Source organism: Myxocyprinus asiaticus, chromosome 20, assembly GCF_019703515.2.
Source record: "Myxocyprinus asiaticus isolate MX2 ecotype Aquarium Trade chromosome 20, UBuf_Myxa_2, whole genome shotgun sequence".
NCBI classification, from domain to species: domain Eukaryota; kingdom Metazoa; phylum Chordata; class Actinopteri; order Cypriniformes; family Catostomidae; genus Myxocyprinus; species Myxocyprinus asiaticus.
In genome coordinates, this window is record NC_059363.1 from 40,862,530 (window position 1) to 40,934,618 (window position 72,089).

Consider the following 72,089-nt stretch of genomic DNA (forward strand, 5'->3'; position numbering starts at 1 on the left):
AGACCCTACTGCTTAGCTGAGTGTTTAGCTTTTGCGGGTAATTCCATCCTTAAGGAGCAATTTAATAAACCACATTGGGGAGATTTGTGCAGATATTGGGATGTAAAAGAAAAAAATTTAATAAAAGAAAGAAAGGTAGAAATCCCAAAATGGTACAACATAGATTATAGCCAAGAGTATGAGTGTTATAATAAGCCTGAAGGACCTCTTGATATGGGAAAATTCAAGGGAAGATGTGCTACTATTTGGTACTTAGACAAAAAAAAAATGCTTGGTGATCAAATGTAGCTGTAAGAGCCCCAGTTCTTCAAGCACAAGGATTAGGAAAGGGAATGAAAATATATCCAGAAGAATGTGAAAATCAAACTATAGTGTTACCTTCAATAGAGTTATACGAGGATCAAACAATAGTGGTGACAGATTTTTTTTTTGGGTCTGTGGAAAAGAACGACTTAGGGCCTCCTTACTACTAGGATGGAAAGGAATATGTGTTAGAGTACGACTGATCCAGGAAATTGCCATGGCACAGTGGGAATTAGGACATTTCATAAAGGAAGAAAAGAATAGAACTAAGAGAGCTTATAAAACAGACCCTAATGTGTATATAGATTCAATTGGTCAACCTAGGAATATACCTAATGAATTTAAAGCTAGAGATGAAGTCAAAGCAGGGTTTGAATCAATATTCATTTGGATCACACAAAATAAAAACACAGAATGGTATTTATCAACAAAGTTTTATTAATTACACTGATGATGCTTTATCTGCATTAGGAGAACAAGTACACGAAACAAGTAGGATGACATGGCAAAATAGACAGGCTCTTAATTGGTTATTGGCAGACAAGGGGTGTATGTGTTATGTTTGGAGATCAATGTTGTATTTTATACCAAATAATACTGCTCCAGGAGGAACATTTAGTGAAGTCATGATTAAATTAAAAAACTTAAGAACCGAAGTTAAAGCAAATGCTGGAAGAGATAATCAAATGTGGGATTGGTTTGATCTAAAGTTAGGAGCATGGGGAGCATGGTTTGCTAAACTGGGAATGTTTTTGGGAATTGCAATAATGATACGAGGGCTATTGTTTTGTTGTGTACTTCCTTTATTGAGGTCACTAGTTATCAAAGCCACAGTTAAGCAAATGGAAGTGCTAAGATGTCAAGATACAGTGCATCCGGAAAGTATTCACAGCGCTTCACTTTTTCCTCATTTTGTTATGTTACAGCCTTATTCCAAAATGGATTAAATTCATTATTTTCCTCAGAATTCTACAAACAATACCTCATAATGACAACGTGAAAGAAGTTTGTTTGAAATCTTTGCAAATTTATTAAAAATAAAAAATGAAAAAAAAATCACATGTACATAAGTATTCACAGCCTTTGCCATGACACTCAAAATTGAGATGTTTCTACAACTTGACTGGAGTCCACCTGTGGTAAATTCAGTTGATTGGACATGATTTGGAAAGGCACGCACCTGTCTATATAAGGTCCCACAGTTAACAGTGCATGTCAGAGCACAAACCAAGCCAATAAGTCCAAGGAATTGTCTGTAGACCTCCGAGACAGGATTGTATCGAGGCACAGATCTGGGGAAGGGTACAGAAAAATTTCTGCAGCATTGAAGGTCCCAATGAGCACAGTGGCCTCCATCATCCATAAATGGAAGGAGTTTGGAACCACCAGGACTCTTCCTAGAGCTGGCCGCCTGGCCAAACTGAGCAATCGGGGGAGAAGGGCCTTAGTCAGGGAGGTGACCAAGAATCCGATGGTCACTCTGACAGAGCTCCAGTGTTTCTCTGTGGAGAGAGGAGAACCTTCCAGAAGAACAACCATCTCTGCGGCACTCCACCAATCAGGCCTGTATAGTAGAGTGGCCAGACGGAAGCCACTCCTCAGTAAAAGGCACATGACAGCCCACCTGGAGTTTGCCAAAAGGCACATGAAGGACTCTCAGACCATGAGAAACAAAATTCTCTGGTCTGATGAAACAAAGATTGAACTCTTTGGCCTGAATGGCAAGCGTCATGTCTGGAGGAAACCAGGCACCGCTCATCACCTGACCAATACCATCCCTACAGTGAAGCATGGTGGTGGCAGCATCATGCTGTGGGGATGTTTTTCAGTGGCAGGAACTGGGAGACTAGTCAGGATCGAGGGAAAGATGAATGCAGCAATGTACAGAGACATCCTTGATGAAAACCTGCTCCAGAGCACTCTGGACCTCAGATTGGGGCAAAGGTTCATCTTCCAACAGGACAACGACCCTAAGCACACAGCCAAGATAACAAAGGATTGGCTACGGGTCAACTCTGTGAATGTCCTAGAGTGGCCCAGCCAGAGCCCAGACTTGAACATCTCTGGAAAGATCTGAAAATGTCTGTGCACCAACGCTCCCCATCCAACCTGATAGAGCTTAAGAGGTCCTGCAAAGAAGAATGGGAGAAACTGCCCAAAAATAGGTGTGCCAAGCTTGTAGCATCATACTCAAAAAGACTTGAGGCTGTAATTGGTGCCAAAGGTGCTTCAACAAAGTATTGAGCAAAGGCTGTGAATACTTATGTACATGTGATTTTTTTTTTTTTTTTTAATACATTTGCAAAGATTTCAAACAAACTTCTTTCACGTTGTCATTATGGGATATTGTTTGTAGAATTTTGAGTAAAATAATGAATTTAATCCATTTTGGAATAAGGCTGTAACATAACAAAATGTGGAAAAAGTGAAGCGCTGTGAATACTTTCCGGATGCACTGTAATGGGAAAGTGATATTAGAGGGTAACCAAAGTGTATATTATCAGGATTGGCTTTATAAACCAAATTGGGATTCACAAACATTGGATGGGAATTCAAGTACCTCAAATGAAGACGAAGAAGATGAATAAAGATGAGCCACACCCTGGGTGTTAGTGCTAGCCTAACCTCTCCCCAAAGGGTGACCCTCTACGATGTGCAAAGTATCTAGGTTGAAGATACACTGTATTGCCAAAAGTATTCGCTCATCTGCCTTTAGACGCATATGAACTTAAGTGACATCCCATTCTTAATCCATAGGGTTTAATATGACGTTGGCCAACATCCCCACACCATAATCCCCCCTCCACCAAACTTCACAGTTGGCACAATGCAGTCAGACAAGTACCGTTCTCCTGGCAACCGCCAAACCCAGACTCGTCCATCAGATTGCCAGATGGAGAAGCGTGATTCGTCACTCCAGAGAACGCGTCTCCACTGCTCTAGAGTCCAGTGGCGGCGTGCTTTACACCATTGCATCCGACGCTTTGCATTGCACTTGGTGATGTATGGCTTGGATGCAGCTGCTCGGCCATGGAAACCCATTCCATGAAGCTCTCTACGCACTGTTCTTGAGCTAATCTGAAGGCCACATGAACTTTGGAGGTCTGTAGAGATTGACTCTGCAGAAAGTTGGCGACCTTTGCGCACTATGCGCCTCAGCATCCGCTGACCCTGCTCTGTCATTTTACGTGGCCTACCACTTCGTGGCTGAGTTGCTGTCATTCCCAATCGCTTCCACTTTGTTATAATACCATTGACAGTTGACTTTGGAATATTTAGTAGCGAGGAAATTTCACGACTGGACTTGTTGCACAGGTGGCATCCTATCACAGTACCATGCTGGAATTCACTGAGCTCCTGAGAGCGGCCCATTCTTTCACAAAAGTTTGTAGAAGCAGTCTGCATGCCTAGGTGCTTCATTTTATACACCTGTGGCCATGGAAGTGATTGGAACACCTGAATTCAATTATTTGGATGGGTGAGCGAATACTTTTGGCAATATAGTGTATGTTCACTACAAAAAAAAACGGAATATTTTGTTTTATGTTTGATATACTCTACGTAACTATGACAAACACAAGCAAGGCTGAACTAATTGCACGCTCATGCTTATAACATGCTTATATGTTGCATTTATTGAATGAATAAGAGAACAGAATCTTTTACTCCGTTCTTAATCAAAATTAAATGGAGACGTTTGGTTCTGTAATCTCCACCGGAGTGCGGTTGCATAATCTGGTCATTGGTAATGAAGCTGTGTGATTTAATTTTGTCACTAGATAGCATAACTGAGGCAACTGAATTATGAAGCTGCACTCTGGATAAAGACAGTGAAGGTGAGACTTATGTAAGTCTCAGAGGGGGGATATGTGGAAATTTTTTTTATCAAGTTAAATATAAATTAATCGAGTATAATCAATGTAAATATAGCCATTTATGTCTACAATTATTTCTAATGGTTAAGCATGGATTTTACTGTGTGTGTGTAGAAGCCTGTGTAAAGGAGGCCCCTCAAAATGGAATACGTGATCACATATGGTACTCATATAAGGTAATCTTGAGTCTCATGTTTTGACACTAGAGGAAATATAGGATAAGGCCCCGTAGAGAGATGGAGAGGGGCCTCTCAAATAGTTTCATGTTCTCTAAAAGTCTGAAGACACAAAACAAAATGTATGGGGTGTATTGGTCATGCCCTATGTGAATGTGTATATAGGCATGTTTGAATACAGAAAGTTAGTTACACTGCAGACTGACTCGGCTTTGCTATCTCTGATAATAAAGTCTATCTTCTGGCATCAAAACCTTAAGACTTTGAGAGTGATTCTTCATAAAGGCAGCAGAAGACACAACAGCAATTAATTGATAGTCTATGTATTCCATTATAAGAGTGCAGTCCATCATTAGACTGAGGTGATGAAGGCAGAGATCAGTGAGGTGCATCACAGTTCAACCGGCCGGTAATTTCTGGCAGGTCTATCCTAAGTCCAAGATTCAGGCAATGTCATATGATGTATCCCATGTCTTATGGTTGGAGTTGGCATCAGTTCATCCTCTGAAGTCCATTGTAATAGACTAAAGTGATGTTTGGCTGGCACCGGCAGCTATTAGTCATCATCACTCAGAGACACGTAGCAGTGGAGTCCAACAAGAAGCAGGAATGGAGTTGGATCCAGCCAGTTCTGGTGACCTCAGGATAGGAGTCCCAAGGTTGAGACAGGGAAACAAATAGAATCATATTAGCATAGATGCCATTCAATTTATTTCAGAATTATAGATCATGATCAATGTTTCAGGTTTCTGGTTCTGGCAGACCTAACTAAAGCAGCCTAATTGTGAGCTGAAGGATAAATTAGGTGTATGCCTGGCTAAAAAGATGAATCTTTAGTCTAGACTTAAACTGAGTGAGTGTGTCTGCATCTCGAACAGTGTTAGGGAGACTATTCCATAGTTTAGGAGCCAAATATGAAAAAGATCTACCTCCTTTTGTGGATTTTGATATTCTAGGAACTATTAACAGACCAGAATTTTGTGATCGTAATGAACGTGATGGAATAAAGCGTGGTAGAAGTTCACTTAAGTACTGCGGAGATAGACCATTCAAAGCTTTTTATGTAGTTAACAGAATTTTAAAATTAATACAAAATTTAACAGGTAGCCAATGTAACAATGATAAAATGGAGCTAATATGATCATATTTCTTGGTTCTAGTCAGCACTTTGGCTGCTGCATTTTGAACCAATTGAAGTTTATTTATTGATCTTGCTGGACATCCTACATTTACATTACATTTACATTTATTCATTTGGCAGACACTTTTATCCAAAGCGACTTACAAAAGAGGTATGAACAGTGGTATGAAAAGTGCTGTATTACAAAGTATCACTAGCATCATAATACTATTCAGAACAATAAAGTGCAACAGGAATATATATATTTTTTTTTAATGACTGGTTAAGTGCTCATGGAACAGATGTGTTTTTAGTCGTTTTTTTGAAGACAGAGAGTGAGTCAGCTTCACGAATGGAGTTGGGAAGGTTGTTCCACCAACGTGGTATGATGAAGCTGAAAGTCCGGGAACGTTTTTTTGGTGCCTCTTTGTGTTGGTACAACAAGGCGACGTTCCTTAGCCGACCGCAGGCTTCTAGTGGGTGCATAGCTCTGCATAAATTATTTTAGGTATGCTGGAGCAGACCCAGTGACTGTTCTGTATGCCAGCATCAGAGCCTTATCCTCCCAGTAATGCATTACAATAATCTAGTCTTGAGGTCACAGGTGAATTAGTTTTTCGGCATCAGCAACAGAGAGCATGTGTCGTAATTTAGCAATATTTCTTAGGTGGAAGAATGCTGTTCTACAAACATTGGTAATTTGATTTTCAAAGTACAGATTGGTATCAAATATAATACCCAAGTTCTTCGCTGTTGAAGATGATGTAACAGTACATTCATCAAGAGTCAAATTATATTTTAGTGGCTTGTTTTTAGAGGTTTTTGGTCCTATAATTAGTACATCTATTTTGTCAGAATTAAGTAGAAGGAAATTTCTCCATCCAATCTTTTATTTCATTGATACACTCTGCTAATTTGTTCAACTGTGAAATTTCATCAGGTTTTGAGAAATAAAGTTGGGTATCATCGGCATAACAGTGGAAATTTATTCCATGATTCCTGATAATATCTCCCAGGGGAATCATATACAAGGAGAAAAACAGAGGCCCTAAAACTGATCCCTGTGGCACTCCATACTTTTGTTTGGTTTGACAATTCCTAATTTACACAGACAAAGTGGTAGCGGTCCGCTAAATAGGACCTAAACATAGCCTATTCAAGAGAATTTCGTGATCGTGTCGAATGCAGCACTAAGATCTAAAAGCACTAGAAGTGAAATGCAGCCACGATCAGATGATAAGAGCAAGTCATTTGTAACTCTGATAAGTGCAGCCTCTGTACTGTGATGGGGCCTGAATCCTGACTGAAATTGTTTATATATACTATTTCTCTGTAGAATGATCATAGTTGGGAGGATACTACCTTTTCTAGTATTTTTGACATAAACGAGAGATTTGAAATCAGTCTATAATTAGCCAGTTCTCCAGGATCAAGTTGCTGGATAAGCGGTTTGGTAACTGCCATTTTTTTTCTCCCCTTTTTCTCCCCAATTTGGAATGCCCAATTCCCAATGTGCTCTAGGTCCTCATGGTGGCGTAGTGACTTGCCTCAATCCGGGTAGTGGAGGACGAATCTCAGTTGCCTCCGCATCTGAGATGTCAATCCGCACATCTCATCAACTGGCTTGTTGAGCGCATTGCCGCGGAGACATAGAGCATGTGGGGCTTCACACTATTCTCCGTGGCATCCACACACAACTCACCACATGCCCCACCGAGAGTGAACCACATGAAGGTTACCCCAGTTTGGTTGATTAGGAGACCTGGCTGGAGTCACTCATTACGCCCTGGATTCTAACTCACGACTCCAGGGGTGGTAGTCAGCGTCTTTACTCGCTGAGCTACCCAGGCCCCCCTGATAACTGCCATTTTAAAGTTTCTTGGGACATGTTCTAAGGATAGCGAGGAGTTAATAATAGTAAAAAGAGGTTCTGAGATTACAGGGAATACCTCTTTTAAGAGCTTAGTCGGTACTGAATCTAACATACATGTTGTGGCTTTTGATGTTTCAATAAGTTTTGTTAGCTCTTCATGACCTATGACAGCGAAGGATTTAAGTTGCACGTGACGAAAATTATGAGACACTTTTCTGAGGTACTGTGACAGATAATTTGATAATTCCAATTTTATTTCTGATTATTTCAATTTTATCAGTAAAGAAATTCATGAAGTCATTACTATTGTGCTGCGACAGAATATCTGGTTCAGTTGAGGCATAGAATAAACACATAGGATTGTTGTGGTTATTTTCTATAAGTTTGCTAAAATATGCTGACCTAGCAGCTTTTAGTGCCTGTCTGTAGCTACAGACACTATCCTTCCATGCACCGCGAAATACCTCTAATTTTGTATTCTTCCACTTGTGCTCCATTTTCCGAGCTGTTCTCCTGAGAGCATGAGTGTGATCATTGTACCATGGTGCAGGGCTTTTTTCTTTAATTTTCTTTAATCGAAGGGGGGCAACACTATCAAGAGTCCTAGAGAAGACTGTATTTATATTTTCTGTTATTTCATCAAGTTCTTCTAGGCTTTTGGAGCTTACTGAGTGTATGAGATAGATCTGGAAGATTATTAGTGAAGCTATCTTTAGTAGTCGAAAGAATAGTTCTACCTGAACGATAGCGTGGTGTAGATTAAGTAACATTAGCTAATCACAGCATACAAGAGATGATGTAATGATCTGAGATGTCATCGCTCTGCAGTAGAATTTCTATAGTATCAACATCAACTCCATATGACACAATTAAATCTAGCTTATGATTATGGTGATGAGTTGGTCCTGTCACATTTTATCTGACTCCAAGAGAGTTGAGAATATTGATAAATGCTAGTCCCAATGTGTCATTTTCATTATCTATGTGAATGTTGAAGTCACCAACAATTAAAGCTCTATCTACAGTAACTACAAGATCTGATAAAAAATGTGCAAATTCACCAAGGAAATCAGAATAAGGCCCGGGGTGATCTATATACTGTAGCAAGGGCAAACGTTTTTTTATTTATATCTGACGGTGTCACATTAAGCATTATTAGTTCAAAAGACTTAAACTTATATCCTGTTCTCTGAGTAACACCAAGAACGTATCTGTAAATTGTAGCAACACCTCCTCCTCGACACTTCAGATGAGGCTCATGTTTATAACAATAACCTGGAGGAATAGATTCATTTAAACTATTATATTCATCCGGTTTAAGACAGATGTCAGTCAAACAGAGCACATCCAAACTATGATCTGTAATAATTTCATTATAGTTATTGTCTCATGTATTCAGATAGAAGACAAAGGCAGGTCTTACACAGTCGTAAAACCTAACTCAGCCCCCACACACCAAGTCATAAATCTTACTGATAAAAATTGCGCCAAAATCAAACAAAGGGAGTCCAAAACAGACTACAAATCCCATGAAGCCTTGCGCACTAAAGGATCGAACTCTCAACTCCTATTGGATGAGGCACACAACAGAACGTCCCTCAAACCATGACATCATCAGGAGTAGAAATACCTCTGAAATGCTTCCAGGATTTGCTTCCAGCAACTTTGTTTGCAGTGTGTTGACGCAGCTCATCGCTGCTCTCAGGTGCAACCTCATGGCACAAGGAGTAACGTCCGACTTGAAGCTATGGCCATACAATCTCCATCTCGCTGGACGAGTTGAGATTACTCTGTGTTCAACCGAACACTCTAACGGATCTGAAGGAGACCGCTGAGCAATTCGCATCTTCATCCGTTTGCCTGCAGAAGTGAAGAGATTAAAGATTTCTCTTCCATCTTCAATCAAGTCGACATTTCTGATTTCTCCGCCAGCCCGCCGAGAAACAGTCAGCCGTACGCCCACCGACAGACTGAGGAAACGGCCTCCCATCATCACCCGAGCCTCAAGGAACTGGGTCGGAGTTAAAGGACGGAGGAAAACACATTCTACCTGTGTACTCATGCGATTCGAGTAAGAGGTTTACGTCTGGGCAGAGATAGAATATTATAGTGTGTTATTCTTGTGTTTCAAGGTTTTTGCTTGTACAGTTTACGGACCGCCATGTCCGCTCATTATTAATACTCAGGGTATTAATTATCACGAATTTGTTTTGCTGTATTGTGGTCCAACCAAATTGGACTGTTGTGCATTTTCGCCATCGCGGGTGAAACCGGCAAACTGAGTTATCCATTAAAGAGTCAAAGAACGTGGGACTTTTACGAGTCGTCCACCGTGTCTCTGAGTGATAAACTAACAGCTGCTTTCTCTCCCACGATCGCGAAATCGGCTTTAGGGCAGTCACTTTATTCTCGCTCTCTCTCTCTCGTACTAACCACACACACACGCGTGACCCCTCACAAACATTCTGGCACACATTTTTGGCTCGTAGATAGCTTAATGCTAAAGCCCAGCTTTGTCCCTAAGCTATCGTACAAGCGGATACACGCGGTAACTGGTAGACGCCATTGACTGGTTTCTCTCCGCCCCCATTCGCGGTCATATTCACTGGCCGGAAGTCTCGCATGACACTCTTTTTTTTTTTTTTTTTTTTATTGAAAAGAATAAATTTACAAACAAAAAAGGCATTAACAAACAATATTAACCATTTACAGTTCTCAAAAGGCAGACATAGTTAACAATTATAATACGTGACAGCAATAAATTTAAATTAAATATAAAGTAATATAAAAAAAAAAAAAACATTGAAAAGATACGTTTTTGCAAAGGGGTATCAAAAAGCTATGGGGTACTTGACTCGTTGAAAAAGTTGGCTACTGTAATAGCTTTTTCATTTGAAAGGGTACCAAGAGATGTGGCAACTGCTTTAAGTTCATTAACAAAGTAAGGAAAGGAAGGAGGGGTTTTTAAAAATCTGCATTTGTGAATAAAGTATTTAGCAAGTTCAAAAAGGTTATTCATCAAATAGTGTTGTGAACAATCTTTCTTAAGTACACCAAACTTAATTTGTTTGTATTCAAGAGGATTTACACATGTAATAATACATGACATTTTACTATATAATTGGGACCAAAATCGCTTGGAGTAATTACAATCAAAAAAGATATGCTTAGTGGTTTCAATATCAGTTTCACAAAATTGACAAGTGTTTTCTCCAATATCAAACTTTGATTTAAGGAATTCTTTAGATGGGTATATGTCATTCATTATTTTGAAATGAAGTTCTTTCACTTTAGGGAGACTTGGAAAAGTAAGATAATTCAGTCTCATTTCCTTCATCTCTTTCGGGTTAATATCTTTGAAAATATAGTGACGTTTAATTCGATTTGGATTAAATCTACCAATGAAAATACTTTAATATATTTGTTGTTACACTTATGATCTCTAATAGATAAATTACCCAGACAAAGAGATGGGAGAGCAAATGTCACAGAATAGTGTGAAAGAATCCCTTTTATCAGTAGTATCATGTTTTTTGGTATGGCATTTATAACTGTATAAAATTCTTTAGGGTGACATACAAATCCATGTTTTGAACAAAAATCATTGTAATTGAACACATTACCAGAATTGTCCATCATATCCAATAGGGAATAAATATTATATTGAACCCAGTTTTCATAAAATAAAGACTTGTTATGGTGTACAATAAAACGATTGTTCCAAATACAAGTTTTATGTGGACTAAAATTGTGAGAAAATACTAATTTCCAATAAAGGAGAACCTGCTGATGGAATGCAGATAATTTAAGAGGCAATTTGGACAACTCAAAGTCACATTTAATCAAAAATTCCAAGCCACCTACTTTCCCAAATATTGAAGAGGAGACCGTAAACCAAAGGCTGTTTGTATTACGAAGAAATGATCTTAACCACTGAGTTTTTAAAACACTATTCATTATCTGTAAGTCAATAACATTTAATCCGCCTTCTTCGTAACTATGAACTAAATCATTTTTGTTGATATAGTGATGCTTATTTTTCCAAATAAAGTTAAATATTGCAGTGTTACATTCTTTTACTAAGTGAGGTGGAATAGCTAAGGAGGAGGCTGGATAAACAAACCTAGAAAGTAATTCCATTTTAGTTAACAAGATTCTTCCATAAATTGAGATATCTCTTTGTATCCAAAAATTAAGAATATTTTTTGCTTTTAAAAGATTGTTTGCAAAATTTTCTTGGATGTTTTGATTGCTATCTCTAGTAATAGTTATCCCCAAATATTTTACAGATTTCTTTATTGGTATATTACATAAAGAGTCTAATTCACTATCATGAATTGCAATTAACTCACATTTATTTATGTTTAAGTACAGACCTGATGCCTTGGAGAACAGATTAATTAATTGGATAACTTTTACAATTTGATGTTGGTCCCTTAAAAAAAATCACCGTATCATCAGCTAATTGGCTAATACCAATCTGTCTTCCAAATACATTCAATTTATCAAAGTTACTGTTTTTGTCTATCAAGACAGCGAGCATTTCTACTGCTAAGATAAATAGAAGAGGGGAAATGGGACATCCTTGTCTAATTCCTCGAGAAATATTAAATCTTTGGGACGTCCCAAATGAAAGTGAGATAGAACTATTGATATCTTTATATAACATTTTTATAAAAGAAATAAATTTACTGCCAAAACCGAATTTTTCAAGAGTGTAAAATATGAAATTGTTCAATTGTATCAAATGCTTTTCTAAAATCTAAAAAGAGAATATAGCCGTCATCCTCAATCCATTCATGATAGTCTAAAATATCTAGAATTAATCTGATATTATTATGTACTGATCTGCCTTTTAGGAAACCAGACTGCGATTCACTAATTACCTGGTTTAATTGATTCTTGAGTCTATCGGAAAATATATGAGCTAGAATTTTGTAGTCACAGTTAAGTAGAGTGATGGGGCGAAAGTTATCTATATGTCGTGTGTCTTTACCTGGTTTAGGGATAAGAATAATTAAACCTTGTTTCATAGTTGAAGATAGTGAATTATCTTGGATACACTCAGAAAAGGCTTTAAATAATAGTTCTCTCAAATCTTCCCTAAAGAATTTATAGAATTCAGAAGTGAGGCCATCAGGGCCTGGAGATTTCCCTGAACGTAATTTATTTATTAATTTATTTATTGCTTTATCTACTTCCTCTATTTTGATATCAGCCTCACATAAGTCTCTAGTTTCCTGGTCTAACTGTGGTATGCTAGTGTGTATACTGTCAAAGAAAATATTACAGTCTGATCCAGAGAAGGATGAGCTATATAAAGAACTATAGAATTGAAAAATTTCTGAGGAAATAATTTTAGGGCTGGTATTTATATCTCCATTTATGTAAAGAGAATTTATAGCATTTTTTTCTTGTCGCTTTTTTCAAGCCTACAAAAATAATTATTACTTTTTTCCCCTTTCTCTATCCATCTTGCTCTTGATCTCACATACGCTCCTTTAGCTTTTTGAGTATATAATTCATCAATTTTGGATTGTAAAGATAGAATTTGTAACTTAGTTTCATTGTCCATTTCACTTTTATTACATAAATAATTTAATTCTCTTGTTAATTCTAACTCCAATTTTGCTCTGGCCTTACTTAAATTTTTACTAAATTGTATAGAAAACTCTCGAATCTTGTGTTTTAAATATTCCCATTTACTTATGAATGACATAAGGTCTTTACACGGTGCCACATTTTTAATTAGGGATTTAATTTGCAAGCAAAAGTCTTTGTTTTAATAAATTAGCATTGAATTTCCAATAACCCTTGTTACGTAATTCTCTTTTGCCCGAGTAGAAGGATACAGAGATACAACAGTGATCTGTTAAAGGTGCTGCTGATATTGAGATATCTTCAATAAAATCAATTAGGTTAGATGAGGTTAACCAATAATCAATTCTTGATTTAGAAGTACCATTATGTTTGAACCAGGAAAATTGTTTAAGATTTGGATTCCCAGCCCTCCAAGCATCTACTACATTATTTTTCAAACAAAAGTTAAGAAGGTTAAGATTGGGGTGAGAGGCATCAAATTTAGGTGGAAAGCGATCTATCGCTTCATCCATAACCATGTTGAAATCTCCTCCTATGATAATATTATCAGTTGGATATACGAGTTTCAATTCAAACAGAGAGTCCGAAATTTCAGAAAGTAATTTGTTGTTTAGGGGAACATTATTATAACCATACACATTGAACAAAATAAACAAAACATCATTAATGTTTAGAACAACTGAAGCCCAGTGTCCGTTTGAGTCTGTCTTTACCTTTATGACTTTGCCAGGTAGGTTGTTAAACAGTATTGCCACTCCTGCAGAATGTGTAGAAGCATGACTGAAAATGATTTTGTCTCCCCATTGACTCGTCCAGAACTTCATATCATCAGGGTTGGAGTGCGTTTCTTGCAAAAATATACAATGTGAGTTTTTACCTTTGCAAAAAAGAAAGAAAGCTTTTCTTTTGATAGAGTTACGGAGACCCCTTGCATTTAAAGAAATACATGAAAAAGATGATTTCACTGAAAACATTTAACAAGTAAGAGCAACAACACCACAAAATAAACAAATGAATAAAAGTAAAATGTGAAATAAGAAAGGACGAACAGTCAAATACGTTAAATGTAACTGTGCTCTATAGAACACAACATAACGTTTCTCTCAAACAGAGCACTGTAACGAGATCTCGCTCAACAGCAAAAACATGGCAAGATATCCCATTTACACCTCTTGTCAACAAAGAAGGCGAAAGTGAACGGTTGTTGAAATCATCCGTCCTTGACAATCCTGGCGCCCTCTATGTAGCCATAGGGACCACGGTAATATGCTTTCTTCCCTGCAGCTCTAGCTTCACTGATCCTCGGCCATAGTGCAGCGCGGGCTTCTCTGTCTCCCTTAGATAAATCTTCGGTGAACTTTACTCCCCTGAGTTTACAGACATCCGAAGCTTTGGTGGAGCGCCAGAACTCATCTCTGTGTTTCCGCATGCAGAACTGAATGATCACCTGCCTGGATTTATTCTTCGTTTTGGGACCAACGCGGTGGATTGTATCCACAATGTCTTCAAGCTTGTGTTGCAGGTGAGGAGCAATTTCCGCTAACAGCGAGACAACTTCTCTTCGAATGTCTTCACCTGCTGTTTCCTTCATTCCGATGACTCTGAGGTTCCATCTTCTTTTATAGCGTTCGAGCTCCGACGTGCGGCTCATCAGATCTGCGTGTGATGTGCTAATAGAGGAGAGTTGTTTGTCGAACAAGTTTAATTTTGTTTTACAGTCCTTTATTTCCGTCGCATTAAATTCCACGGATCTTGTCAGGTTAACGATCATTAAACTGTTCTCATTGATCTTGCGCTCAATGCTGCTTAATTTCCCATCTAGTAGATCAAATCTGGCAACTAAAGTTTCCAGGAGAGCTGCATTGGAAATCTCGGAGCTCTCGTCACCTTTCTGCTTCTTAGCTAAGGTTTTGGTTGGGGTATTCTGCGAGGAAGAAGATTCTTTGCGTTTCTCTTTATGATCGTTGTAGTCGATTTCCATGGCGTATTCATGCTCAGCAAGAGTACCCGAAATTTTTGTAGCCACCACTTTGTGTCCTGGAATAACTATTTTCGGATGATTAGAAGCTTTTTTTGCTGACATTATCCATATACTCACTGATACGCGATAAATGGGATTATAAAAGGCTGAATATTAAGAAAAACTTAAAGGTTTGCTGGAGAGTTGAGAAAACTACATGTGCTTAGCCCGCCATCTTGTTGCCTCTCATGACACTCTCCACGAGAGTCACGTCTGCCATTTTGTGCGCGTCCCTCCTTACACACACACACACACACACTGTCACACACACACACACCTTATGTGTTATACGATTATTTTCGTTTCCATATCTAATCATATCACTGTTTAGTTTGTAGTTGGAAGTTGGAAGTTTACTGACTGCATTGTATAAATTATTAATTGATATTACTGCATAAATAAACTGTTTATATTACAAAGAGAAGTGTTTTGGTTTGTTTTGCATACGCCTGTGTCATGCTGACGGGATGTCAGTGCTCGGATTCAAGCCTTCATTCATTGTTTTTTCCCCCGAAAATCGATATTCTTCGGATGTCAATTTTCCTAAGAAAACAATCTAATATTGAGACTGTTTTACTATCTGGTTATTAGTCCCTGGTGGCACCCTGTCAATGTTAATCATTAATATTCTGTTGATTTTTGATAATTGATAATTATCTTTGATGATTGTTGAATTTGAATGATCAATAAGCTAGTGTTAATTTTAATTAATGTTTCATCGATGTTAACAATTAACGATTAGCTTTGATAATTGTTGATTTAAAGGATTAAAAAAAAGCTAACATTGATTCTCATCAATGTTCTATTGATTTTAATAATTAATAATTGTCTTTGATAATTATTAATTATTGCTAATAACCAAACTTGCTCCTAAACATAGCACACTACATTTACTGGAGCCCCATATGAGGTTTTAATGAGTTAGATTCAATTAATTAATTTAAATATTAATTAATAACTAAATAAATAATTATTAATTATTTCTGATAGTAACACTGATCTAAACAACCAGTAAAGCCCTACATAATCATACCATTGAAATCTTCTCATTGATGGTATTGCATGAAGATAAAGACAGATTTTTTCAGAACTTTTCTAAAAATCCAAATCAGTTTAATTAAGACAAAATGTGCGACATTTACACAGCATCACATAAACTTGGCTAGATAAAATAAATCTTTAAAATGCGCCTTCCTCATGTTACATTTGACTGTCACTCAATTTTAAAGGTGACATGCAGGTGTCGCGAACGCTGCTTATCACGAGCACAGAAGTGCAGCACGAGTGCAACATACAGACATATCCAAGCCTGAACCTTTATTCCCGCCCCCACAGAAGTTTAAGTCTGCTGTCTGGGATTACTTGGCTATGTAAAACACCCACAAGGCACCATCAATGTTGATGGTTACCCAGTCTGTAAAGTTTGCCGCAATATCGGCTCAGGTGGGAAACACTTCAAACCTTAAGCACCATCTCCGTGAGCACCATCCCACGGAATTTGCAGAGATGAATGTAAGTGGAAATACAGTACACAGGATAATAAATTATAGCCCGTTTCATAAAAACACCAGATTCAATGTAGTTTTACATGATTTGTAATGACTTGTTATGCTAAAGTTATGTTTATGCTTTTGGTCACAAATGCAGCAAACGGATTTAAGACCTCGTTCAACTTTACGATGTGCCAACTGTTTGTTCTTTTGCCTAAGGGCAGTGCAATACTAGGTCAATGTGTTTGATAATACTAATAATATGTTTTATTTGTAAAACATAGTACTAAATAGGGTTTATGCATGGCTTTTGGTGTTCAGGAAACTGACATTGACAATATGCATGCAAGAAATTGTCAATGAAACTGTGGCAGAAATTGTCAGTATTGGACAAAATGCTAATAAATAAACTGCACATGAATAATATATTTTCAGTAGGTATTGTAGAATTGAACTAAATCACAAATGCAACAAATTACTGAATGCATGCAAATGCATATTTTAAGTGTTAACCTTGGCAATAATCATTACAAATGATTACAATTCGATTTCATAATCATAAAACAACAATAACAAAATATATTTAGTTATAATCATCTGACTACTGTACATGTTGCCAAAAACTGTTTTATTAACGTTTACCGGTTTGTGATTTTTTTCTTTTTCTTCTCTGTGCATAATGCACATATCCAACTACAGGTAATCAATAACTAAACATGTTAATATCAATGTTATTAATAAGTGCAGCACTAATCGTGTCGTTATCATATCGCACATGATGCGCGAGTGACAAACTTAATCAGTGCTACATGATTTTTTTTGTGTGTGTGTGGCACAATTCATTGACCATTAATGGAATTGCTGCCTATGAAGACCGTTTCAAATCAGTCAATTGTGAGGATCCATGTAGGTTAGGATTCTGCCTCAGAAGGTAGAATTCTAGACGGTAGAATTCTAGACAGTAGACAGTGAGGCATCTCACTAGGGTCTTGATTAATTATTGACTGTCAGGGATGGAGGTAGAGTGAGGAAAAGAAGATGAGTTTGGTCTGAGGGAGGTAGAGAGGATGAATTCAATACCCAGATGGTGAGGCATGTTCATGGCATCCTCCAAGAGCTGAGGGCCCTCACAGCAACCTTGAGGCAGGAGAAGAGCTGGAGAGACTGGGGGACAGTGAGGAGATCCTACACACACACACACACACACACACACACACACACACACACAACACAGCGATGGATGGGGTGGGGTGGTAGAATTACATTAAACAAATAACAAGCACGCTTAAGAGCCGCATGGTGCACAACAACTCACTATACAAGTGAATGATAAACTCTTGCAATCAGTAACAAATGCTAGAATGATTTAAAGGAATATTCCATCCATGACATGCTGTCAATTTTCAAAGGAAACAAATTTCTTTGTATGCTTGCCAGGGCTTGCCAGGGCAAAAGTCGCTGCCATGATGCTAGAGTTTCCTGGTTGGTTGTCAGGGTGTTGCTGCAGTTGCTAGGTTGTTCTGAGTGGTTTTTAGCACAGTTAGGTGTTTGCTAGGGTGTGCTGGGTGATTGCTTACTGGTCCAATTCAAAAGAGACCACCTCAAAGCCTCGGTTTCTTCTTCAAAGTATATAAGTTTATTTTATTTTTATTTGTATTTTATTTTTTTGTCAACTATAAAAACAGGGCTAGGAATCAAGAACTGGGGCAGGATTCACAAAAATGTTCTTAAGAAAAAAAAAATGAAAATAAGAAAGTTCTTAGGATAAATTATAAGAAGTTCGTAAGAACGTTCCTAAGTGCATTTCCTGAAAAATTCTTAAGTTCTCAAATATTTCCTTAAGAACATCTTAATTTATTTTCTTAAGATTAAAAAGGCTTTGACATTGTCTGATCAGCCTGCTAATGGAGTTGCCTTGTCTAATAGCCTACAACAAATTCAATACTTCAACACTGGTAAATCGTAACAATAACTGTATCTTTTAATTTTTTTTTTTAAATAGCAAGCACCTCACGATAATTTTTTTTTAATGCAAAGGGCGTAAGATGTGTTAGTTTAACGACATTAAACGTCATAGGAGAATTTTCTTGCTGCTAACCATTTGATATCTTTTAATTTGACATGGAGAAAAGAAAAGAAACAAAAAACTTTAGTAGACAAGACGTTCTTGTTGAGGAAATAACTGCAAGGAAAAAGTTCTCCTTGGGAAGCTTGATAATTATATCACGTTGGAAATTAAGAGTGGAGCGCTGTGCCAACTCTGATAGGGATGTGGACGGGGGGTGAAAAAAGTTTATTAGGGGTCCAAGCACCGAAGGTGCAGGAACCCTATTGTATTTGTACTGATTTTCTTTTTATTATTAGGGGTCTGAGCACGAAATGCTGGAACCCTATTGTATTTGTACTGATTTTCTTTTTATTAGGGGTTCGTAACACTGTTCAGTGTAAAGGAGGACAGGGAAGCGAGGTTTCCAGGTTCAGGTAAGCGTTTAATTTGGCCACCTTGATGCTTACAGTTTCACAAACTCAACAGTCTTTCAGGCACAGAGTTATTTAAACACAACAGCTTCACAGGCAAATAGTTACTTAAACACTTTAACTTCATAACACAATAATCACAGCAGCTTCTGTAGCACTGTGGCCTTCCTTAGTAGGGAAGTAGTAAGGCCGGGAGGTCCTCGGAGCGCTTATTCGGTAGCTCCGTAGCTGCTGGTTTGTGGACGCTGCGCGACGCCCCCTAGATGATTGATGATAGCTGGGTGGTGCCACCACATCCCACCTCAGGCTTATTGCAGTGGGCTCCCTCTCCATTCAAATAAACCACAGGTGGGCTCTTTTTTGGGGGAAGGTGGGGGCTGACCACGAAAACCCTATAGGCCCAAATGCCCACTATATTGCATCACTTCCTCCTCGGGGTGCCAAGGACCGCCCCCACGACCCACGTAGCCACTAAACGGCCCCTTACCAGCTATTTTGGGGAAAAGCCCACGGAAGCGAGCCTTTGATTGGCCGACAGCTGGGGCGTGTCCTGGAGGGGGCGGGGCTGACCACGAACACACTATTTGTCCACCTTCCCAATATATTACAGGAATTTGTCCCTGGGAGGTCCACGGACCCCGGGGGTGTGTCCTGGAGGGGGCGGGGCTGACCAAGAACACACTATATGTCCACCTTCCCACTATATTACAAGAATTTGTCCCTGGGGGACCACAGACCCCTGGAGTGTATCCAGTAGAGACGGGGCTGACCACAAAACAACTATTTGTCCATTTACCCACTAAATTGAACCACTTTCTCACTGTTGTCTGAGTACCCTCTGTGTGTGTTCGGGAAGCAGTGGGTCTGTCCAAGGACAAATTATTTGTCCCCTTTGACCACGTTAAAATATGTATGACTTACAAGTGGGTGCAGTAGCAATTTAATTCACTTGTGATGCGAGGGTGGTAGAGCTAATCAGTGACAATTATGAAACAGCCTAAAGAGAGGAGGTGACACTCTGACATGCTGTCACCACCAACATACTGAATGTCCATTTCCAATTTATTGTATTGGTTTAATACCCCTGTGTCCACCAACATACTAAATGTCCATTTTCAATTTATGGTATTGGTCTATTGTGTGCACCAACATATTAAATGTCCATTTCCAATTTATTGTATTGGTTTAATACCCCTGTGTCCATCAACATACTAAAGGTTCATTTCCAATTTATTGTATTGGTTTAATACCCCTGTGTCCATCAACATACTAAAGGTCCATTTCCAATTTATTGTATTGGTTTAATACCCCTGTGTCCACCAACATACTAAAGGTCCATTTCCTATATATTGTATTGCTCTATTGTGTCCATCAACATAACAAATGTCCATTTTCAATTTATTGTATTGATGTATTCATTCTAAGTCCATCAACATACTAAAGGTCCATTTCCAATATACTGTATTGGTCTATTACCCATGTGTCCACCAACATACTAAAGGTCCATTGTCAATTTATTGTATTGGTCAATTGTGTCCACCAACATATTAAATGTCAATTTCCAATATATTGTATTGGTCTATTATCCCTGTGTCCACCAACATACTAAAGGTCCATTATCAATTTATTGTATTGGTCAATTGTGTCCACCAACATAATAAATGTCCATTTCCAATTTATTGTATAGGTTTATTAACTCTTAAGTCCACCAACATACTAAATTACCATTTCCAATTAATTGTATTTGTCTATTACCCCTGTGTCCATCAACATACTAAAGGTCCATTTCCAATTTATTATATTGGTCTATTACCCCTGTGTCCATCAACATACTAAAGGTCCATTTCCAATTTATTATATTGGTCTATTATCCCTGTGTCCACCAACATACTAAATGTCCATTTCCAATTTATTGTATTGATGTATTCACTATAAGTCCCCCAACATACTAAAGGTCCATTTCCAATTTATTATATTGGTCTATTACCCCTGTGTCCACCAACGTATTAAATTACCATTTCCAATTAATTGTATTGGTCTATTGTGTACACAAACATAATAAATGTCCATTTCCAATTTATTGTATTGATGTATTCACTATAAGTCCCCCAACATACTAAAGGTCCATTTCCAATTTATTATATTGGTCTATTACCCCTGTGTCCACCAACGTATTAAATGACCATTTCCAATTAATTGTATTGGTCTATTATGTCCACCAACATAATAAATGTCCATTTCCAATTGATTGTATTGGTCTATTGTGTCCACCAACATAATAAATGTCCATTTCCAATTTATTGTATTGGTCTATTGTGTCCACCAACATAATAAATGTCCATATCCAATTTATTGTATAGGTTTATTACCCCTGTGTCCACCAACATATTAAAGTTCCATTTTCAGTTTATTGTATTGATGTATTCACTCTAAGTCCATCAACATACTAAAGGTCCATTTCCAATATATATTGTATTGGTCTATTACCCATGTGTCCACCACCATACTAAAGGTCCATTATCAATTTATTGTATTGGTCAATTGTGTCCACCAACATATTAAATGTCCATTTCCAATATATTGTATTGGTCTATTATCCCTGTGTCCACCAACATACTAAAGGTCCATTATCAATTTATTGTATTGGTCAGTTGTGTCCATCAACATACTAAAGGTCAATTTCAAATTAATTGTATTGATCTATTGTGTACACCAACATAATAAATGTCCATTTCCAATTTATTGTATTGATGTATTCACTATAAGTCCCCCAACATACTAAAGGTCCATTTCCAATTTATTGTATAGGTTTATTACCCCTGTGTCCACCAACATATTAAAGGTCAATTTTCAATTTATTGTATTGATGTATTTCATCTACGTCCACCAACATACTAAAGGTCCATTTCCAATATATTGTATTGGTCTATTACCCCTGTGTCCAGCACCATACTAAAAGTCAATTTTCAATTTATTGTATTGGTCTATTGTGTCCACCAACATACTAAAGGTCCATTTCCAATTTATTATATTGGTCTATTACCCCTGTGTCCACCAACATACTAAATGACCATTTCCAATTTATTGTATTGGTCTATTGTGTCCACCAACATAATAAATGTCCATTTCCAATTTATTGTATAGCTTTATTAACTCTAAGTCCAGCAACATACTAAATTACCATTTCCAATTAATTGTATTGGTCTATTGTGTCCACCAACATACTAAAGGTCCATTTCCAACTTATTGTATTGGTCAATTGTGTCCACCAACATACTAAATTACCATTTCCAATTAATTGTATTGGTCTATTGTGTCCATCAACATACCAAAGGACCATTATCAATTTATTGTATTGGTCAATTGTGTCCACCAACATAATAAATGACCATTTCCAATTAATTGTATTGGTCTATTGTGTCCACCAACAAACTAAAGGTCCATTGCCAATATATTGTATTGGTCTATTACCCCTGTGTCCACCAACATATTAAAGGTCCATTTTCAATTTATTGTATTGATATATTTACTCTTAAGTCCATCAACATACTAAAGGACCATTTCCAATTTATTATATTGGTCTATTATCCCTGTGTCCACCAACATAATAAATGTCCATTTCTAATTTATTGTATAGGTTTATTATTCACTCTAAGTCCACCAATATACTAAAGGTCCATTTCCAATATATTGTATTGGTGTATTACCCCTGTGTCCACCAACATACTAAAGGTTAATTTTCAATTTATTGTATTGGTCTATTGTGTCCACCAACATATTAAATGTCAATTTCCAATTTATTGTATAGGTTTATTAACACAAAGTCCACCAACATACTAAATGTCCATTTCCAATTTATTGTATTGATGTTTTTACTCTAAGTCCATCAACATATTAAAGGTCCATTTCCAATTTATTATATTGGTCTATTATCCCTGTGTCCACCAACATACTAAATGACCATTTCCAATTAATTATATTGATCTATTGTGTCCACCAACATACTAAATGACCATTTCTAATTAATTGTATTGGTCTATTGTGTCCACCAACATAATAAATGTCCATTTCCAATTTATTGTATAGGTTTATTACCCCTGTGTCCACCAACATACTAAAGGTCCATTTCCAATATATTGTTTTGGTCTATTACCCCTGTGTCCACCAACATACTAAAGGTCCATTTCCTATATATTGTATTGGTCTATTACCCCTGTGTCCACCAACATAATAAATGTCCATTTCCAATTTACTGTATAGGTTTATTATTCACTCTAAGTCCACCAATATACTAAAGGTCCATTTCCAATATATTATATTGGTGTATTCACTCTAAGTCCACCAACATACTAAAGGTCCATTTCCAGTATATTGTATTGGTCTATTACCCCTGTGTCCACCAACATAATAAAGGTTCATTTTCAATTTATTGTATTGGTCTATTGTGTCCACCAACATATTAAATGTCAATTTCCAATGTATTGTATTGATGTTTTTTCTCAAGTCCATCAACATATTAAAGGTCCATTTCCAATTTATTATATTGGTCTATTATCCCTGTGTCCAACAACATAATAAATGTCCATTTCCAATTTATTGTATAGGTTTATTAACACTAAGTCCACCAACATACTAAATGTCCATTTCCAATGTATTGTATTGATGTTTTTTCTCAAGTCCATCAACATATTAAAGGTCCATTTCCAATTTATTATATTGGTCTATTATCCCTGTGTTCACCAACATGCTAAATGACCATTTCCAATTAATTGTATTGGTCTATTGTGTCCACCAACATACTAAATGACCATTTCCAATTAATTGTATTGGTCTATTGTGTCCACCAACATACTAAAGGTCCATTTCCAATTTATTATATTGGTCTATTACCCCTGTGTCCACCAACATACTAAAGGTCCATTTCCAATATATAGTATTGGTCTATTACCCCTGTGTCCACCAACATACTAAAGGTTCATTTCCTATATATTGTATTGGTCTATTACCCCTGTGTCCACCAACATACTAAAGGTCCATTTCCAATATATTGTATTGGTCTATTACCCCTGTGCCCACCAACATACTAAAGGTCCATTTCCTATATATTGTATTGGTCTATTACCCCTGTGTCCACCAACATCTTAAAGGTCCATTTCCAATTTATTATATTGGTCTATTATCCCTGTGTCCACCAACATACTAAATTACCATTTCCAATTAATTGTCTTGGTTTATTGTGTCCACCAACCTAATAAATGTCCATTTCCAATTAATTGTATTGGTCTATTATGTCCACCAACATAATAAATGTACAATTCCAATTTATTGTATTGGTCTGTTGAGTCCACCAACATACTAAAGGTCCATTTCCAATATATTGTATTGTGGAAAAATTGCCACACTTTTTATTTATATGACTTTAGTAGCATGTATATGAAATATTATCAATAAAACATCCTGTATAGCACTCAACATACTCAATGGAACCCACTTATGCAACTTACAACTCTTTAAAATGTATAATTAGCTAAAATATGACTGTCCACGAACCATGTATTTGCCACCATTAAAATAAATTGTATGTGGGCACTTCCTACAAGACAGCAAAAAGACAAAAGTGCCCATGTACAATTCATTTGCATTGCCTGAAATAGTCACTTGGTGGACCTCTGTTTTTAATATGTGGGATAGATTAGTTCACTAAATATCATATTTAGGTGACTGTATGACACCCCCTGACCAATATACACCCTTCAAAACCTCAAAATTCGACTGTCCACGAACCACCTAAAATTTTGAATGGGATCAATTGTACATGGGATCTCCATAGCTCCAGACTGGGACAACTTAGACACTTCAAACCTGCACTCCTGTGCTCTTCTCAGTCTCCTCTATCTATGGTGTGAATTTCAAGAAGATTGGAAAAAGTCAAAAAGTTCATCTGAAAAATTTGTCTGAAATTTTTGACTTTCTCTGATCCAGTCGAAATTCACACCATAGATAGAGGAGACTGAGATAAGCACCGAAGTACCAGTTTCAACTTCCTAGCCAAATTCAGAGCTGAGATATGCAAATCCCACGTACAATTTATCCCATTCAAAATTTTAGATGATGCACCCTGGCAATGTGCCCAGAGGTCCCAGAGACTCCAAATTTCACATAGTGACCCCTCGTGGGACTCTTGAAGACATTTTAAGAGAGCTAAGGATTTCGGTGAAGTTTTGGTCGAATGTCAGAAAACACTTTTAAAGGACTCTGGGCGGGCACAGCGGGCCCCCACCGTGTGCCCCGTGAGGAAATGGATTAAAAAATGTAACAAAAAATAATTTGTGTCAGGAACGCATAAAAACACACTGCCCGGCACGAATTAGGGCGATGTATGGCATCAGGGGGCACACTGGGGGCAAAGGCATGCCAAAGTGCTATTTAGTGGGTAAGGGGACAAATAGTGGTTCTGTGGACTGAAGGAAGACTATGATGAAGACTAGTGGGTAAGGGGGACACAGGAAGTGAGTTCGTGGACAACAGGAAGCCCATTTAGAAGAATAGTGGGTAAGGGGCCACAGGAAGTGAGTTCGTGGACAACAGGAAGCCCATTTACAAGAATAGTGGGTAAGGGGTCACAGGAAGTGAGTTTGTGGACAACAGGAAGCCCATTTACAAGAATAGTGGGTAAGGGGTCACAGGAAGTGAGTTCGTGGACAACGGACAACAGGAAGCCCATTTACAAGAATAGTGGGTAAGGGGTCACAGGAAGTGAGTTCGTGGACAACAGGAAGCCCATGGTGAAAACTAGTGTTAAGGTGGACAAAAAGAGGCTCTGTGGATGCTGTTTACATTACTAAATGCCCCATGGGCAGTAGGTGGTTAATGGACACTCCCCAAAGTGACCATGACAACTCAAGAGTGCCCCTAGAGGTGTCCATACGGCGAGATACAGGGAAAATCGAAACTTACCCCAAAGTAATGGGGAAGTGACATATGGCCTTCAAGCTAGTGGGCTAGTGGGCAAGTGGGTGTCCACGTAAGGGGTATGATCCATTGCACCAACTATGGGTCCAATGGCAATTTAAATGAATAGGGCTTGATTCCTTCGAACCACCTAACTTCGCTTACTTATGCCAGTCTCTCTCCCCACGTCTGTGGCGGTGTGGCTCTTTTATGCCGCTCTCCCCGTGCTCACTGTAATTAGAGACAGGTGTTAGACATAATCTAGCTCAGGTGTAAGCACCCTTACCGCTTTCTCTCTCTCCGGAGAGACGCTTGACCATGCCCCTACTGCCACAGGGTTCAAGCCCGAAGGGCTAAAAACCCTATTGTTTGTGTAAGGATTTTTATTATTAGGAATTCAAGCTTGAAGGGCTAGAAACCCTATTGTTTTTGTAAGGATTTTTATTATTATTATTATTATTATTATTATTATTATTTTCTGCCTTAAAACTGATCGTGCAGACCAAACCATAAGGCGTAGAGACTTGAAACTTTGAGGAAAGGTAGTACTCCACCAGTCTACAATGGCACAAAGTCTCACCCCAATCGATCTCATGGTGGCACTACAGTGATCAAAACGAAAAAGAAAATCACATTTTGGGCCATAACTCTTGGGCCGTAAGGTGATTTCAGTGATTCCTTGTGTCATGCTGAAGGGTTTTGCCTCCTGTCAGATTTTTGCTCCACCCCTTCGTTTTCCTGCTATTTTGGATCCTTTGAAAAAAATTCAACTCGTCCTAGGCCATTCTTCCAATCTGATCCAAACCAGTGTCCCAATATGAAAAGCTGTTAAAGGATTTTTGACATTTTTATTCATCGTTAAAAAGTATGTCAAAATGTACGTAGTGGGCGGGGCCAAATTTGGTACACTTATGTAAGAGGTAATTCTGAGAACACACACACAAAAAAAAATGCACACCTCTGCCTCTTGGGGGCTCTATAATAAATAAAAAATTAAAAATGGCAATAACTATGGAACCGTTGGTCCAAATGACTTTTGCATGCAGTTTCTTTGTCGAAGGTGACATCAAGGTCTATGAGGACAGTTGCGTATCTTGAAAAACATGGCCACCATTGACAAATGAACTTTTAGCAACTGTTTGAACTAGTCCTAGGCTATTTGCCTGATCGGAACCCATCCAGTGCAGAAATATTCAGCAGAGTCCCAGTATGAAAAGTTAAAGGAATTTAGACATTTTTATTTATCGTCAAATGGTACGCCAAAATGTACGCCAAAATGTACGTAATGGCCGTGGTCACTTTTACTAAAACGGTTATCAGAATCAGAATCAGAATGAGCTTTATTGCCAAGTATGCTTATACATACAAGGAATTTGTCTTGGTGACAGGAGCTTCCAGTACACAACAATACAAAACAGCAACAAGACTTTTAAAAAAAATAATTAAAAATTGAATAAAAAATAAATAAATATTGAAAATAAAATAAAGTATATATAGAATACACAATAGACTATATATACTGTATATATACACACACACACACACACACACATACATACTGTATATATGTCCATTTTACTAAAATGGTTATAACTTTTGAACGTATTGAGATATTATCACCAAATTTGGTACATGTATGTATGGGCTCATTCTGAGGAATACTGCACACCTTTGCCTCCTTGGTGGCGCTATAATAATTAAAAACAATAATGACTTTAGCAATGGAACTGCTGGTCCGATCGACTTGAAATTTTGCATGCAGTTTATTTGTCTAAGGTGTCATCAAGATCTGTGAGGACAGTCACATATTTTGAAAAACATGGCTGCAATCGACCAATCAACTTTGAACAGCTTTTATATAGGGTTAAATAAGCAGATCGGAACAAAACCTGGAAGGCCTATTTGTCTCTTGGCCCAAGAGGTCTGTGCAAAATGTGAAAAAAATTGGCCACCGGGAGGCGCTATGTCATTTTACATGCAGGTAAAGTGTTGTATATACTGCTGTTTTTCATAATTAAAAAAAAAAAAAAAACACTTTATACATACCATACTGTAGAGCTCCTCATTCTGAACAATATTGCCTCAAGTACCATTGGTTTGAAACAAATCGTTCATTAAATACTTGAGATTATTTTTTTTTAAAAAACTACTTTTTCAAACTAGTCAAAGGCCGTTTGCCCGATCGGAACCAAACCACTGCAGAAAGATTCAGCAGAGTCCCAGTGTAAAAAGTTATCAAAGGAATTTGGAACTTTTCATCAAACGGTGTGCCAAAATGTACATAGGGGGCGTGGCCACTTTTACTAAAACGGTTATAACGTTTGAGCGGATTGAGATATTATCACAAAATTTTGAACACTTATGAATGGGGTCATTTTGAGGATACACACAAAAAGTTGCGCACCTCTGCCTCTTGTTGGTGCTTTAATAATATAACATTTAAAAAATGTCTCTAACTATGGAGCAGTTGGCCCGACTGACTTTTGCATGCAGTTTCTTTGTCGAAGGTGACATCAAGGTCTATGAGGACAGTTGCATATCTTGAAAACAAGTTCATTGACAAATTAACTTTTAGCAGCTATTTGAACTAGTCCTAGGCCATTTGCCTGATCTGATCCCATCCAGTGCAGAAATATTCAGCAGAGTCCCAATATGAAAAGTTAAAGGAATTTTGAAATTTTTATTTATCATCAAATGGAACACCAAAATGCATGTAATGACCATGGCCACTTTTACTAAAATGGTTATAACTTTTGAACAGATTGACATCTATCATTTTGCATCAGTAGATATGGATTCAACCACTGGAGTCATATGGATTAATTTTATGCTGCTTTATGTGCTTTTTACAGCTTGGTACCCAATTTTCAACAAATTTACTTTAGGCAGGATCTATTCTGTCAATTTGTATTATTTGGCATCCACTGGATTATTTCTGTCAATTCTGATTATTTTGGTTATTTCTTCACATGTGCTTGGACCCTGATGATTGCCGCTTGCGGCTATATTTAATTATTATGTTTCTATGAACTCTAAAGATCGCGGATAAAAATAGCGCTATATGCAGCGCATCCATTTGAATTAACATGACTGGTCACTACATTAAGAAGCTTCAAAACAACATGTATTGTTTGAATTGGTGATAACATTTACATGGTTTGAAAGCTGAAAATAAAAATAGAATTATTCTCAAAACAGTCAGAAACATGTTTTGGTCTAAAATCACATTTCTACATAAACAGACCATTGCGACTTCAGACTCAACATGACAGAACGCATCACATTTAAAACAACCTAGTTAATTAATTAAACATCTTACGTTTTAGAATTTAAGACAACTGTGAGGTTATCCTAACTTTAAGATGTTATTTACGATGAGTTTTAAGATTTTTTTATTTTTTTTCGAGAATTTGTATGCTTCTTACGTTTTTTTTTTTTTTTTTTTCTTAAGAACAAGAAAAAGAAAAAAGATAAGAACTTTAAGTTGTTTCTTTCAGGAATACGAAATATTCGTAACTTTTTTCTTAAGTTAGAAACTAAGAAGAAAATGGCAGTTAAGAAGAATTTTCTTCTTAAGAACATTTTGTGAATCCGGCCCTTGGTTCTTATTTGGAAACGGTTCAGTTTTTAAAAACAATACCAGAACCATGTCATTTGAATGACTTTCGGTTCATTTACCGTTCTTGAACGTGCATGTGCAGTGTTTCCTGCTGCACAGTTCTGCTGTGGCTGTGTTACTGAATCAACAATGCAAATCACAGTGTGACTAGTGTTGTCCGATTCCTGTTAAATTAATCTTATGAACAGGTTCTTTTGAATCTACAAGGTGAAAATGCACAGTGTGACCAGTGTAATGTGGTTACCGCACGAATGACTCTAATGAGACAGATCTTTTTACTGAATAAAAAACACTTTAGTCTGATCTGGAAGTTCCGTCAAGTTCTGTCATGTACAATTCATAATGAACCAAGAACTGTTAACTTGTTTTGTAATGTTGTACTTAAGGCTCCTGAGAATTCAGGCAGAGCAGTTACTAAAAGGTTGTTCATATCGAAGACTACATATCATAAGTTTTGTTGTAATCAGTCGAAACAAATTAATTATATAAATGACTGAATGGAATATGATAGCAGATTTTGTGTGTGTTTAGAATTTTTATTTCATATCCAGTCAATCATACATGGAACTATTAAGGAATCTGAATTGTTAAGAGGAATCTGAATTGTTAAATTCCTTATGATTCTCTTCCCTACTTAGAAAGCACCAGTAATAATTTTTAAAGTCTATAGGACGACTACAACAGGGTTTAAAAGCAGAGATGCAGTGTTTCCCATTGATTACCTAGACTGTGGCGGTCTAATTTGTCCCGCCACAGTTTCATAATGAACCAAAAATACTGGTACACTTCTCAAAATAACATAAAAAATCTCTAACGTTGTCTTTTGCGCCATTGCTTCGGTAAAGCATCTCTCACTCCCAGTCAGTCAGCCGTTAACGTTGGCTACGACGTTAGCTGTCAGTCTCTTCCCTTATGTTAACTGACATATCCGGCTGCTTGTCGTGAAAAACAATGTATAACGTATGTAACGTTATATCTATCTAACTAACGTTATCTAATTATCTAACGTTAACATTATTACCAGCGGCTCTGACAACGTAACTATATTCAGGCCGGTTGCACCAGCTATATGTATGTTACAACTAAGCATATTTGTGGCGTAAATGGGCACTAAGTCACAATTAATAAAATATATATATATATATATTTATGCACTACTAAATATTTGAACGTTGCACCATTAAATTTTGGTAGACGTAACCCTATGTATAAACTAAATATTTACGGAAGCCTCTGATCAAGAGTAACAGATGGGATAAAAACAAAACAAAAAACAGACTCACTTAATGACATCAATGAACTCATGTTTTGGTTGACAGGCTTCAGTCCTTTCAACATATATGATGGTGTTGGCATTTACACTCGTTTACATTTACGGGAGAAAACATTATGTAAAAAAACTTGCCTCTTCAGCATGAAACCGATCTAACGGTGCACTTTCCTGTGTACTCCGTCCGGTGTCAAGTTTCAACATATACGAAATAAATAGATATTAAAATGAATAAATGTCTATTTTTCCAGCCTGTTGTATTATTTTTTATTTATTTATGGTCCCTTATTCTTTTTAGATACAGTTATTGAATACTGTTATTTACATAAGCTAAATATATAATTAATTGAATCTTGTTTTATTACATATCGTATTTCAGTGGGGATATCCTTTATCCTTTGCTGACAGTTATGAGCAAACAAGGTTTGAACAAGATCAAACTGAAATTCACGTCTGTTTAACACTTCTGTGTACAAATTTGAAGGCTGCTTATTGGACCAATTAAGGTAAACGTCATTTTATGCAACTACGCATTACTTTACGGACAGCATACGACCTTCTAGTTAAGTCTTGCCTTATGCACAGCTGGTGCAACCCTACCCTGAGGAGCAAGTTGGCTCATCATGTAATGTTAGGCTATTTGTAATGTTAACTAATCAAGTTGAAGTAATGCTACTGTTTTAAGCTTAATGTTTGTACCCTTGATTTTCAGATCATGAGCATTTTTAAATATTTCAAGAAGAGAGAGTGAAATCCACCACTAGATGAGGAAGAAACAGCTACAGAGTTAGCTAGCTAGGATAGCAAGCATAGTTAGATGGCAAGTCAATAGCCAAACAGATTATTCATAGGCTTTTGTCAAGAAATAAACTGGAGTAACAGTGGAATTTTAACGTTACTTGTTTCTGTGCAGCATAAGAGACAGCAGGGGGAGCAGGAGAGATAGCCTCAGCTGACTCTCATTGAGGGACATACATTCAGAGAAGGGCAGAAGGGCAGGTACTTCCCATAGGGACAGCAGAGGAGACAGCCTACCCTGAGGGAGGGACAGCAGGTGATTTTGACAGTAGAGAAAGAGGCAGTATGTCAGAGTAGTTTCAGTTCAGTTTTTGAACTGCGTTAAACTCCATCTTGTTTACCATGCTTTGTGGGTGTGACTTTTTTGCTGTGTCATCACCATTCATATCTATACAACCAGTGTGTATATGATTGAATTACTACTAGAGCACAAAGTTCTTCATGGATCTAGCCTCTTAATTTTGCTCTCAAAGTGCACCAGATTGATGCATTTAACTTTAAAATGTACAACATTTTCTTCCAGGGGACCATAGAGGGTCCGAGGTCCACCCAACATAGTCTTACAAAATCCTGTGGGAATCACTAAGAGATGTAAAGCTTATGTTTTGTTAAAGTTCTTGAACCACATGGATTTTTCAGTGAAGCATGTCGCAATTTGATCTGTTGAGATGGGGCTACTTTTGTGAGATGAATTTCTCGTTTTGTTTCACTTATTTAATTCTTGTTGGTGGAAATGACTCCAGTGTTTTACGGATCACTATATAGCAGGTCAAGAGAGGAGGGGAGAACTGCCTGTGTGTCTAGGGAGTCTTCGAGTTGTGAGTAGTCTGGCACCTCCTCAACCACATTCCACGCCAGCAGACCCACTCAGCATCATTCATGTAACCATTAGATGTCTCACTGCTCACACTTTCACCTGAGACCACAGAGAGGGATTATTTTAATCAATATTTTAAATAAAATCAGTCTTTCCACACATTTTGACCAATTCATTTTCATGACTTTTCCAAAGTAATAATTTTATTTAGATGGTTGGAGTGGATTTTCATCTGTACGTATGGTACTGATCCTTCTAATAAATAGATTTGGAGGATTCTATTAATTTGGAGGATTCTATTTATAAGACGATGATACTAATTCGTATACAAAAGTCTCCAATGAGACAAAAACATCCTGAGATTCGAATGGTTAATTGAGGATTTGGGTTTCTGATCCCCCATATGTTCCTTTCCCTTGAGGAAGATGCTTTATGTCCCACAGGAAACAGTAACTGGCTAGAAATAACAAATGTAGTTACCCTGAACGGACAGACAGATGTTACAATGCTGGTCTGCAAGCACACTTTACTCAACACAAGCACTCACTAAAAGTGATATCTAGCAGATGTAAAACTTTAAAGCAGACCATAACTACAAACATTTATTTTCATAATAGAGGTTTTTATGTATTCTAATATTTCATTAATTTCCATTACATTTCCAGGCATGGAAATCACTGTTTTATATTTCTCTAATATTCCCAGGTCTTCCATTAACCTGGGAACCCTGTAAAATATTATTAAATAAATTAACAATATTTTGTATATTATAATATCAATACTATTGTTCAATGTTGCAATTATTGTTCCCTTTTAAGTTGGTCTTTCGAAGCTGCGTCAGTAGCTGACACTATTGGAACTGTTCTATTGGAGAACTATTGGATTTAGCTGACTCGCAATTGGAGTTCCAACTTAAGAGTGATGATCTCTAAAGCCCATTAAGAATCACGGCAATCTAAAGGCCACAGTATACTTCACGTTTCCGTGTTGTGGATCGATGCACAGTATGCATGACGCAAATTTCATCATAATCCAGTCCGCGTGGCCCGACCATGCCGGACAGATTTTCTCGACTTGAAGACGAGGTCATTGTCTGTGTGCATAATTGGTGCATGCGCCGGCCATTGACACTACTAAAAGAGTATCACAAAGAAGTTGTAGTGGGCATGCATCAAACGCGTTCGTATTCGCTCACGGTTAGAAGAGTATAATCACAAAGGCAACGTGGTCAGCCAGGCACAAGCCGATCCGGAACACACAAAAACTGAGTAAACCTGGGTTTTATTGTCAGATGACGCTCTGCCACTAATGTGCGCTTCATTAAGGGGATTTAAGGCCAAAGTATACTTTGCGCGTCAGCGTTTCGGATCACTCTGCACAGTATGCGTGACGTAAATTGTCATAATCCAGTTCGCGCGGATTTTCTCGACTCGCATACGCCTGCACCAGCCACTGACTCTACTAAAAGAGTATCACAAAGAAGTTGTAGTGGACATTCGTCAGACGCGTTCGTATTCGCTTGTGATCAGAAGAGTATACTCACAAAAGCAAGGCGGTCGACCAGGCGCAAGCCAATATGGAACACGCAAAAACGTCTCCGATTACGTATGCAACCTCAGTTCCCTAAGATGTAGGAAGTGCTATCAGTCAGAATTTATCAGAATTATGTAACTACCCTAAGTCTATAGAAGGGGCAAGACATGAAATTGTGTCGTACAGACACAAAGCTTAGCTTATAGGAAGCGTATAAAGAAATCAACCTTGCCCTGATAGTTGTGAGGGGGCGAGGTAACAAGCACATTCGCATCACTCAGTAGCGGGATGCTTTGCCTTTAAGAGGGCCCCAAGCGGATCTAGTAGAGCACAGCCAGGTGCACAGTCCGGTAGTGAAACAGTTAGCTAAGTTCCACTAAGGGAAACACAGCACATATCTATCTTTAACCAGAGAATGAGTGTCTAAGGCGTGGCCGAGACAAGTATATTAATGTATTTGTGTGGAAAACACAGTGTGATATGTTCAAGTTTGTCGGCAATGGAGAAGTCAGGAGGCAGAGAACAGTTAGTGTTAGTCTTTTATTTTCTCCCACTCTTTAGTGTACAGCGTCATCACAGTCTGTTAATTTCTCACTCAGACAATAATTCACTTTCAACATAAACAAAATGGCTTGAAAACACTCATTAGATTTAACACTCTGATGAACAATGTCTGTAAGCTACGTCAGTGAGAGGTTGTCTCCACAAGGGACCGGGTGAATGAATTTGGTTTGGGAGTCACCTCCTGCCCGAGCGCCGCCCTCTCTGGAACTACCGTCGCCAAGGCTACAGGCACTGCCTCTTTCAATAGCTTGAGGAGATTGAGGTCCTCAAAAGATTGACCTCAAAGGTTCCTTACCACTTGGCGAGTAATTTGGAGCTCGAAGTGGGCAGCAGTACAAGCACTTTATCTCCCTATGTGAATTTGCATAGTCGAGTGCCCAAGTATAGTCTAGTCTAGTTTTTTAGTCAAGTTAATTTCATGTTTATGTTAAGTTCACATTTGGATTTACGGTTTTTGGATTTCACTTATGTAAATAAACTGCACTTGGGTTCTTCACATCCTCATCGTCTTGTCTTCATCCTCTTCAGCCTACCCCAATATTACACATATTTTTCAAGGTCTTATTAAATCGTTCGTCCAACCCGACGGTTTGCAGGTGATAAACGTTGGTGCGAATCAGTTTAATGCCTAATAATTCATACAGTTCATGTAATGTACGTGACATGAATGTTGTGCCTTGATCAGTAAGGATTTCCTTTGGAATCCCCACTCGGGAGATAATTTTGAAAAGTGCCTCCGCAACACTGTGTGCTGAGATGTTGCGTAGAGGCACTGCTTCCGGATATCGTGTTGCATAATCCACCAGAACTAATACAAAGCAATGGCCACGTGCAGTCCGCTCTAATGGCCCGACGAGGTCCATGCCAATTCTCTCGAAGGGGACCTCGATCAATGGCAGAGGGCACAATGGTGCTTTTGGGGTGGTCGGTGGATTCACCAACTGACATTCACGGCACGCCACACACCATTTGCATACGTCGCCGTGAATGCCCAGCCAAAAGAAATGGGCCATTATACAGTTCAAAGTTTTTTCGTGACCTAAGTGTCCAGCCATTGGGTTATATTGAGCCACCTGGAAGAGTGATTCCAGATGGCTCTTTGAGTTGTATTCTCTTTGGTCTGAGTGTCCTGTGACATTCGATACAACCGCTCTTTAATAATAGAAAAGTACTGATATGTGAGTACAACATTAGGCTGGAGCGGTTGACCATTAATTACTTTCACTTGATCAAAGGTGTGCTTGAGGGACTCGTCACGCGACTGCTCCAGGGGGAAATCCCCCTCAGGGAAGCCCCTGAGTACTGGAATTCCCTCATCTGCGTCATCATGACTCGGAGCAGCCGTTGACAGCCGTGACACCACTTTGCAGGGCCCATCCACACACAATACCCTCAATACATTTTTAAAACCAGGCCAATTGGTTCCCAGATTTAGTGGATGGGTGAGGCGGGAATTAACCGCGGCCTCGACTCTATGCATTTTTCCCCTGAATCGTATCTCAATGGTAACCACCGGATACTTATGAATGTCACCATGCACACACCTCACCTGTTTATTCTTATCCAATGCCCCGATTTGTACCAAGCGTTAGTGGATAGAGGTTTGAAAACAACTGAATCCACCAAAGCTTGATGTGTATCCCCTTTTACCTTTACCAGTATCCGATACACCCCCGCCCGATCGGGGGCGGTCTGCGGAGCATCAGGGATCCAGATCAGTGTCCCCACCTCCATCACCGGACATTGATTCTGGCAGTGCCGGGCTTCCCAGCAGCTCCTACAGACCGGCCCAAGCTTTCCTACCACACTTATGAGGGCGGTCTCACCATCTTGGGGAGGAGAGCAGAGAGAGACAGAGGGAGTAGGATGGATGGACAAGGGGAAGAGTTTGGGCAGGGCTTCTCCCCATTTCCGGGGAGCCGGAACTGGGCGAGACTGGGAGGGGGGTAAAACATGAGACACAGGGGGTGGAGAGAAGAGGGAGAAGAAAACAATATTGCTTCGCTGCCTCCTGGAAATGCAGCCATGTAGTCCTCTGCCAGCTGAACGGCCTCCTCCAGCGATGCCGGGCAGTGGCATTCCTCAAAAAAGTTGGGAGACAAACTGCTCCAGTACAACCAGATTGACGACCTCCACAGCGCCGTGAGTTCCCTCTGCATTTTCGGCCGGCATCCCGGAGCTGTTGTCAAAAGCGAACTGGTGGCCATGCCTCTGGGAGGTCAGGGACCTGAAGAGCTGATGACTCTGTTCAGGGCTAAGACCAACCCGTTGCTGGATGGCTTTCCTCAGATGTTGATAGTTAAGGAGGCTGGCAGCAGGAAGTTGTTGTGCTGCTAGCTGCACCACCCCGGAGAGTAGGGGCAATAAGCGGGCCACCCACTGGTCAGGAGGCCACTTCCATACCTCGGCCGTTTTCAACAACGTTCCTGCACCAGTCGTAACTCCATCAGGGCTCGATGTTGGTTTTCCTGAATGCTGGCTAGGGACTTGGTAACTTCGCCCAGCGGTGAAGACTCCATAGCAGCGTAGACCTCCAAAGCCAGGTTTTCGGCACCACTGTGATATGTTCAAGTTCATGGGCAATGGAGAAGTCAGGAGGCAGTGAACAGTCAGTGTGAGTCTTTTATTTTCTCCCACTCTTAAGTGTATAGTGTCGTCACAGTCTGTTAATTTCTCACTCAGACAATAATTCACTTTCAACATAAACAAAACGGCTTGAAAACACTCATTAGATTTAACACTCTGACGAACATGCCACTGCTGTACACTCAGTCTCTCTGCTGTTTCTCTCCCACTCCGACGCTCTGGCATGCCTTATCAGGTCTCCCTCTGCCATCTAGTGACTAATGAGAGACAGGTGTTAGAGTAATTACAACCCAGGTGAAAAGCCTTACCGCTCTCCCTCTCCCACAGACAGACACATGACCACGCCCCCCATGCCACACACGGTAAATATATATTCAAGCGGACCGCTTTAATTGTGTGGCACTGCTTTACATTAGAATGTCTAAAGCACAGCCAAGACATAAGAGACATTGCATGTAGTGTAATTAGGCAGTATAAACAAAGTATGATGGCGCTTAATATGAAGGGCCAAGTACTGCATTGTTGAATAGAAAACGCTAAGTTGACCAAGGAGAGCACAGGTGCGTACAGTCCGGGAGCAAGGTGAATTCAAGACGAGTTCTCGAAGTGGACCTTAGAACACAATGAATTAATGCTGTTGCACAGACAATATCTGTGAAGCCACCGAATGCATGTCAAGGTTGTAAAATTGGGCAAGGGTGCTGGGTGAAGTCATTTTCCCACACCCAAGAGACACGCAATATCTCTTATGTCTTGGCTGTGCTTTAGCCATACCTCTCGTTGAGTGGGCCTTAATGCCAATAGGGCATTGGGTTCCCAAGATTTGTACGCCAGTGTTATAGCATCGACAATCCAATGTGACAGTCTCTGCTTTGAGTCTGGAATGCCTTTCGAGTGACCTCCGAAACAGACAAAAAGCTGGTCCGTTTGTCTGAACTGGCTCGTGCGGGACACATAGTTGTGTAGCGCTCTGAATGGATAGAGCGTATGCAGGGAGTGTTGCTCTTCCGACTGGAAGGGAGGGTGGTAAAAGGCTTGTAAAGTGACTACCTGCACCTTAAAGGGGGTAGAGAGCACTTTGGGAATATAAAATGTTTTTATAGGAGCTGTGCGTTGAGAACGCTTGCAGATCACTCACCCTCTTAACGGATGCCAGGGTGAGTAAGAGAGCTGTTTTCAAGGAATGAGAATGAGATCGATAGTCTCGATCGGTTCAAAGGGGGCTTCAGTCAGCACATTCAGCACTAAGGCCAGGTCCCATGTAGGGATTGTAGCTGGGCGGGGAGGATTCAATCGCCTCGCGCCTCTTAGACAGCTGACCACTAAACAGTGTCTACCTAATGGTATGCCCCCTATAGCTGCATGATTTGCCAAAATAGCAGCTACATATACTTTTAGCATAGACCTGTATCTAAGAGATCCTGTAAAAATTCCAAAATGACAGAAATAGGGCAATTAACGGGATCGTCACGTCGCGTTTTGCACCATTTAACAAACACATTCCATTTATAGGCATAGAGCTGTCTCATAGATGGGGCTCTAGCATGCAAAACTGTATTCTTTATTGCCTGTGAGAGGTCTTCGTCATCCGACGCGACCCGCCACACATGTAGATTCCATAACTCCGGCCGCAGGTGCCAAATCGAGCCACAAGCCTGAGAAAGAAGGTCCTGTCTCAGTGGGATTTTCCACGGAATGCGTATATAGGAGCTCCACTATTTCTGGAACCACGGTTGATTCGGCCACCTCGGCGAGCTCAGTAGTACTGTTTCCATTTTCTCCCTGATTTTGGAGAGGAGTGGAGGAATGAGGCGCAGCGGGGGGAATGCATACTTTCAGCCCACTGGCCATTTGTGAGCTAGCGCATCCACCCCCAACGGGGCTTGTCCTGTCATGGAATACCACAGGGAACAATGAGAGGTCTCCTGGGAGGCGAACAGATCTATCGTCGGCCTCCCAAACCTGTTCCAGATCTCCATGACCATCAGGGGGTGGATTTTCCATTCCCCTGGGATCACTCCCTGTCGAGAGAGCATGTCTGCTCCGAAATTCAAGGCTCCGGGTACATGGGTTGCCTGTAACGACAGGAGATGCTTGCCACACAAGAGGAACATAGATCTTCTCGTGAGTGTTTGTGTATTTTTTTCTTTTCGCACTGCCGGCAAGGCGGGCAGAGTGCACATTTTTTATACACTTTATTGGCACAGACAAACAATTGTGAACAATCTCCCGAACAGGAACGGCAGGAGAGAACAGGGATTCTGTGCGAGTCTGCTTGGGGGCAGGGCTTCCCTGCGGTGAACAATGCGGACTCCTCCACATTGCTAAAACCATCAGGAATGCTGAGGCTGATCAGAGGAAGGTTTCCCTGATGGTTTAGGCCCATGGTGCGGTGGCTGTGGATAGCGGCAATTTGGCCAAGGATTGTTTGGGTGAACGGCCAGCTCAGATGGACCCAGAAGGGCATAGAGTGCTACCGTTTCGGGGGTGCTGCGCTGAAGTGGAGCGTGAGTGGCTGGGCTGAGTGGTGGCACTGACTTGTTTAGGCATGAAATACTTCATAGCCTGCTGCTATTTTTGCGCTGTCTGGAAGCGCTCCGACAGGGCTTCCACTGCGTTGCTGAAGAGACCAGTGGGGGATACCGGCGCATCAAGGAGGGCCGACTTGTCCCCATCGTGTATGTCGGTCAGTGTCAGCCAAAGGTGACGGTCTTGGATGACCAGATTTCCCATGGAGCGCCAAATCGGTCATGACTCGATGTTCTTTAAACATGGTCAGGTCGGGACTGGATTCATCCATTATTTTTAGAATTTTGGCCTGGTAGACCTGGAGCACTGCCATCATGTGCAAGGCAGCACCAGCTTGTCCAGCTGTATTATAGGCGCGTCTCACTAGTGTAGAAGTAAGCCAGCATGGCTAAAATGGGAGCAGTGGGTGGGATCTCAGGCCAATTTGAGCCGAGGGACATAAGTAGGCTGCTACCGCCTGTTCAACGGGGAGAAGCGAGCAATATCCCATTTGGTCTTCGTGGTCGACAGACGTGAAGACTGCTGTATTGGAGAGGTGCAGCCTTGCCGAGTATGGTGAACTCCACGATTTGGAGAGTTCAGCATGGACCTCGGGGAAGAATGGGCCAGGTCTATGCGGGGCGGTCTTAGTTTGGCGGCCCGGGAAAAACCACTCATCCATCCGAGAACGAGTTGGCTCTAGCGGAGGTGACAATTCGAATTCCATCTTGTCTATAGCCTTAGTGAGAATGCGGACAAGCTCCACATCCGCCGACGAAGAATGGTCTCTGCCTTTTGGGGGGGGGGCGGGGGGAGCAGTGTCCTCCATTGACGCAGACGAGGCGACAGTGTCTGAAGCCGTGAGAGACACTCACGTCTCATCATTCTCCTCTTCTCCATGTTCACCGCTGCCAAACTGCACGAGGGCGGAAGCGTAGTCGGGTGGGTGAAGACTTTTAGTGAACAGGACAGGGGAAGAAGAGTGTGGGGGTGTGGGTGCATGCGGGACCTGAGCCGGTGGTACAGCCTCACAATACATTTGCTCCATGTCCTCACCTTGAGCATCAAATCTTGGAGTGAAGGAGATAAATTCTGACTGATGGCGCTATGTCACCCGCTTATATAGATAGCTGAGTGCCGCGCGCTCAATGTCATTGGCTAAGTGGGCGCAAATGCCATTGACTCAATTCAGTTGCATTTGAATTGGCACGATCCAACAGGAGCTCAGAAATCTGAGAAAAGGATTTTTTTCCCATAAGCGTCAGTGACGCGATGTAGTGACCAAAATTGAAAGGGAACTAAGTATACCTGGGCCTTAAAGCCAGCTGAACAATTTCCTCTTTACACACTAGTTTTGCACTATTTTCTTTGTGCACAGCTAAAATGCAGATGTTGTGGCAATAAGAAAGAAAGAAAGAAATTTGAGAAAAAATTTGAGAAAAAGAAAGAAATAAAACAAAGAAAAGAAAAAAGAAAAGGAGAAAGCAAAACTTTTTTGAAGAACAGCAAAGAACAGAAGTGATTTATAGAGGGGTAGAGAGACATGAAACATCTGCAGGTGAATCTGGGACAGAGGAGTCAGAGCTAACTTTTCTCACATAGTTTAGCTGTCAGGAATGTAGGAGATCCATCTTTTGGATAATCCAGACCTGATGGACTACTGCTTCGCCAGATTAGAATCTGAAAAGACCCAAACCCAAACTTACACATGATATTGCATGTGATAAAACATTTGACCATTCATTTAATCCAGTGTTTCCAAACCTTTGCCACGGCACACTTTTTACAACTAAAAAATTCTACGGCACACCACTATCCCACATAGGCTAACCATCGTCAATATTTTTAAGAACTTGTCCATGTATTCTGTCCGTCTTAGTGTTTACTTTTTTTGTTCAATTTTATTAATTGATTAGTTCAGTGACCCCTTCTGGAAATGTCACTGGGTGGCGACACATGAGCATCTTATGTGCTATGAGTGAGTCAGTGAATCATTTTGAGTCGTTCATGACCGAAATCTACCATGAGACTTTATAGTGTTTAAGCATTAAAAGAACAAAGAAGATCTATAGTCTTCCTTCAGTCTGAGCATTATTTTCCATCCAAAAAGACAACAATAATAGTCTAATAATAGTTAGTTTCAATAACGTCCTTACCTTCTCCTTTATTAAAACTTGCATGGCTACAAATGTACTGACTTCAGTATAAAAATTATAAACACAAAGCAGATCTACGGTATCATTTTCCTACAGTAGCCTATTTAAACTGCTGAGCATGGCTTTTATCAGAAAAGACCACAAGAATAGACTAATAATAATCATTCTGGGTTTCAATAATGTTCTTTCGTTATTGTAAAGCGCATTTCACATGAGTTGAGTCGAGGCGTCAATGCTCTGTTCAACGCCAGTGTCAAGCGCCGTATTGCCCTCCACATGACAAGAGTTGCAGAAAGCATCACAGAGGGGTGATTTTACTAGTTTGCCATGTAAAAAAATGGGAGGTGTGCACAATAAACATTGAAAACATGTATTTGGAAGAGAGAAAAAAGCTTGCAGTTGCTTTGATAGCAGAAAGTAATAAAAGGACTCGTTTATGTTTAAGTCTAAGCGTTTTCTTGGTGAATTTAAATTAGTTCAATAACTGGGGTCTCTGATATTCATAAACGATAAGGTAATATTTAATTAAAAGAAATTATGAGACATTCAATGTGTCTTCACAAATTTGGACAGTTTTTAAAAATGTATTGTTGCTTAGTACTCTCAAAGACATTATTGATGAAGCAAAAACGTGTGTGTGAAAAACACTTTGGTGTAAAGTGGTGTCACTTCATAGACTTCAGTGTATTCTGCAGCACTGACGCGAGTCAGGTGAAAGACCCTTAACGCGTATAAATATCACTCACTTTTGCACATTAATCATTGCTCTTCACAATCACAAAAGTGACCTATTATAGTTTCAAAATGGCACAGTGGTTGGGAAACACTGATTTAATCAACACTATCTATTTGAATTTGGGATGTTTACTGACTGTGGGAGCATCACCTTTCCCTGCAGAGCTGCTCTCTTACACAGATGCTCTGCTAGTGTTTGGAGAATCATCTCTCTTCTGACCTGCATTTTATACAGTCATGACACATTTGTACTCGTTCTTCTAGGGATTATCAAGCAAGATTATCATTTAAGCAGTCAACTACAACTTGATTAATTGCTTATTTTTAGATAATGTTCCTCTGTCTGATACAACAGTGGTCTTGGAATTTATACTGACACCTATCAGTGAGATGCAATATCATGCAAAATTTACTAGATGCCGAAATATCCTATTCATATAGTAGGCGCATTTGTCACCTATAATTAGTTTATTCCAAATCTGAAAGTGTCTACTAAGTGGGGGCTACTAAGATCATTTTTTTCACTTGATTTTTCAACTGTAAATTCATTATAAAACATCATGCCCCAACAGTCAACAACACAGCACTACATTCATTCATGCATCCATTTATTTGACATTCACAGATATCTTTTACCACTACCACATACAGTAGAAGTCAGTGTGATGTGTGTGCATGTACCTGGAATGTGTCGCTGATCTGCTGTGTGATGTCATAGTTGCTGCTGGAAGGGGACTGTCGCCATACCCCATCTCACATTCAGACAGCTGACACTCCACCACGTCTACCAGGCAGTAAAACATATAAGACCATCACCACTTCATCTGACACAATCTTCATGCTTACTTGAGCTCACTGGAAGTCACTCTATTTAGCAGTTTGCATACTAACAGGGAAAGAACTGCATGCCACAAATTGCTGGTTAGGAATGTAAGTGTGGTTCATTGACTGCTAGAGACAGTTCTAAGACCACCAGTGAAAAACACTTTTCCATCTGTGCTTTGATAGAAAAGTACCAGTAAATGAGTGGTCATCCCTTGCTGTCTCAATCTATAAGAGCCAAGAACCACACATCAGCTTAGTTTCTAGATCATTCTTGCACATTCTGAGCTGAGTGCTGTCCAAGATGTTGTAAGAGCATGCAAAGAGTGACAGTGGTCGGGACACCTCACAGACTTATTAGGTTTTATCTGACGTGTTATTGTTGTTGTGATTTCTGCCTATTTAAATTTGTTACCAAAGTGACGTTTACTACAGTAGCTGGCCGATAGAGGTTTTATTGAAACTGCGAGAATGACTTGTGATAGTCTTAAAAGTATCAGTAAGAATGAGTTGACAGTTGTAATGACAATTTTTGCAACAGTAATGTTTATCATTTGCTTATGTTTATAATAGACAGTAAATAATTAGTAATGTTTTATAGCAAAGGTTTTACAGCAAGTGTTTATGATATAGCTCTCATGAAGTTATATTATAGTTGAATAATTTCCAGTTATAGCTGTCATGAAGTTTCATTATAGTTGAATAATTTCCAGTTATTATTGGGAAAAAAAGACTTTAATACAGTGAGGAGATTATATATATATATATATATATATATATATATATATATATATATATATATATATATATATATATATATATCTTTTTTTTTTTTTTTTAACAATTTGGTGATGCAACGGTGCATTGACAGCTGGGTAGTAGTTGATGTGTTGTGGAAACATCAAGTGCAATATTTGGGACTGAGCCACTGTTCGAGTGGCAAGGCTTGTCAGGTCAGTTGACAGGCTTTCACCACTAGCTGGTGTTCCAAACAGGTTTACTTTAACAAGTGAAAAAGAGGCAGCCACTAGAAGAATGAGAGGGTGTGACGTCATTTCGAACAAAATCTTGCCTAAACAAATGTGTTTTTTGAGTTTGTGTCAGTGGTTTGTAACAGTTCGACAATGGGAACTTTCAGGAAAACTTTGTAATGGCTGCTAAACACCATCTTAGTGCCATAGGTCCATGACATCAGTAGGTGTGACCTGGAGCTCCACCTACCATTTGCGTTCAGTCAGTCACAATCAGTCAACATGAATACACCGGCATGCAGAGTTATTAGCGAGCTGCAGCAAACTTACCTACATCTGTACAATCTTTAACATTGAGCATGTTTTTTCAACATTTCATGCTTTTTTTGTTTAATTAGTCAACAAAAGTAATCAAATCTACTCAAATACTCTAGGTGCCTATTCACTCTGTTGTTTGATATGCTGCATCACTCAAGTGCCGTCTGCAGCCGAAAGACATTCACACATCTACTCAAAGAAATGCCTATCATTCTTTTGTCTGTATTCTGGCCATTAACACTCTCCTTGGCGCTGCGTTCGACACTATTGACCATAACATCCTTCTCAATCACCTTGATGTATGGTTGGCATCCACTGCCTGGCCCTGCAGTGGTTTGCATATAATCTGAGAGATTGAGAGACTTTTTCTGTAAATTTAGGGAATTTTTTCACTTCATCAGCTTGCTTATCGTGGGGTGTCCCTCAAAGGTCAATTTTTGTTTCGTCACTGTTTTCCCTCTATATGCTTCCTCTTGAGTTTTAGTTTTATAACATATACTATCACTGCTATGCTGACGACTCCCAGTTTTACCCTCCAGTTAGGTTAGACACTAATTGTCCTCTTGATAATCTCCTGAAGTGCCTTGAAGACATTAATTACTGGATGGCAAATACTTTTTTGCAGTTCAACAAAGGTAAAACAGAAGTGTTGATTTTACCACATCTACAGATTGCTCAAAATGCGAAAGCTAGGCTGTTCACAGGGTCAAATATCAAATCAAATCACTTTATTGTGAATAATACATTTCCCCTGTATTAGCATCTCTTCACTGGCTTTCTGATAAGTTCAGGGTTTGTTTTAAAATTCTTCTCTTTGTGTATTAGGCACTCTTTGCACCACAATACATTAGCGACCTTCTCCTCCCTTACTCTCCTCCCAGAGTGCTCAGATCATCCGATCAACTTCTTTTGTTTGTCCACCGTTAAGCTACAAATCCAAGGTTGTTCTGCCCTTTTCTGTCATCGCCCCCAAACTCTGGAATAGTCTCCCCCTACACGTGAGGTCTGACTCCTCTTTAGCCATTTTTAAATCTTCCCTTAAATCTTATTTTTACTCTCTAGCTTTTGAAAATGTTTAAATGTGAGGCTGTATTTAATCTCTGATTATTTTACTTTTTTGATGTAATGTATACACTGTTTTACTTTGATTATATATATATATATATATATATATATATATATATGTTATATTGTTTTCTTTTTTTATCTGGACTGTACAGCACTTTGGATCAACTTCTGTTGTTTTTAAATGTGCTTTAAAAATAAATGTTGACGACTTTTATACACCCATCTTTGCAGTAGTGTCATTGCTTAGCTGTTTTGAACTAATTTGTGGATCTGAATTAAGAAACACTTTGCCATGAGTATGCTGGGGCTTACAGGGCACGTTCAGCATCTAGCTGCATTTATATAAAACTTAAATACTTATATAAAAAAAATACATTATAGTTTAAAGTGCAAATAGCTTTTTATCTTTCTATCTATCTGTCTGTCTGTCTGTCTGTCTGTCTATCTGTTCTTTCAATACCTAACACTGGTGGTACGGAACAAAAGAAAAGAACTGTTTTTACAAAAACGAAATGATTACTAAATTGGAATGTTTTGCTTTCACCTGGCAAAGCTAAATTGGCTGATTTCAAGAAAAAGAAGATGACAGAAATAGGGGACAGGAAATGAGAAAATTACAGGAATTAAATAATAAAAGCTCAAAAAGATGGGAAGTTACCTGAGAGTCTGTGAGAGCAGTGAGAGTTGTGAAAGATACCAGGTAAGAAAGAGCTGACAGTGTGTTGCAGCATGGGCGCACTCTTAGTGGCCGGCAAAGCCTCACAAAGATGCACACAGTTGCTGTTAGACTGGCTTCACTTAGCTTCCCACAAAAGAAGAAAGAGAGCACAGGGAGAGAAAAAAGGAGAAAGACAGAGAACGAGAGTGAGAGAGACATGGTAAAGAAATCAATTGCATTTTACAGCTATAGACAGTTTGCTGAAGTGTGTAATTTTTAAGGTGTTAAAACACTTTCTCCAATTCCATCTTAATAGGCATAGACAACTATAAGTAAACTTGTGACTCTGTGGCTCTATTAAAACACTGCTCTGCTTGTCTGGGCATCCAAACAAGCCAGAAACAGCAACATTGTCTCAACTAATAGAGTGAGTTTGGGGCGGGACTATTTGTTTGTCCGACATATGGCAGGTGGGGAGTATTTGAAAAACTCGTTTTAAATCATTATTTCTAAAATCACATTTGGTGAAGCTAGTGGCACATAACTTACACACTTTATCTTTCAATAAAAATAAAAGTGTGTTGATCCAAACTCTGCAGAAATAAAAAAAAGAAATATAAAAAAAGAAAGAAAGAAAAGAAAAAAGTGAGAGGGATTGAAAGAATACAGTAGCATTTCTCTTATTCATTAACAAAACATGGTTTATTTGTAGAGCAGTTACTTCTCACTCAGTTTGTCAAAAGTATAAATCAATTAGATGTTTTAGAAAATGTGAGTGCTGTTTGCCTGTGCAGAGCTTTCCCCCATATTGCTAGGATGGTTGCCAGGCCTTTGCTATGTGGTTGTGTGGGTGTTTTGGGAGGTTGCTTTAGTATTGCTAAGGTGTTCTGGGTGGTTTCTCTGGGTTACGTGTCAGTACAAGTAAAAAAATCCAGCCACAAAGTCTTGACAAAATTGTGGTCCCTAGATGGGGCTGGATTCACAAAACATTCTTAAGAAAAAAAAATTCTAACTTTTTTCTATCTTAGGGAAAAAAAAAAAAAAGAATACTTTGTATTCCCCAAAAAAACTTCTTAAGAAAGTTCTTAGCTTTTTTCTTAAGAGTTCTTCAGATTCTCTTAAAGGTAGGATAACCTCACAGTTGTCTTAAATCCCAAAAGGTAAGATGTTTAATGAATATTTACTGGGTTTTTTCAAATGTGACTCATTCTACCATGTTGTGTTGGAAGTCGCAAAATTTAACCATTACAACATTATAACACTAGCAACAAAACTAGTATGACAGTTAATTTAATTAAATAACATATCGCATACTTTACATAAAAAAATTAAAATAAATAAAAAAGATTGTGAGCTGCTTGCTATTTTTTTTTTTTTAAAAAAGGTTAATAGATAGATACATTTAACTTTACGATTTACCAGCTTGATCCTTAGGGTTAGGGGTTTGTTCAAATACTTATGTATAAGCAACAGTAACAGAGATGCTTTCCTAAGAAAGTACAGTAAAAACATTCTAAAATATTGATTCTCTTCTACGACTTCATAAAACCAATGCATCAAAGTGAACCTGAGTGTTTGTTCTGTAAAGAACATTTTCAACAGAGGACATTCTATGAGGATTTCTAAGTGCGCTCTCATTCGTTTCATAGCATCCTTTGATACTCAATCCGTGATCAGGAAATATGAAGGACATTATTTATTTCAAGTTTGCTCTGCCAGCTCTGATAAGACAAAATATTAGCATTGTATTTTTTGGCCACTTCATGTCACGTCTGGAGGAGATCTCTAAAAGCGAAGGGTTTTATTATTCCCTCTACAGCATGCTTTAATCACCGCCTTTTCTTTCTAGATTACATCACTTTCACAGAGTTACCTATTTATACATATTAATGAGCATTAATTACTCTCTTAATGAAACTATCAAAAACAGGCGGCTCTGAGGGGAGGACGCTGGGCTGTTTGAAGATCAATGCAGGAGAAATCCAATTAGGCAAAAGAAAATTAGAGAATTTAAATCCACGGCGTTTCATGTGTCTCACTCTCGCACACACACACTTTCAGGGGGTGGCGAAGAGGCATCCTTCAGTCTCAAAAACATCTGCTCCACACTCAACAAGCTCTCCACCTTAAAGAGATACAATCTCCTCTTACCCTTAGAGGGAAGGGGAGAGTGAAAAGGAAATGCTTCTCTCTCTCTCTCTCTCTGTGTGTGTGTGTGTGTGTGTGTGTGTGTGTGTGTGTGTGTGTGAGAGAGAGAAAAGTTGCAGCTTGTGAGCTGTGTTTTAACCTGATGCTTTCTGACGTTGTTGCGGGCTTTCTCCACAGCAGGAGCTCCAGTGGTGGTGGCACTGCGGAACCTCGTGGGTTCCTGAGCTCCAACCTGGTCTCCCAAGTTCCTCCAGCTAAGGAGAATGACCGAGCAGCTTCTGCAGCCTTCTGGGAGTCCTGGATCCCTCCTGAAACATATACACACAATCAGAGACCATCAAAAAACAATAGACAAAGCCACATCAACTCTAGGGCTGGGGGATATATTCCAATTTACAATATATATTAACTATTACTTTGTTGCCCTTATGAATTAACCACCAACTTGAATTTTGTGATGATTTTAATGCACACATTTCCAAGACTGTGTCAATAGACTAGTTTCAAAAGTGCTAAAAGACAGAGACGTTTTAATAATGTCTCTGAGTCCACTTTGGAAGTTCAATTAATTTCCACGAATCAGTTGAAACTATCCATTTGAATTAATCAATTTAAAACTCTGATTCAAAAATTGTGTTTGCATCATCACTAAAAACAGTTTACAGACATCCCTCCATGGCATTTTGTGTGTTGAAATGTTGAAATTTGGGTTTGTTACTATGTATTCTTATATTATTGCATATATACAGTTTATGAAATATGGAAAACATGCCTTTAATTGTAATTTAATTCTTGCATTAAAAATGGTTTATCTACTTTGCAACAAAGGTTTTTTGGTCAAAAAAAATCTCCCTTTTAAGCCATTTCAGAGCAAATAGATAAATATCAAAATCGAATATCGTCGAAAGGCTGCTTTTTTTATTTTATTTATTTTCTTATAATATTGCAATATAACGTGTGTTATACAGGGTTCCCACACCTTTTGACCAATGAATTTCCATAATTTTCCCATGACTTTTTAATTTTTCCAGTCATTTGTATAACGGGAAGGGTATTTTTTTATTTATTTTTTTTTTAAAGCCATTGAAATATTTTAGAGCAAATCATAACTGAAAATCTATATTCACTACAGAAATGTAAAACTTTTTCCTGACTTCTTGGGATTTAACTAACTTCATTGCCTTTTCCCTGATTTTTTTTTTTTAATGTAACTAATTTCCATGACTTGCTCCAGGATTTTTCTTTTTTTTTTATGTAACTCTTTTTCTTGACTTTCCCCTGATTTTCCATTTCTTTTCCAGGCCTGGAAATATATATATATATATATATATATATATATATATATATATATATATATATATATATTTTTTTTTTTTTTTTTTTTTTTTTTTACAAGAAACCATGACATTAGAAAATGGAGGGCCACAGGAGCAGTCCTTGTGAAGGAAAGATGTGGCAGGCCGAGAAAAATATCTGAAATGCAAAGGCGAAGAATGGTTAGAATGGTCACAGACAAACCACAGACCACCTCCAAAGAGCTCCAAGAACATCTTGCTGCTGATGGTGTCATTGTTCATCGTTCCACAGTCCAGCACACTTTGACAAGGAACAGCTCAATGGAAGGGTGATGTGGAAAAAGACTTTTCTGCGTACTGCCAACAAGCAGAGTCGTTTGAGGTATGCAAAGGCTCATCTGGACAAGCCAGAATTATTTTGGAATAATGTGCTGTGGACAGATGAAACTAAGACAGAGTTATTTGGTTACAACCAGAAGCACTTTGTATGGCAGAAAAAGAACACAGCATTCCAGGACAAGAACCTGGTCCCTACTGTAAAATTTGGTGGAGGGTCCATCATGCTATGGGGCTGTGTGGCAAGCACAGGTACTGGAAACCATGTCAAAGTTGAGGGTCGCATGGATTCCACCCAGTATCAGCAGATTCTTAAGGACAATGTTCAAGAATCAGTCAAGAGGTTGAAGTTACGCCGGGGTTGGTTGTTTCAGCAGGACAATGATCCAAAGCACTGTTCCAAATCTACCAAAGAATTCATGCATAGACACAGATACAATGTTCTAGAATGGCCATCCCAGTCCCCAGACTTGAACATCATCGAAAATCTATGGAATGATTTGAAGCGGGCTGTCCACGATCAGAAACTATCAAACCTAACTGAACTGGAGACATTTTGCAAGGAAGAATGGTCCAAAATACCTGCAGCCAGAATTCAGGGACTTATCAGTGGCTATAAGAAGGGACTACAGGCTGTTATTTCAGCAAAAGGAGGCTCTACTAAATATTGATGTTATAATTCCATTGAGGTGCCCAAATTTTTGCAAAATGACTCGCATTGCATTGTTTCTGTTGATTCAATAAATGTTATTTCAGAACTGAAATGTTACTGTTTCCATAAGGTATAAATTATATCCAAATGAAGTTGCTGCTTTGAAAGCCCAGCAGATTATAAACTGAAATTATGATAATTATCAGGGGTGACCAAACTTGTGCATAAAACTGTATTACAAAAATATGTTTTTCAAACATTTGCAATTTCAAACTAAAACACTCTCAGGTACAGAGGGAAAAACAAAATTCAGAACTTCAAACAATATTTTGAATATGTGTCAGTTTTGTTTTCTTTTAACTCATTTGGCATTACTTTACTCTGTTCTCAACCATACAATATACAATCTCATACTAAGGAATGAACTTGTATATGAGCATGATGATGTGGAGACAGATGTTAAGAACCCATTATACATCCCTATAGCATAATGGAGGACGCACAGCACGTCCTGCATGTGTTTTTATGCCAGTTGTTGGCTTTTCAGTAGTGAGTACTCTTTGGGATTCAGCTCTAGAACCCTCAGAAGGTTCAAACGGAAGAGGAGGTAACGTACCATCCCTCTCTTGAATCAGGCGAGCTGGCCGTACAGGCTGGGGTACAAAGGAGTCACAGAAAACATAAGGTTGTTATGATAGTGCTGTAAGTGGAGGGCGTCCACTTTGAGGGGACGTCAGCACTGGACGTGGTTCAGGTGACCATGCAGAGCGGTAAGGCTTCAGCCGATTATAGTGAATCACTTTAGGCTTTGACCTAGAATCAAGCAGATCTTTTACTTCATAGGTCACCCCAATATCTCCTGTCAGTGAATCCAATCTGTTCAAGACTTTGTATGGACCAGTCCATTTTGGAGAGAGTTTGTGTCTTGACAGAGCTGGTAGATCAACCCATACAAGATCATTAGATTGATAAACCGTGTGCCGGATATGAAGGTCGTTGTAACGCTTTTGCTGTGATCCAGCTGTCTGGATATTGGCTGCAACGGAGGTAAACAGAGCGTAGTCATCCAAGCATAGAATGTGCATATTCAGTTGGGGTTCCAGGTGTAGCCCTGGAAGTTGCGGTGGTAAACCAAGGAGAAAATCAGCAGGTAGGCGAGCTTCTCTACCATGTGCTGTTTGGTTGAGGAATGAACACTCATATTGTAGGCAAATTCAACCTGTTTTAAGTGGTCATCCCATTCCCCACCTTTGGTATACAGATATTTTGCAAGCTGATCTTTTATGGATCTATTGGCACATTCTACCATACCTTCCGACATGGCATGATATGGGGATGTTCATGTTTTGAGAATACCAAGCAGGGAACACAGTTCTTTCACCAAGTCAGAATCAAACTGTCGACCTTGGTCAGTGTGCAAACTCTGGGGCACACCATGTTGGCTCACATAGTCTTCAAACAAGCATTTGGCAACAGTTGTTGCACATTGATCAGGAACTGCATAGAGGTTTAGATACTTGGTAAAATAATCCATTACTACAAGAACGTACCGATTTCCTTTCTGTGTAATGGGCAACTCAGTTAGATCAGCAGCAGCTTTCTCAAAAGGCATGCTTGTGACTATGTTTTGCATTGGGCCCTGCTGATGAGGTGTTTGTGGCCTCCTTGATTCACAAGCCTGACCACTGTGAAATGTCCCTAGACATGTGGGGCCAGTAGCATCTCACTAGAGCATGTTGCAATGTCTTTTGTGCACTGAAATGTCCAGAGAGTGAATGACCGTGTAAAGTCTCAAACACGTTATGCTGTAGTGCAGGTGGAACTACAACCTGCAGAACCTGTTCACCTGGTGGAGGTCTGACTCTATGGCAAAGAACAGAATCCACAAAGGCAAGCCTTGGAAACTCTTTCCAGAAATGCCTAAGTCAGAGTTGCCTTTGAGCGTTGCATATGAGGGTCTCTTCTTAGTTAACACCCATTCAGAGACAATGCTGAAAACAAGGTCAGCTTTCTGAGCCTTTAGTATATCTTTACTATCCATACTCAGGTGTGTAACGGTGGAAAAGATAGAGACAGCAGAATTTGATGGCTCAAACCCAGAATCTACACCAGAAGAACAGGCTGTGTAGAAGTAGGAGGCGATTGGACTACCTCAGTCTGCGTCGAAGCAGTAACTAAATTAACAGGCTTGATCTCAAAGGCATTTGAAACGTTACCCTCCCTGTCAGGCTGACGAGACATGGCAACAGCGTTGGCGTGTTTGCAACCATGTCGGTTGCACACTCAATGGTCCAGTTATAGAGGTCAATCTCCAGAGCCCACCTTGCTCTGTGACCCATTGGATCACCATCCAAAACCATTTGTCTCAGACTTAGCAAGGGCTTATGATCGGTGATGATTCGAAAAGAATGACCCATGAGATACTGACGGAAGTGACGAATGGACCAAACAATAGCCCACAACTCTCTGTCGTATGTTGACCATCGTTTCTCAGTAGGTGTCAGAATGTGACTGCCATATGCAATGACACTTTCTTTGTGGACATCATTCATCTGGGACAGAACACATCTGACAGCTGTGTTGGAAGCGTCAATGAAGAGTAAAAACTCCTTCGAAACATCCAGGTAAGAAAGAATTGGAGCGTTAGTAAGTGCATGTCGCAGAGAATTGAAAGCTTCCTGTTCTACAACAGTCCAAACAAACAGCTTCCCTTTTTGAGTTAGAGCATGCAGTGGCTGTGACATTTGAGCAAAGCAGCAAATAAAACACCTGTAATATGAACACAGGCCTAAGAAGGCTCGAACTTCTGTAGGATTTTTAGGAGTAGGCCACTCCTTAACCTTCTGAATGTTTCTCTCATCAGGCTGAAGACCAGCAGAAGCTACAATGTGGCCCAGAAATGTCACTTGCTGTTGGGCAAAAGAACATTTAGCTGGTTTTAGCTTCAAGTTTGCTGCTCCAAATGTTGAAAAACCTCCCTCAAGTGCTGAATGTGCTCAGTAAAACTCTTGCTGTAGACGATGATATCGTCTAAATATACAAAACATGTTTTCCATGACAGACCATGCAAGACTAGCTGCATCAAATGTTGAAAAGTGGGCGGACCATTGACAAGACCCATTGGCATCACTGTAAACTGATATAAAGAATGACCAGTGGTGAAGGCCGTTTTTGGTTTGTCTGCCTCATGAAGCTGCACTTGCCAATATCCTGATGAAAGATCCATGGTACTGAATATAGAGGAACCTCTGAGTGCATCCAAGGTGTCATCTGTCTTGGGTAAAGGATGAGTGTCCTTAATGGTGACAGAATTAAGGCCCCTATAATCTATGCAAAAGCGCCAGGTGCCGTCTTTTTTCCGCACCATAACAACAGGCGCAGCCCAAGGGCTATGACAAACTTCCACAATACCTTTTGCCAACATGTCATCCACATATGACTGAATCACATCTTGCATTTGAGAAGTACGGTAGGCTCGTTTTTTTTAATGGGAATTGCATTGTCAGTATTGATTTTGTGCGTGACTATGTTTGTTCTACCAAAATCTGTAGGACTCTTACTAAACACATCACAATACTCATGCAACAGTGAGTGTAGTTCGTTCACCTGAGGGTCAGACAGATTGCCGTTTTGAATCTCAAATGGAAGAAGTGACACCTGTGTAGAAGGGGTGGACACATTACATACAGAATCTGAGTACTGAATGACATCATCCTGGGTTATTTGAGTGAACTCCCCAAGTTGCATACCTGGTTACAGTACAAAAGGGCTGTTTGTTGGATTCATGACCCGCACTACAGTCTGACCATTTTCAGCTAAAGTAAGGGTGCGTGCAACTGCAATGCCATCCAGCTTAGATGGATATGTCTCAAATAACCCACTGTAACTGTCTGTTAAACCTGAATTAATGGCAGACGGAATGAGTTTGGCTGTACAGTGCATCTCACATTGGGGAGGAATGGTAGTAGTCACAGTAATTTGAGCTGTACAATGTACATGAGCAAGTTGAGATGTGCTTAGCAACGGTAAAGTCTGATCATAAAGGCAGCACAGTCCTTTACCTACATTCAGGACTACCTGGTGCTGCTGGAGAAAATCCCAACCAAGTATGATATCCTGATTCACATTTCTGATGACATGCATGTCATGCTGTAATGTCAGTGTACCTAGTCTCAGTGTAACAGTCACAGTTCCCAAAGTGTCTAAATTCTGAGCAGTTACAGACTTTGACAGAATTAAATTACTCTTCAGTGGTCTTTTACACAATGAAAGAATTGCCATACGGGTGATTTCATTAATGAATGAAATGCTAGAACCAGTGTCTACCATGATGTGCATGTCAGTACCTTCAACAATGCCACTGATGTGTGCTGTACAAGTGCCCTTCATATCTGTACAGAACAATGTTCATTCTCTGGAAGGCTGGTGTTTGTTTTTGTATCCGTATGGTGTCATCTGGGGCTGGTGGTGAAACAGCTAATGTGTGCCCCGCTGCATGATCTTGGTAGATGCCACGTGAACAACTCTGAAGATCCAAGCTGTGCTGCTGAGGTCTGTAATAATGGCTTTCGCACTCCTCAAAGGTTACATGCTTGTGATGAGGGCTTGGACTTCATCATTGAAATGATGAGCTGTTGTATGACATGGTGTCATTCCATGGTCCCCGCCTGCCATCCTCATAGTAGTCAGTGCAGACATCAGAGTATTTTGGAGAATAGCAATCCTTGAACCTCTCCATGCGGTGAGGCGTAAAATCCACTCTGTCATGCTGGTATGTGTCGTCCCTACGTCTGTAAAGGTCACTGCGACGGCTGGGGATCTTCTGTAGCTGTCAGCTGAAGGAGAACGAGCATCTGAATGTCTGGTCGGTGAATGTCCATATGGTGTACTCCATGCCATAGCATATCTAGTTGGACTGCGCCGATGTGGTGATGGAGTTTGATGAGATCGGCAGCGTTGATCATGCAACTGCAGTTTCAATGCTGATACATCCTTACTTAGTGCTTAACTGTGTTAGTAAGATAAACAACAGCTTGCATAATAAAAAGACTGTCAGTGTCAGAAATAGCATTGACTGTCTGTGCTGCTGAATTGTCTCTCACAGCAGACGAAACTGGCTGTACCAATTTGGCTGCCTGGCGTGTCCGTTCAGCTTGAGTAGTGACTTGGAAGGCATCTTTGAAAGTTTTCACTCCTCTCTCATGGCACTTAATCTGAAGTTCTTGATCTAAACCAGCCAGAAATCTTGACAGTTTCATGTATTCAGAAGCATTTTGTTTAAAATCTGGAAAAGCTTCTTTGACCAGTCGACATATGTCTGCAGCATACACTTCCATCGGTTCATTAGGTGATTTGTGGCGTGAATTTGGAATTGTTTGAAAAAACGCAATCACATCCTTTTGACCAAATGTATCTTGTGACTGTTTTTTCATGGCAACAAAAGAGCGTTGAATTTCAGATGGAAAATTGTCCCAAACAATGAACAGTTCAGGTGGTAATCTAGTTGGCAACACTGCTGCTAACACTGCATCCAAATCAACACCGCTATCTTTATAGCGAGCCTTTTGAATTACCTCATAACGACAATCCCACAGCTGAAAAGACTCACTGCCGTTGTTGCGAAATGGTGGCGGTAAAGGAATGTCCTTTGGAATGGTTTGTGTGCTCCGTGGCCGCGAGACATGAGCACTATTCTCCCGCAGTACTTGTGCTTCCTCGTCCGACATCACTGAAGTTCATTCACTAAATGCCATATCGCTAAAATTCTTGTTTATAGAAATGAAGATTGCTGTATAATTTGTACCCTTTGTACCTTGTTTAATTAAAATAGCTTAATTAAAATTGTCTCTCAACACAGTTTGTTTAGTGATGCACCAAAATAAGAATTATTGGCCAAAACCAAAAATTCTGAAAAACACAGAAACTGAAAATGAAATTAGAATTAGTTAGAAATAACTGACCAATTTAATAACTAATATAAATAAAAAAATGTAAATATTGAAACATTTTTCTAAATTATTACACGTGTTCTTCCATCAGGTGGCATTACAACAATTAACACCTAGTCTTCAACAACTTTAAAACTATTGTGTTTCTGTTATCAGATTCAGATATCAAAGTATTGATCCTGTTCAAATTTTCCACCAAGATTTTCACCATTTTTCTATTTAGACCAGAAAGCGAAAATTACATTTAATGGGATTTCAGGCCAAAATTTTGGTTCAACCCTAAATAACAAACAAAAAACTAAATATGTAAAGAGCAGTCCATGGTAATAGACCATCTTAAAAGGAATGGTTCACCCAAAAATGAAAATTCTGTCATCATAAAGATTTTTAGAAGAATACCTCAGCTTTGTAGGTCCATACAATGCAAGTCAATGGTAACCAAAATTTGAAGCTCAAAAAATCACACAGAGGCAGCATAAAAGTTATCACCTTTCACTTTAATAGTATGGACCTACAGAGCTGAGATATTCTTCTAAAAATCTTTGTTTGCATTCTGCAGGGAAAAAATAAAGTCATACACATCTGTGATAATATGAGGGCGAGTAAATGACAAAATAATTTTCATTTTGGGGAACTATCCCTTTAAGTAAATTACCTTTGGTTTTGGCAAGGAAATGCCACCCAGGACCACAAATGGCAAAACTATCAATGAGCATAGTCTGTAAACTTTGCTAACAGCCTTATGGAAGGGACTTTTTTAAAGGGATCCCATTGTTCACTTTCATTACGACCATACAGCTAGCACCGCCTTCTAATAGTGACCTTCAAGGGTGTAAAAAAAAAAAATTTGAAATTTGCTGTGAATTGCAAAATGTCCATGAAACAAATAAAGTTTTTGATGCTAAGAATGGCTGAGATTGTAGAAATGGTTTATTAATCTCTGACTCACTTTGAAGAGGATGCTGGCCAGACTGTGAGTGAATGCGTCTTTTCTTTGGTTCTCCACTGGTCTCTTCATCACTGCTTCTGTAATCCTCAACAACACCTGCAGCAACTGCTCCCTAAAAATACCCCACAATGCCTTTCATCAACACAGACTCAATCTATCTGTGCTACACAGAATGCGAGAACTTTATGAACAGTCAATAAACCACAGCAAAATACAGTAATACAGTTTAACAGTGACTGACCAGGTCTGGCGGTTCATGTTTTGCTCCATGTTGATGTGGCGGTAGATGCTGAGCACAGTTCGGCACACCTCCAACTGGATTTCCAGCAGCTTGGGCACATCTTGACATGGCTCCAACAGGAACACATTAGCAGAGTTTGTCAGGAACACCTGACAACAAGATCACAAGATTCACTTGTTCAAACATCCTCAAACTCATTCTACAATGTACTACACCATACATTTGATGACACCATTAAACAGTGTTATTAACACAGTTAACCTTCATGATGTGACGTGTCTCTGAGTGAAATATAATATTCAGTGGGGCATAATGTAGGGACTTGATTTCCATTGAGATTTTAGAGTTTTTAAGAACTAGTTTGATAAAAAAAAAATAATAATTAATTAATTTAAAAAAAGTTTCCTGTGATGTTGTATTTTTTTTTTTTTTTTTTTTTTGCACTTCTAAAAATACAGTGTGACCAGTGTAGTCAGATTCCCGAACAAGTGACTCTTAAAGGAATAGTTTACCCAAAATGATCTCATCCTTTACTCACCCTCATGCCATCCCAGATGTGTATGATTTTCTTTCTTCTGCAGAACACAAATGAAGATTTTTTGAAGAATATCTCAGCTCTGTAGGTCAAGTGAAAAAATAAATAAATAAAAGTAATCCATACATACCCAGTATTTAAATCCATGTCTTCAGAAGCAATATGACAGATGTGGGTGAGAAACAGATGAATATTTAGTCTTTTTTTAACTATAAATCTCAACCTTTTACCAGTCTTGACCAGTAAATGGTGATATGCATGAAAAATGTGAATCTCCAAAAAACAAAAGAAGAAGAATGTGGATGTGAGAGTGAATGTGGAGATTTATAGTTATTTATAGTTAAAAGTGCACTCAGTTATTTTTTCCTCATTAAAAAATGTAACTCATAAAGACATGAATTGTAATTTTGCATTTGTATGAAATTTGTATGAAATCTTGACCACTCACATTAAAATGAAGGCCCAGTCATATCAGTAACCTTATAAAAGCTGTTTTATTCTACATGGAGAGGGTCTGAACATTGGGGCTGCTATGTTAGAATCACATTACCAGCCGAATACTACTTGCTTAATCACAGTAACCATCCTGTTATTTGACACTTTCACTCATTCATTCAAGTAATCATGGCTGATTGTGAATAATACATTTCTACAACGGAATCTGAAACTGAAAACCATTGATTTTAAATTATGCTGCATCCAAGCCGCTAGGTGTCAGTGTAAGTCCAAAATCAAAAGTTACTAAGTGTACCTTTAAAAAGCACTTAAATATTGATCTGTTTCTCAACCACACCAATTATATAGCTTCTGAAGATGTGGATTAAAACACTGGATTACTTTTATGCTGTCTTTATGTGCATTTTGGAGCTTCAAAGTTCTGGGAACCATTCACTTGCATTGTATGGACCAACAGAGCTTAAAGATACATATGATGAGTTTTGCTGTAATTAGTGGTATTTTATAAAAATGAATGTATTAATGAAATCTCTTAATTTAAAAAAAAGTCTGTGCAAACACAACTTTTGCAAGAATCTGTTCTGTTAAAATACGAAATCATCTCATCATTTGTTAACAGGCTGCAGAGGGAAGTAAATTCACTAAGAATTTAATTTATTATTTCCAAATATTATGTCCTCAAAATAACTAAAATTACTGTTAATGGAACTGTTAAACCTTACGATTCCCATCCCTAGATTTGCTATTAGCTATGATATCAATGGTCAAAGTCTCTGCCCACATAGCCTTGGTTATGTCAGCAGAAAAGAAAATTCGCTTCAGAAGCCGAGAAAGTTATTGTATTTCTAAGAAAGTTTGACAAATATTTTTTTTCCCCATATAGAATAGTGTCAGGGACTAGGGAGAAAATAAAATAAGGGACATTAAGAAAGTAAATAAGGTCAATTTGATTAAGAAAATCAACAAAACTGATAAAAATTTTTTAATTAATATATATATATATATATATATATATATATATAAACCCAGCAAAAGAAACGTCCCTTTTTCAGGACACTGTTTTTAAAGATAATTTTGTAAAAATCCACATAACTTTACAGATCTTTATTGTAAAGGATTTAAACAATGTTTTCCATGCTTGTTCAATGAACCATAAACAATTAATGAACATGCACCTGTAGAACGGTCATTAAGACACTAACTTCTTACAGACGTTAGGCAATTAAGGTCACAGTTATAAAACCTTAGGACACTAAAGAGACCTTTCTACTGACTCTGAAAAACACTAAAAGAAAGATGCCCAGGGTCCCTGCTCATCTTCGTGAATGTGCCTTAGGCATGCTGCATGGAGGCATGAGGACAGCAGATGTGGCCAGGGCAATAAATTGCAATGTCCGTACTGTGAGACACCTAAGACAGCACTACAGGGAGACAGGAAGGACAGCTGATCGTCCTTGCAGTGGCAGACCACGTGTAACAACACCTGCACAGGATCAGTACATCTGAATATCACACCTGCGGGACAGGTACAGGATGGCAACAACAACTGCCCGAGTTACACCAGGAATACACAATCCCTCCATCAGTGCTCAGACTGTCAGCAATAAGCTGAGAGAGGCCGGACTAAGGGCTTGTAGGCCATAGGCCAACAACATTGGCCTATGGGCACAAACCCACCTTCGCTGGACCAGACAGGACTGGCAAAAAGTGCTCTTCACTGACGAGTCGCGGTTTTGTCTCACCAGGGGTGAAGGTCGGACTCGCGTTTATCGTTGAAGGAATGAGCGTTACACTGAGGCCTGTACTCTGGAGCGGGATTGATTTGGAGGTGGAGGGTCCGTCATGGTCTGGGACGGTGTGTCACAGCATCATCGGACTGAGCTTGTTGTCACTGCAGGCAATCTCAACGCTGTGGGAAGACATCCTCCTCCCTCATGTGGTACCCTTCCTTCAGGCTCATTCTGACATGACCCTCCAGCATGACAATGCCACCAGTCATACTGCTCATTCTGTGCGTGATTTCCTGCAAGACAGGAATGTCAGTGTTCTGCCATGGCCAGCGAAGAGCCTGGATCTCAATCCCATTGAGCACATCTGGGACCTGTTGGATCGGAGGGTGAGAGCTAGGGCCATTTCCCCCAGAAATGTCCGGGAACTTGCAAGTGCCTTGGTGGAAGAATGGGGTAACATTTCACAAGAACTGGCAAATCTGGTGCAGTCCATGAGGAGGAGATGCACTGCAGTACTTAATGTAGCTGATACTGAAACACCAGATACTGACTGTTACTTTTGATTTTGAATTGCCAAAAAAAAAAACTGAAGATGTCATACAAAGGTGTACACTACAGTCTTCAAATACAAAGGACAACTGGCTCTAACAAGGACAGAAAGAGATGTGGAAGGCCCAGATACAACTAAACAAGAGGAAAAGTACATCAGAGTCTCTAGTTCGAGAAATAGACATGGAAAGGAAAATATAAGTGATTTAGGTAATTACTGCCGTCAGTATTCTAGAAAAAGACTGCAGTCTTTTCCGGACCATAAGCTAAGACCCAGATCCAGACCAAGACTTCAAGGTGAGACACAGACCTTGACCAAGGCCATGTTTATTTGGTCTCAAGAGGTCTCATTACCAAAAACGCAAGATCAAGACTCCAAATGAAATATGTTTTAAAATGCTTTTCACTGTAATAACTAAATCTGGCCACAGGGGGGAAGTAAAACAGAAATTCTGGACAAGCTAACGTCACATGTTGTGACACGAAATCATAAGCATAGTTCACCTAAAAATTAGAATTCTCTCATCATTTTCTCACTTTCATATCATTCTAAACCTGTTTGACTTTTTGTCCTCTGCAGAACACACACACACACACACACACAATATACAGCTCTGTAAAAAAGTAAGAGACCACTGCAAAATTATCAGTTTCTCTGGATTTACTATTTATAGGTATGTGTTTGAGTAAAATTAAAATTTTTGTTTTATTCTATAAAGTACTGACAACATTTCTCCCAAATTCAAAATAACAATATTGTCATTTAGAGCATTTATTTGCAGAAAATGACAACTGTTAAAAATAAATAAATAAATAAATAATTATGCAGTGTTATCAGACCTAAAATAATGCAAAGAAAACAAGTTCATATGAATCTTTAAACAACACAATACTAATGTTTTTAACTTAGGAAGAGTTCAGAAATCAATATTTAGTGGAATAACAGCTTTCATGCATCTTGGCATGCTCTCTACCAGTCTTTCGCATTGCTGTTGGGTGACTTTATGCCACTTCTGGCGCAAAAATTCAAGCAGCTTGACTTTGTTTGATGGCTTGTGGACATCCATCTTCCTCTTGATCACATTCCAGAGGTTTTCAGTGAGGTTCAGGTCTGGAGATTGGGCTGGCCATGACAGGGTCTTGATCCGGTAGTCCTCCATCCACACCTTGATTGACCTGGCTGTGGCATGGAGCATTGTCCTGCTGGAAAAACCAATCATCAGAGTTGGGGAACATTGTCAGAGCAGAAGGAAGCAAGTTTTCTTCCAGGATAACCTTGTATGTGGCTTGATTCATGCATCCTTCACAAAGACGAATCTGCCCAAATCCAGCCTTGCTGAAGCACCCCCAGATAATCACCGATCCTTAACCTGGTCGTCTAATGGTTAGATGGAGACCCGGAGAGGCATTCAAGCCACAGTGTCTCACACCCACTGCAAAATTTGGTGGAGGATCGGTGATGATCTGGGGGTGCTCACCAGTTGTTATTTTCTGCAAAAAGAAATGCTCTAAACGACAATATTTTAATTTGGAATTTGGGAGAACTGTCAGTACTTTATAGAATAAAACAACAATTTTCATTTTACTCAAACAGGTTCCTATAAATAGTAAATCCAGAGAAACTGATAATTTGTGATCTCTTAATTTTTTACAGAGCTGGAATTTCTAAATAGCCCAGTTGTTCATGGAAACTGCAAACCTGGCAACACTTTGTGTAGAGCGCTCTGTGCATGGTTCAAGTGCGAGAAAGTGCGCAAATGACTTTCACTAATGAAATTGCCAAGGAGACAGCAGATGTCAACATTCGTGAATAAGGACTTCATTTTTGGTCTGTTTCTCAAATCTAGTTTTGCAGAGCTTTGAGAAGATTTGGAATATATCACTCCAGTAGTAAGGATTACTTTTATGATACTTTCATGTGCTTTTGTGAGCTTGAAACTTTGTTCCTCATTGATTTAGATTGTATGAATTAAAAAAAACACCTCATACATCCTTCAAAATATCTCTGTGTTATGCAGAAGAAAGAATCTCATACAGGTTTGGAACGGCATGAGGGTAAATTATGAGGTAATCGTCATTTTGGGGTGAACTATTGTTTTAAGAATTGCTCAATTCAGATGTGTGTTTTGAGCATATATCTCTACAAGAACCAGTAAATCATGACAAACCAAACAGAATTTGTTTCAAAACGTGCAAACATGAGGTGACGTGATTCAAGCCACAGCCTGATGGTAGCCGTATATTTGAGCACTCCATCTCTGACCTGATGGAAGACCTCATTGATGAAGTTGACATTGTCTCATGTGGAGAGCAGGATGGACTGTATCATGTCATAGACGGCTCAATGTTCCTCCTCAATGCTGCACAGACTGGAGTTGCTGCACCTGCAATCTGACAGTGTGCTGCTATTCGAGTGATTCTTCTCTTGTTCAACAGTACCATTGGGCTCAGAGTCTGAGCTCTTCTCCTTACTGATACCACCTGCAGTTACAGTCTGATCACACAACACATAAATACAGAGCTTTACTCTCACATTCACTGTTTATAGTTAAAATAAGACCTCATTTTGGCTAATCTCAGGCAGCATCACATATATCCTTCATATATACAGCAATTCTTGAATGCATTGTGATGATTCATTTTAAATACTGTATGTATTTTATTTAGTACCAAAAACTATTAAAAAAGAAATACTTCCATCTAATATTTGTATGTGCTATAGATTATTTTTGCGTATGAAGTCATTAGCTCAGCAACATGCTAATGTCAGACTCTATTAACCTTCAGAGGCCCATAGCAAAAATGCAATGATGGTTTAAAGCAATTAAATACTATTTAATATTCATTAAATATGGGCAAAAACTACACAACAACACATGAATCTCTGAACTGTATCACAACAACAGTTATGGCAGGACAAAATGCACATTAACTGTCACATGTTGCTAAAGTCACACAAGTAGGAAAAAGCTAGTTGACACATTGCTCTTTTGGAACAAATTTATCAATTTTCCAAGTGAGTATTTAACTTGTAATATTTTGTTCTTTATTTCCAACATTTTTACTGATTGAAAATATCAACCTTTATAAATTTGAGACAATTTTTCTAAGCGAAGAAAAATGCAACGCTGGGCATTAGTTGACAATCTTTTTCTATATTCACAAAATGGAGGCTACTCAATAAATCATAGATAAACTATTCCAAATGATTTTCAGCTGTTTTATGTGCTGTTCTGTTAAAAATAATAATAATAATAAAAAAAAAGAAAGAAAAAAGCGTGTACCACATTATGCTGAGATGGTAAATATATAATGTCAACAGTAAGTCATCAGTGTAAATAGTCAAACTTCTTAACTAATCAGTAATTTACCCATAACTGTTTCAAATAAATTATTTTTCATATACTTTTTTATTTTGAATTGGGTTGTGAATTGAGAACATCCACTTACTGTCTAAAAACAGTGGTGAACATTTCCATCCCTAAATGCCCACCATTGCAATTTTCAAAAGTTTTTGACCAAACAAATATGAAATTTGCATAAAAAATTAATATATAAATAAAAACTCAACATTTTATAACCAGTAGCTTCCTTAAAACACTTTCAGTGAGTTCTATTTTCTTTTTTTTATATATAAAATTGGGGCTCTGAGGGTCAAAAGTGTGTTATTTGTGTAGTTAGCCCAACAAGAAAGTTTCAGTTCAGTCACTTACCAGGTTTCATTTCAGTTAGGATGCTGCTTTACAAATTAACTACTAATGTAGACAGTAGAGAGGGAGGCAGCTTTGGAACAAAGTGTAATGAGTTCTAAAGTCATGTAAGTCTCCCCTGGATGATCTTAGGGAGCACTTCTCCTCCATTCTGAGAGCTGCTCGTCTTGGAGTTCACGTACTTCTCCAGGAAGAAGTTGACGAGCCACCTGATGAAGGCCACATGGAGCCAGATACTGATCCCTGTTGCAGTACGTGCTCTTGTTGTTGCACGTCACAGGGACGTAGAGGGGCTTTGGCCTGTGAATGGGAAAATCTGAGATGCAGAGGGCAGAAAATTTAGATCAGCATAGAAAACAGTTAATAAATACAGTATGTGGAGATGGGGCACGGCAGAGCGACATCTGTGGAGAGCGAGGCTGGGAGTGGAAGAATGGTAAGGATGGACACCTGTGGCAAATTATCTCTAACAGCTGTGTTGTATTTCAGTGAGAGCTGGAGAGTGAATAAAGGGCAGTCCAGACCGCCAGAGGTGAGATTCGATACACCCTGTTCCATTACTGTTCTAGGAAGACAATATGTCAAAGAATTCAAAATCCTCGGGCTCTGGAGATATTAAAAGACACTTATGTGCTCAAGCTGAAGCCCCTGAGCAGCAGGCCGAAAGCCTGGGACTCAATTTGGCCAGTGAGGTGAAAGAGATTCAGTGTCAACTGTTGAACATGTCGGCGATGCTGACGAAGGTTGTTGCTGACTTGGAGGATCTTGCTGTAATACGTCGATCGGTCACTGCCATGGAGACGAAATTCACTGAGTTGGTTACAAGAGTGGCAGATGTTGAGAAATGGATCAATTATCTGGAGCCATCGGAGAGGGAATTAGCTGCTAACTCGCTAGTGACCAAGGTAGACTTGGACCTTGAGAATCATAACCGGCAAAACAACATCCGAATTGTTGGAATTCCTGAGGACGAAGAAGGCCGAGATATGGTGAAATAAATAAAAAACTTTTAACTCTTACATCAATGGAAGGTCGCTTTTGCACTGATGTTCCTGGACATTTTTTTTGTTTTTGTTTTTTTTGTGTGGGTTCCGCCTAGCAACTGGAGTTTGTTTTGTGGAATAACACTACTTCGGGACAGTTTGTGGATGAATCTGCATGTTCTTTGTGCTTATGCCTCCTATTGGCTGGAGTTTGTTTTGTGGAATATTTCTTGCAAAACATTGCAGTGATTAAGTCATTTGTTGCACTCATGTAACAGCCGAGTGGGCCTGACTCACTGAAAATTCACTTGACTGTCCGAGGAAACTGAGCACCTTTTGGTTTCTTTTTGTGCTGGTTCCTCTTAGCAGCTGGAGTTTGTTTTGTGGAATAACACTCCTTCGGGACGGTTTGTGGATGAATCTGCATGTACTGTGCTTATGCCTCCTATTGGATGGAGTTTGTTTTGTGAAATATTTCTTGCAAAACATTGGAGTGATTAGGGAATTTTTGCACTCATGTAACAGCTGAATGGCCAACTAACTGAACATTCATTTGACTGCCTGAGGAAACTGAACAGCTTTTTTTTTTGTTTTGTATTTTTGTTTGTTTGTTTTTTTGTGCTGGATCCACGGGGTTTTGTGGAGGAACACTCCTTCGGGACAGTTATGTGGATGAACACTCCTTCGGGACAGTTTTGTGGAGGAACACTCCTTCGGGACAGTTATGTGAATGATTCTACACATTCTTTGTGTTTATTCCGCCTATTGGCTGTAGTTTGTTTTATAGATTATTTTCACAAAATTTGTATAGAAGCACCAGACTTGAGCAATCTGACAGCAAAGTTGTCACGGGGGCTCTTGTACATGGTACTGTTTGAATTTAGAGGGATGTGTACATTTAAAAAAAAAAAAAATTCTGGGGGATGTTCGGGGGTTGATTGTTGCATCAATGTTGGAATGTGGTCTTTGTAATTTTATTTTTGACTTACAATCTATTTTTTCTAATATGTCAAATGTTAATATGAGTGGATTGTCTCTCTACACGTGGAATGTGAATGGATTGGGGCACCCCGTAAAAAGAAGGAAGGTTATTTCTTTTCTTAAACGTAAGAAATATGATATAGTGTTTCTTCAAGAAACGCATCTTTCCCCGCAGGAAGCTACAAAATTTGGGAAGATATGGGGTGGACATGTTTTCTTTAGTGTTGGCTCAAGTAAGAGCAGGAGAGTCATTACATTGACAAATAAGCATCTACAATTCAAATGTTTCAAACATATTAAAAATAAATTAGGAAGAGTCATTATTGTATTAGCAGAAATTCAGGGGCAATGTTGATTTTGGCTAATATTTACACACCTAACGCTGATGATCGGGGTTTTTTCGTTGATCTTGAAGGGATGTTGCAAGCCACGGGCACCCCTCATGATATAATATTGGGAGGAGACTTAATCTATTGATGGACTCAGTCCTTGATCATGTTGAAGCAAAAGTGTGTAAGCCCCCCTGAAGCAACAGTGATGCTTCACAGGATGTTTAAAGATCATGGTCTTACAGATATTTGGAGACTTTTGAACCTATCTGGTAGGGACTATACATTTTTTTCATCAGTCCATAAGATTTATTTTAGAATAGATTTTTTAGAATAGTCCCTCATTTCTTCTGTTGTTGATTGCTCAATTGGAAACATCTTAGTCTCAGATCACACCCTGGTGAGTTTAGAGGTGTTGCCATATACAGAGAAAAATAAATCATATAGTTGGTGCTTTAATGTATCCCTTTTGCAAAATCCTGAATTTCAACAAATGTTAAATGTTAAAATCAATGTTTACATGGAGACCAACTGGTCCTCAGTATTCTCTGTGGGCGTGGCTTGGGAGGCACTTAAGGTGGTTCTTAGGGGGTTGGATCATACAGTATGCCTCATTCACCAAAAAATCCAAAGCATGAGAACTCGTGGAGTTGCAAGGGAATATTAAAAGTGCAGAGGCAGAGCTGAAGCGCCGATTGTCATCTGATGGCCTCAGAGAATTGACCTGATTGAAATACAGATATAACACTATTTTGTCACGGAAGGTGGAGTTTTGGCTATTCAGGGCAAGACAGTCATACTTTGAGTCAGGGGACAAAGCAGGAAAACTTCTGGCTACATAAATAAAGCAGAGAGAGTCTTTTTCTACCATTTCCTCAGTGAAATCTGCTGGTGGTGGAATTTTTACATCGGCCATTGATATTAATAATGCTTTTAAAGAATTCTATCTTGATCTCTATAGTTCCACATCTTTGTCTACTGATTAAGATATTAGAAACTTCGTGGAACCATTAGAACTCCCTAAACTTACGACAGAGCAAAAAGAATTCTTGATTCTGTGATAACATTGGAGGAGCTTGGTGAGGTAATTAAGGCCTTGCCTACAGGCAAGGCTCCAGGGCCAAACGGCTTTGCCGCTGAATTTTTTAGATCTTATGTTACAGAATTGGCTCCACTTTTGCTAGAAGTGTACACGGAATCATTAAAGAATGGAAAGCTTCCGCCAACCATAACACAAGCCCAGATCAGTCTGATTCTTAAAAATGACAAAGATCCAAGCGAGTGTAAGAGTTACCATCCAATTTCCCTGATCCAGCTAGACATAAAAATATTGCCAAAAATTCTGGCTAACTGATTAAGTAAAGTTATGACATCTCTTATAAATATAGATCAGGTGGAGTTTATTCAGGGCCGCAGCTCTTCTGATAACATTAGGCGTTTCATCAATATCATGTGATTGGTGGCGAATGATCAGTCTCCGGTCACTGCCATCTCACTTGATGCTGAAAAGGCGTTTGATATGGTAGAATGGGATTATCTTTTTAAGATTTTGGAAATATACAGGTTCGGGAATACTTTTATTGTATGGATTAAGTTACTTTATAGACACCCGGTAGCGGCAGTACAAAAAATGGGTTAATTTCAGATTATTTTACTCTGGTTAGGGGCACCTGGCAGGGTTGCCCTCTTTCACCATTATTGTTCTGTCTTGCCCTGGAACCATTATCAGCCGCGATAAGAAGGGAAGATGATTTTCCAGGGGTGGTGGCGGGAGGTGTGGCGCATAAACTTTTGCTTTACGCAGACTATATTTTATTATTCGTCTCTGACCCCATTAGATCTATGTCTTGCCTCCACAGAATTATTAATTCCTTTTCTAAGTTCTCAGGATACAGAGTCAATTGGTCTAAATTTGAAGCTTTGGCTCTGACAGCATACTGCCCAGTAACAGCTTTCCAGCCAGGTGCCTTCCAGTGGCCCAAACAGGGCATTATGTATTTGGGCATTTTATTCCCAGCAAATTTGTCTCATATAGTTAATAACAGAGTTAATTATGATCCCTTAATAAAAAGGTTTTCGAGCGATGTGGGCATGTGGGCTTCATTACATTTATTTATGGTTGGGAATGTTAATGTTATTAAAATTAATTGTATTTCAAAATGTAACTATCTGCTACAATCTCTCCCTGTAGATGTCCCCCTCTCTTATTTCAAGCAATTTGATAGCTTAGCTAAGTCCTTCATTTGGAATGGTAACCATTCTATATTACATTTCAATAAGTTACATAGGCCGATAGAAAAAGGTGGGCTAGGCCTACCCAAGATTTTGTTTTATTATTATGCATTCGGTGTCAGACATTTGGCTCATTGGTCGCTTCCACCTGAGAGAGCCCCTCCCTGGTTTTGTATTGAACAGGAAGTTCTTGCCCCTATTTTGCCATTGCAAAGCCTTTCTATCAAATTATTCGGAGAAGTTAAGTTACACCCCATTATCTCGCATTTGCACTTGGTATGGACAAAGGTGTCCAGAGTGTTTAATCCGGACATTTATTTAAATGTTGCCTCAAGCATATGGCTGAATCCTAAATTATGTATTAATAAGTCCCCTTTCTGCTGGTCAGAGTGGATTGTGAGGGGGGTTACTACACTCGGTGACTTATATGAGAGAGGAGTGTTAAGATCTTTTGAAAATTAGGTTCAACATTTTGCAGTTTCCAGATCTCAGTTTGTCGTGGCTGCTGCCACCTCTGTGAAAGATCACTCTCGAAGTCTTGGGGTTTTGATGCCAGAAGATAGACTTTATTATCAGAGATAAAACAGCCAAGTTGCTTTGCAGTTGCAACTCCAGCAAATGGGTTTCTTCCCGCTTATATATGGTCTACCAAGGTGTGGCTAATACATTTGTTGGGCCTCATGTATTCAGATAGAAGACAAAGGCAGACCTAACACAGTCGTAAAACCTAACTCAGCCCCCACATACCAAGTTGTAAATCTTACTGATAAAAACCGTGCCAAAATCAAAGGGAGTCCAAAACAGACTACAAATCCCATGAAGCCTTGCTCACTAAAAGATCAAACTCTCAACTCCTATTGGATGAGGCACACAACAGAACGCACCTCAACCATGACATCATCAGGAGTAGAAATACCTCTGAAATGCTTCCGGTATTTGCTTCCAACAACTTTGCTTGCAGTGGGTAGATGCAGCTCATCGCTGCTCTCAGGTGCAACCTCGTGGCACAAGGAAGTAACGTCCGACTTGAAACTGTGGCCATACAATCTCCATCTCACTGGACGAGTTGAGATTACTCTGTGTTCAACCGAACACTCTAACGGATCCGAAGGAGACCGCCGAGCAATCCGCATCTTCATCCATTTGCCTGCAGAAGTGAAGAGATTAAAGATTTCTCTTCCATCTTCAATCAAGTCGACATTTCTGATTTCTCCATCAGCCCGCCGAGAATCAGTAGCCGTCGTAAGCTATCGTACAAGCAGATACACACGGTAACTGGTAGACGCCATTGACTGGTTTCTCTCCGCCCACATTCGCGGCCATATTCCCTGGCCGGAAGTCTCGCATGACATACTCTCCACGAGAATCACGTCCGCCATTTTGTGCACGTCCCTCCTTACACACACACACACACACACACACACACACACACTCACTTTCACACACACACACACACACCCTCATGTGTTATAGGATTATTTTGATTTCTATATCTAATCATATCACTGTTTAGTTTGTAGTTGTAAGTCGGAAGTTTATTGACTGCATTGTATTAATTATTAATTGATATTACTGCATAAATAAACTTTGTTTATATTACAAAGAGAATTGTTTTGGTTTGTTTTGCATACGCCTGTGTCATGCTGACAGGATGTCAGTGCTCGGATTCAAGACTTCATTCATTGTTTTTTTCCCGAAAATCGATATTCTTCGGATGTCGATTTTCCTAAGAAAACAATCTAATATTGAGACTGTTATACTATCTGGTTATTAGTCCCTGATTCCAAGGTGGTGCTACGGCAATGTTAATCCTTATTAATATTCTGTTGGTTTTTGATAATTGATAATTATCTTTGATGATTGTTGAATTTGAATGATCAATAAGCTAGTGTTAATTTTAATTAATGTTTCATCGATGTTAACCATTAACAATTATCTTTGATAATTGTTGATTTAAAGGATTAAAAAAGCTAACATTGATTCTCATCAATGTTCTATTGATTTTAATAATTAATAATTATCTTTGATAATTATTAATTATTGCTAAACACCAAACCCGCTCCTAAACGTAGCGCACTACATTTACTGGAGCCCCATTTGAGGTTTTAATGAGTTAGATTCAATTAATTAATTTAAATATTAATTAATAACTAAAGAAATAATTATTAACTATTTCTGATAGTAACACTCAGCCCTACACATTCCATACATGTCACCATTATCAATCACCCTATTTTTTGACTCCAGTCTGTTTATTTTAAGAAGTGGACAGGAGACACCTGTGGAGGAATACACTCCTCACCATACATTCTCTCAGCAGTCATGAGAGCAGTTTACCATATGTGAGCACATTCCATTCCTGTACTGGTCCCCACACACACAAACACAGCAAGACACATGCTTGACCACCAGAAACAATTGTAGAATAAAATGGCTTTATTAACATTGATTATACTTGATTAATTTATACTCAACTTGATACAAATATTCTACATATCCCCCCTCTGGGACTTACATAAGTCCCACCTTCACTGTCCTTATTCAGAGTGCAGTTTTATAATTCAGTCTCCTCAGCTATGCTCTCTAGTGAGTTAAGTCACACAACTTCATTACCAATGGCCAGATTTTGCAACCGCACTCTGGTAGTGATTGCCGAACCAAACGTCTCCATTCAAGTTTGATTAAGAACGGAGTAAAAAGATTCT